This window comes from Colias croceus, chromosome 16 (assembly GCF_905220415.1).
Source record: "Colias croceus chromosome 16, ilColCroc2.1".
Taxonomy (NCBI): domain Eukaryota; kingdom Metazoa; phylum Arthropoda; class Insecta; order Lepidoptera; family Pieridae; genus Colias; species Colias croceus.
The window spans coordinates 2,169,561-2,226,179 of NC_059552.1; the positions used below are offsets into that span (position 1 = coordinate 2,169,561).

General features: G+C 35.0%; 2 protein-coding genes across 2 annotated transcripts; one reads left to right on the plus strand and one right to left on the minus strand.

Moving 5' to 3' along the window:
- Nucleotides 1–4,885: 4,885 nt before the first annotated feature.
- Nucleotides 4,886–7,232, plus strand: LOC123698717. Its single transcript, XM_045645469.1, has 3 exons — nucleotides 4,886–5,021; nucleotides 5,491–5,696; nucleotides 6,435–7,232. The coding sequence occupies exons 2-3, from the start codon at nucleotides 5,491–5,493 to the stop codon at nucleotides 6,910–6,912; spliced, it is 684 nt and encodes a 227-aa protein (XP_045501425.1). The 5' UTR covers nucleotides 4,886–5,021; the 3' UTR covers nucleotides 6,913–7,232.
- On the minus strand, nucleotides 7,223–28,878 carry LOC123698692 (protein fem-1 homolog CG6966). The gene is made up of 11 exons (XM_045645440.1): nucleotides 28,867–28,878; nucleotides 28,339–28,476; nucleotides 21,144–21,303; nucleotides 19,157–19,357; nucleotides 18,585–18,803; nucleotides 18,302–18,494; nucleotides 12,728–12,894; nucleotides 12,238–12,456; nucleotides 11,560–11,825; nucleotides 10,379–10,588; nucleotides 7,223–9,297 (listed from the first exon to the last, which is right to left on the minus strand). Exons 1-11 carry the CDS (start codon nucleotides 28,876–28,878, stop codon nucleotides 9,049–9,051), a joined length of 2,034 nt encoding a protein of 677 aa, XP_045501396.1. The 3' UTR covers nucleotides 7,223–9,048.
- Nucleotides 28,879–56,619: the final 27,741 nt, after the last annotated feature.

Sequence of the window (56,619 nt, forward strand, 5' to 3'; positions counted from 1 at the left end):
TAGAAAAATTTAAATAAATAAGTGAGTGTATATTGACTTACTTGACTTAAGGTCCTATGGCCCCTATGTGGGGCAGAGGGCGTCCACAGTGTATATTATATATTATAAAATATTAACATTTACAAATAATTGAAATACACATCAATACCTATGTAACATAAATAAATAATGATAAATTATATTACATACATATTGAATGCAATATAGTTTACAATACGCTACAGAGTACCAAGTCAAACAAGAAATAACCACCTAAATCAGCTAAATAATACAAATATCGCCCGTAAAGGTGGCGTGGGGTAAATCCAATGATACAATAATAAAATAAAGAGTCATCAAAAAGAAAATTCGATTTCATTACCGAACCAGCTGACAATGCGTTTAGAACGGTTTAACATCGATTGTTGGATTTGCGAATTTCATGTCTGCTTTTAATATAATTGTGTTCAGTTTATCTATAGAGGATTACGTCCTGGGATTACGGACGCCCGCCGGTCCGTTCAAATTGAATTGTAATATGCTGCCGTTATTAATAACGCGGCTACAGGCTTGTTTCTGATATATATATACTTGTGTTATTGTGCAATCTACAATTTGAAATGTGGAGCGTGGAGAGTAGCGGGCACGATTATGTTCTAAGGGTAAGGGTTAACTTTGTTATGTGAACCATCTTATTATACTTACCTATTAAGTAGTGGTTGTTATAAAAAAATACTTATTGGTTGTCATGTAAGTTTTTATAGAAGTTTTCTTTTTAAAATGTAGAAGCCTACATCCGTCTTCGACTGCCGGTAACAGCCTCACAAAGGTAACTTTGTCAGTGCTCATGGGCGGTGGTGTCACTTCATTAGGTGATCCACCTGCTCAGTTACCTGCTCTTACATAAAAAAAGGCTACTCTAGCGCAGACTCTAGTCCATAACTAATTGATAAATCAAGATTAAGTCGCGCGCCGTGAATCAATGTGGAGTTTTGATAGTACCTAGGTACCTACTTAACCCAAAAAAAACAGGCTTATGTTGAATAAGAAAAGAAATTCACAGTTGAATGTCATATAAATAATACTAGTCTATATGTATTTGTACCTAGCATGTATAGGTATTTTTACCCGACTGCCAAAGAAGGAGGGTAATGTTTTTCGAGTGTATGTAAGTATGTATGTATGTCTTTTCCTTTGTGACCACCTGTAGCCTAAACGGCTTGATGGATTTTGATGTATGAGGTATCGTTAGATTTGTCTTGATTACGGGAGTGTCATAGGATACATTTTATCCTAAAAGTCCCACGGGATAAAGACATAATAATATTTTTTCTAAATTTCCCTTTAAAAAAATATGTATGCGGTATCATTAGATTCATTTCAATCACTCTTTTTTTAGTGTGCAGTCGGGTATTTTGTTTTTTTAATAATAATTTTTACTTGTTTATATATTAAAATGCATGCAGTACATAGGTAGGTACTCTTTAACGTACCATCGAGCAGTACTACTACATCAATAATATTTTTTTACTTTAACTAGTAAACAGATAAATAGCCTTTGATATAATCAAAACAAATATAAACAATTATTTATGAATCGAACAAATTAAAACGTATTGTTCCAAACAATCGTTGCAAATTATTAATCCCTTAACCCTATAATGACAACCCTACCACGACAATCATAATTATCTACTGAAGCGTGTATTTTTTTCCGCAAATTTTAAGCGTTCCCCAGAATTTCGCGGATCAGACATATTTGTACAATAACTGCCCGCCCGGGAGCGGTACCCTACAATAGTCTTTTTGTTTAACGACGTCTTTCATTGCGACGGGCGCGTGCCGAGTTTTTTCAATGGGGTATGTTTGGCCCACGGTCGGGTATTTGTACTTGTAACAACGTATGTCGATTTAGGGTTAACGTGCCTTATTCATGGTAGATTAATCACGTTAAAAGAAGATATCCGATTGCCGGTAGGGTGACATGGTTTGTTTAAGATGTGTGCATAGTATATCGTCATGTATATCTTCAAATAAATAGGATAATATTTTAAGGTGTAGAATTAATCATGTTAAATGTTTAGTTTAGTTAAGTGTAATTGGAAATAGGTACCTAGTGACTTTAAATAAGATATAATAATAAGTATACTCGCATAATAAATCAACATTTTATGAAAAACGGATGTAGAGCCCTAGGCCTACTCTTCCTAATTGTATAACGAATAATAGCTGTTTATGATAGTACGTTCAGACGCGTGGCAAGCAGCCCGGCAAGCAACCCGTGCGCTTACGGTACAAACAAACAAACACGGGTGCAAGCACAAACAACATGTTTACCCGTGCTTGTGCCCGTGCTTGTGCTCGTTGAATGTCACTTTGAACGCAAGCGTCTGAACCCACCATCATGAGTTAGGATGTATTCAGATGTATTACTGATTTTAATCTATGCTTATATGGAAGAATTAATATTTTCCATTTCTGTAAGTTCCAAAACTACTGAACTGATCCTGAAAAACGAATTCTTTTAACTGTAGAAACATCCAGTGCATCGGTACCTAAGTCTTTATATACAAAATAAAGGCAGTTCGATCAAGAAGTAATAAAACAAAGTCTAAATTATATAAAGATGTTGCCAGTAAAGCGCAATTCCGCACGACATGGGTGGATAAAAAATAAAGTCATAAAAATGTATGAGGTGCTGGCGTTGGGGGGGGGGGGGGGGGGGGACGTCTCACGGCTCACCACTAACAAGATGTTTCACGTTGTTTCACACACCGCTTGTTATTCCGCGCCATCGCTAATTTTGACAAATCACCTCGTCCTTTCTTGTGTTTGATTTTACGAGAGATAATTTAGAAATTAAAGATTTTAACGGATTTATCTTCGGTCTTGACGTAACATTCCTCTTGACGGTCCTACAAAAATGTCTATTTGTACTTCTAACTAGTTAGTTCACAAATAATTTTTGTATGACCGTCAAGACGTATCTTAGTCTCCCCGTTACCAATATCGCGTTTAAAATTCGTTAAAATTTTTAATTTCTAAATCACCTCGTCTTAAACTTATTGGAGTAAATGAGATAAGGGAATGTTATCTATGGAGGAACGATATTGATTTTTTTGTGGGGATTCCCCTTTTGTTTGACATTCAATAACACGTTAGACTAAAGGGAAATCCCCGTACTGTCTCTTTAGGCACGCGGCGCGTTCCGTTTTTTAATTAGGATTTTTTCAATAAATCGTGCTTTATACGATTTTTTCACAAAATCATGATTTTTTCCAACCCTGCTTGAAAATAAAAAGGGGCCAAGTGCGAGCCGGACTCACACCGTGGGTTCCGAAAAAACCTATGATTATGTTGTAACTTGAAACTTATGCTTTCATCAATATTTCCTTTATAATATGTGTTTTAAAACAAAAATTATATGCAAAATAATCTATATAGCTCTTGAATCAATCTCTCTATCAAAAAAACCGCATCGAAATCCGTTGCGTAGGTTTAAAGATTCAAGCATACATAGCTATATAGCATATATAGACATTGGATCAGCAATAAGGACAGAGAAAGCGACACTGTTTTATATTATGTAAGTAGTGATAAGACGTTAATTCGTACCAAATTTGATGACTCTCTATTCAATATAAGTAGGTTTTGAATGCATGTTATGCCTTTGTAGCGAAACCTCGCTCTGAATCGCGCAAGCGAAATTTTTTCGTTACAGAGCTATATAAGTATACAACTTTCCGACATCATCCATTGGGGCCTTAACGGCCGGCCAGTCGAGTAGACTAGTCGTGAATTCTCTCTTTTTCGATGGAGGAATTCCACCTTCCTTCCTCCACACCTTCAAGCCACACCTCCGCCCGTCGGAGTGGGGGAGCGTGAGGTTTTTCGTTCGAGGGCGCGGGCATCCGCGCGACTCGTTCGAGTTTCTCATGCGATAATACCTAAGTATTATAGTAATGAAAATAAAGTTAAAATTCATATGGCACTGAAACTGCGCTCCGCTTCGCTGCGCTTCGCCGCTCTTTTGGTGTGAGTTGACCCTTAGCTTCCTCTAATGACTGTATGTAATGGTAAAAAAACAAATTTAACTGATAACAAATGCAGTTAATTACTTTTTAAACATTACTTAATTTGATTTTAAAACTCAAACAATTAATTATCGTGAAATGACACATTTAATATTAAAATAGGTAGTTACATAGGTCGTATATCATCTTCAAAAATAAAATTTTATATTCTTGTGGATATTCCACAAGTAAAAGTATTGTATGTTTCATAAACTAATATTATAAATAAAAGTTTGTGAGGTTGGATGGATGTTTGTTATTCTTTCACGTAAAAACTACTGAACCGATTACGATGAAATTTGATGTGTAGATGCAAAAAAATTGTAAATAGTAAAATGAATATTATATATATATAGTATAAGTAACACCGTGATTACTTATCCTTTACGGGGACTCATGTTGATGGAATTTCACTTATTTCAAAATTGCGCCTGGCACCTATTTAACAACGAAAAAAACGTCTTGCAATAAAAAATGTATGTCTGATGGATCTATCTAAAGCCAAAAGATTAAAAATTACGCGTTAAAAAATGTCTTTAAATTAAGGATATTTTCCCGTGCAGATAAGATGCGCACTAATAAACGCAACCACTGCGGCCAGCCAGACAGCCCGGACTATAACGGATAACCGAAATAGCAAGAGGAACAGCATATCAAAGAACCAACTAGGTAGGTATACTTAAATTCTCTCTTTTCAACGTTGGTACCTCCTATACCATAAGTACCTAATTAAGGCGAAACTTCAAAAAGTGGCAACACCATCACGTAATTCCTTGAAGTGATTGTTTACATTAGTTAATCTGTTGTTGTATTAAGTTTAGTAAGTATGTTGATTGGCGATCGCCTTCACTCTTGTTACACATTTGTCGACATTAGACGATCACGGACGATTTCGTTAAATAATTTAATTTTACAGTCCTACCTATACTAGGTGAATAAAAAAAAAGTGTTTGTGAAACCTAAGCGAAGGTGAGCGAGTTGATTATTTTATTGGATAACTAATAATAATACTCTCGCACATAGCTTTAACTTTTAAGGGATATCCCCATACAAAATGATCGCAAAATTTTTCTCTTTCTTTTTTTTACAAAAAAAAATAGGTAACTAACTACCTAGATACAATTAGCAATTTTTAAAACCACATTAATACCTACTGTCTTCATTTATACTAGCTTCAGGACTTACGTGTACATAATATGTATATTATTATAAAAAAGAACAATAATAATTATATTCTTGTCCTTACAAACATTGTAGGTAGGTAGGTATCGTTAATATCCTTAATATCTTTCTTGTTAAATTAAATTGGGTCTGCACTCTGCATAGATGGTCTCAACTTTCGATTCAGATTTCAGAGAAGAAATAAAAATTTATATCTCATAAAAAACACTTAGGTAACTACTTCATCTAGCTAGTTTTGAACTTATTGTATTTACAGATGAAAAAATTCGAATTCGTATCAAAAAGTGATGTTTCATCGTTCAATGGAAAAGTATTCTACGAAATTTATAAACATGCGCAATTCTTGAAAGAAAACGATAATGTAAAAACTATATTGAACAAGAGCTACCAGCTGCGCCAAATGCTAAAGGACGTAGCTCCAGGCGAAAAAGTAATGGTCAAAAATATGTGGCTCACCAAAGAGTAAGTTATAGCGTTTAAATTACTTTTCAATGATTTCTTTTGCCATATAGATAATTAGATATTATAATTATTATGTACCTAGTAAGTGTTTTTGTCTTTCTTTGCCTTCGCAACGGACAGAGCGATTTTGTTATGATTTTATTTTGTGTCGAGATCGGAAGCTAGAGCCGACTGATCTAAAACAAATGGTATTGTATGCGTAGTTAAAATGTGTTATACAATGATATTATTTACAAGAGTGTTACTTCTGTGATAAAACTAATAATGCTAGTGTCTAGTCATTATAAAAATAGCATACATTCGCCCCCGAATATAATTATGTAGGTATAGTTAATACCTACATAATTATATAAATATAAACTAGCGAGTTATCAAGCATTGTGATTGTGTTAAAGACGCTGACTTGAGACGTCACTCGTCAGCGCTTTTATTTCGTAAACATTGTTTGAGACAATGTATAATTATTTTGTTTGTACCAGTTCGTAAAAGCATTTATGCGGTTCTATTAACTCCTAGAATCTGCGCGCGGCTTCACCCGCGTTTTCAAAGAAAAATCCTCATAGTTCCCGTTCCTGTGATATTTCCGGGATAAAAAGTACCTGGCTTATTTCTTCTGGGTCTTCAACTACCTGCATACAAATTTCATTGTAATCGGCTCAGTTGTATTTGCGTGAAAGAGTAACGAACATCCATCATCAAATTTTCGCATTTATAATCTAAGTAGGATTTTTTTTTCAGATTACCATTATTAGTGAAAAAGAGTGGCCCCAACATTTGTATAGGATGCCAAGATTTCACCACGAATCGCGTGACCGGGCTGGCCGCAGCCTACGCGTTCGACCAGCGCCATCGGTTCCCGGAGTTGCTGGTCAGCGAAGCGCTCATGCTGGGCCTACAGTGGAACAGTAAATGTGTGAAAACCGCCAGGCTGTATCTCTCGGCCGTCAGCGGCACCGAGCATTTCTACGATCAATTTTATTTTTGGCCTTTTCTGTGCGCTTTAAAGAAACTCGAAATTAAAAAAATTACGCTACAGATCGTGGTAAAAATTGCCAAAGTGAAAAATAACAGCGGCGTGCCGATGGGCCGCGATATGATGGAACATCTGCAGACTGCCAAATGCTTATGGACGCAGTTCAAAGTTAACGAAACGAATTTTACGACTATGCTCCGTTTTCTACCAACGGAATTGAAGCTTACACTAAAATTAAAATAAGTTTAACTGTAAACGTTAACTGAGTATTCATTTGTTACTTATATTGTAAAAGATCTTTACAATCTTGTGGCCTACGTATTCGTGAATGAAACAGTATTCAAATGTATGGCATTAGCCTATTGTAACATTTAATATTTTTGTTTTTATTGATCTGTACTGCGACAGAAATTATATTATTGTTTATTAATCTATATATCTACCTTATAATTGCAAGGTTTTTTTTCCGTGTTTAATCTTTTATGTGTTTCTTACTTGTATGTAAAGATAATATTGAAAATGTATTTGAGAATGAAAATAAAAATAACAATACTATTTTTAAAGCATTTTATTAATTTCAAAATAATCTAGTACACATAATCACGCAGATACTATGCAATATGCTACGAGAAAATACACACATTTACTATCAAACAGCTGCCAAAATAAATCTAGTTCCATTTATATCAATTCAGTTCAAGTAGATTCACTTTTATCATATAACATACCATTTAATTTTATCGATAAATTTCTAATAAACTACCTACTTACATCACTATTTTTACATAATGTTTCAACTATTACACCGTTCAATTCTTAATGTGTCCAAATTTTATCTATTATTTGAATGTACAATTTGTTACAATAGAAATGCTAATAAAATGTATTTATACAAGTGCTTTCGAACGCATAAATATGAACTTTCCACTATCTGTACACTTGCATCGGTGTAATTGTTGAAGCTCACACAAATCTAAACTAAACAATTGTAATCAACTTGATGCGAAAATGTCTAATAATAAAAATATACTACAATATAAAAAGACTAGTATGCCATAATAACGAATCACGCTTTTAAATTATGAGTCGATTGCGTCAGTATTGTAATTATTTTTTGAATGAAGTTATCATCATTGCTCTTTATATTTATCCACAATTGAATTTATGATGAGAAAGCTTAGAAATTTTTAACAACAAAAATTTCTAAAAACAATACAATGACAACCTGCTTAATTATAAAAATAATAAGTCTAAAACACTCGTCTAAATAAGAATCGATAAATGTATACAAAGTAGAGAAACATTATTCATTTCAAATAATATCATTTCCTTGATTCATTTAGATTTTTATTTTGTTACAGTAATCACAGACAATTTTATATATAGAATAAAAAATCATAGATAAGATAAAAATTCACAGACTTATACAAAAACACGTATCCTAAAAACGTGGCGTTGGCAAAGCTGGCACATGTTAAAATGCGAAAAATTAAAAAACAAAAATGTTACAAAAGATTATCTAGGCTATATTATACAAATAGTTCAGGAGCCGGCCGTCAAACTTACTCGTATATCATGCAACTATCAAATAACAATAATATAATGAGCTTCATAAATGATTAGGTAACATATGTACAGACGGACTCCTTATACGTTTATATTTATCGGAATAAAATAAGCGTGTAGCTTTATATATCCCAGTCATTTTTGTAGTCGAGTTTGTGTGTTTGTCAGTATATTCCTAAATTATGAACATTTAATGTCAAAAAAATATATTTTGATCGGAACAATCGTCAGGTCACGGAGTTCAATAATGTTAAGCTATATTAGTTAAAATAATTGAAGAAATAAAAATAATAAAGAAAGACTTATTGTCACATATTTCGAATGGGATACAAAACTCAGATAATCTAGCTAAATTTTGAGTAACTATTGCGTCATTTTTGAGAATGAGGATACCTAATCAGATTGGTCTATTACGTAATATTCTCATCAAAATGGAAATAATGATGAAGTTATCTAGGTAAATCGTTTAATCAGAAATATAGGGAAATAGATGGAATGAGATATTTTTAACGTCAAATCTTGTACGGTAACACAGACTTTAAAAGTGGGGATACCAAGGCAAATTGATTTATCTGTGAGTCAAAGCAAATTTATTGACATCCGTGACATTGATTTATTATTTCTGTTATATAGCTGAGTACGCCATGACACGGGTTACAATAGTCGTAGTAATTCAAAACACAGGTTTTTCTAGTAGTAAATGACGTAGGTTTAAATAATTGAAGGTAGTCCACGACATAGTCCTGAGGGTAGTCGACGACAAACTTCGTACACGTATCTTCCATAGCGGGTAGTCGGATATTTCCTCTATAGCTAATGCGATATGACAGTCGCGTGCAAGCACTGCGGCACCACGTGTCTGTAGGGCAGCTTGTAGTTCTTCACGGTCCTCGCGGCGAGGCACTTGAGGGTCGTGTACTTGAGCGGGTTGACTATCGCGGCGAGGCTCTGGCCGCTCGCCTTGAGGATCTCTTCGGGGGTTTCGCCCTCGTAGTTCACCGTGTCTATGTGCGCGCCGTGCGCTAGCAACTGTCGTACCACTTCTGAGGGGCACGGGTTCAGCTGGAATTGGAAAAATTAATTTATGAGACAAACAAAGTAATGTTAGGGAATAGTGATGATTTTAAACTTCAGAGTCCATTTTAACAATATATAAACAAATATTTTTTTTGTGTTTGTGTGGAAGCCGCATCGTATAACGGAATGGCGTGTGAAATGTATCGGAGAAAGTGCAGTAATATATTGCAGTTGGCACTGCAAGCACGTTTTAAATGAATGTATGTAGTACGAAGGAACTGTACTAAACATGAAGTGCAGCGGCTCATGCGTTTGTGTTAGTGTTAGTTCGATGTGTTTGTCGCGACACTGACATAATACTTGTATGTGTGTGTGTTGTGCAATGTATCGTGTCATTGTGTCTGTGTTGTGCAATGTATCGCGCCACTGTGTGTGTGTTGTGCACCGTGTCGCACCACTGTGTGCGTGTGTTGTGCAACGTATCGCGCCACTGTGTGCGTGTGTTGTGCAACGTATCGCGCCACTGTGTGTGTGTGTGTGTGTTGTGCAATGTGTCGCACCATTGTGTCTGTGTTGTGCAACGTGTCGCGCCACTGTGTGCGTGTGTTGTGTAATGTGTCGCGCCACTGTGTGTGTTTGTGTTGTGCAATGTATCGCGCCACTGTGTGCGTGTGTTGTGCAACGTATCGCGCCACTGTGTGTGTGTGTGTGTGTGTTGTGCAATGTGTCGCGCTATTGTGTCTGTGTTATGCAACGTGTCACGCCACTGTGTGTGTGTGTGTTGTGCACCGTGTCGCGCGGGCTGGGCTGTGTGTGTGTTGTGCAATGTGTCGCGCTATTGTGTCTGTGTTGTGCAACGTGTCACGCCACTGTGTGTGTGTGTGTGTGTTGTGCACCGTGTCGCGCGGGCTGAGCTGTGTGTGTGTGTGTGTGTTATGCAATGTGTCGCGCTATGGTGTCTGTGTTGTGCAACGTGTCACGCCACTGTGTGCGTGTGTGTTGTGCACCGTGTCGCGCGGGCTGGGCTGTGTGTGTGTATGTGTGTGTGTTGTGCAATGTGTCGCGCTATTGTGTCTGTGTTGTGTGCAACGTGTCGCGCGGGCTGTGTGCGTGTGTGCGGGCGCACCTTGCACACGAGGTGCAGCGGCGTGTTGCCGTCCGCGTCGCGCGCGTCGGGCGGCGCGCCGAGGCGCAGCATGAGCGCGACGAGCGCGGGCGAGCAGGCGCCGGCCGCAGCCCCGCCCACAGCCCCGCCCTCCGCCCACGGCCCGGCGCCCGCGCGCCGCGACGCCTCCGCCGAGCACACCACGTGCAGCGCCGACCGCCCCTGCCGCACCTAACAGACAACAAATACAATGAGCATTGTATGTGTACACATGTAACACATTAATCTAGCAACAAGTGATAACTGCGTTAAAAACAACCGACTTCAAACTTGCACTTGCAAAATTTACAAATACCTACAGACAAAAATGCTCATAAAATAAAAACTACTGGGCCTATCCGAATAAAATTTTTATGGGACCAATTCGACACCATCCCGCATCGAACAAACAAAGAATCACGTAAATCGGTTCAGAAACCTCGGAGTAATCGGTGTACATACATAAAAAAAAAAAAAAATATACCGGCCGAATTGATAACCTCCTCCTTTTTTTTGAAGTCGGTTAAAAACGACGTGTGGCACTCGGGGACTGCCGCGGTAAAGCTATTGCATAGTATAAATATTAATAAATAAATAAATATTTCGGGACAATTTTCACACACGGCACGATCTGATCCCATACTAAGCTTTTCGCTTGTGTTATGGAAACCAAATGGCTGATAAGCATACATATATAAATTTAAATAAATACTTATATAGATAATTAACACCCAGACACGAAGCAAACATCTATGTTCATCACACAAATATTTGCCCCCGGTGGGAATCGAACCCACGACCTCTGGCTTGAAAGGCAGCACCACTACCAACCAAGCCAACCGGTCAGTCAAGTATACCTGCAAGCCACTCCTCCGAGCCCGTCGGAGTGGGGAGCGTGAGGTTTTTTCGTTACAGAATTTCTCGAAACGGTCCCCGCGCTCAAGGCCCGCGATAAAAGCTATGCAATAGCTTAAAAATACAAAAATAATAGATTTTTTTTGTAAACTTGAACATTTTAGTACAAAGATAGTTTTATACACATTTATCTGGAAAAATATGATATCCATTTTACTTATTAATGTTAATTTTATATGTCAAACAAACCCCATGTATTACCACAAAATAAATAAATTTCCATAACAAAAAAATAAACAATTACGTACCTTAATATCGAGCTTGACCAGCGAATACACCGCCCTGTGCACATCGCGCACAACCTGCGGCTCGCACTCCGGCTCGTCCAACAGACGCGCTAACAACGCCGCCAAGTGCAGTGCTATAACTACAACACGCTGTAACGTGTTGAGCGTTGTATCTCTATCTGTTCCTGTGCCAGTATTCACTGCGGTCACCCCGCGTTCCACTTCTGATAGCGCCTTCCGGAATACCGGCTCGATATCTTCGAACGTTACTGGGGGCACGATGCGACCTGAAATATGTAATGTTTGTAATTTTGGTCATGGCCAGTTATTACGCTCATGGAATAGGAGGAATAGAGGTAAATAATGTATTTTTGTGTAGGACATAAAGACAGGCACAAAATCTGGCTCGTAGAGATTCGTTTTGTATGTAAATGGGAGACGTATAGACAGGCACATAATCGATTTTTTTTCTTCTTTTAAGCAATTGCATAGCTTCTATCGCGGACCTTGAGCGCGGGGACCGAATCGAGAAATTCCGTAACGAAAAAACCTCACGCTCCTTACTCCGACGGGCGGAGGTGTGGCTTGAAGGCATAGCATTATTTTACCGCGGCAGTCCCCGAGTGCCACACGTCGTTTTTTTTTGTACAAGACTTGTAGTACAGCATGTCGGCGCGGGCGGTGCATCACGCCGCATACCTCTGAGCGGCGGGCGCGCGCGCTCCGCCAGCATGTAGGAGAACAGCTCGGCGAAGCTGTAGAGGCTGGACTGCGTGAGCGGCGACAGCGCGGGCAGCACGGCGCGCTGCATGTCGAGCGCGTGGTGCCACAGCTGCCGGCAGCGCGCGAACCGCCCCGCGTCCGCGTACACGGCGCCGCGGTAGCGCACGTAGTACGACGTGTCCGGGTGCGCTTGACCTGCAACGCACACAGATATTACGTAAACGTTAAATAAATAGAATAAAATCGATCGCTTGCGTTTCGAACCCGTGTGGGTGTTTTTTTAAAACTAATTCCATTTTTATAGATAACGGAATAATTAATAATTAGCTAATATAAAAGCACGACTCACTCTGCCAAAATTACAATCTATCCAACTTCGCACGCTCAATTATACTGAAATTAAACCAAAATCAATTCCTTACAATACAAAAACGTAATAGCCCCTTCTATTGCCTCGATTACTCACCTAAAATCCTCTCCCTAATAACGAGCGCCTGCATCCTCATAGCATCCGGGTCGGCCAGTAATTCCTCCAACTGCTGTGCGTTGCTGGGCTCCACCGCGTAGTCGTACGCCTCTATGCGCGGGATGTCCTTCGGTTTGGGGATCGGGTCGCTACCGTCCGTTGGAAATCTGGAATGTGCGGATTGTTTGGTGAGATTGACGTTTGAGAAATGTTTAATACATAAAAAAGTGCGTGTGTGCCGAGCACACGTGTCAGAAGTGAAACTCCTTTGACAAGATTTAAAGATACCAAAATCGTCGCCTTACTCCATATACCGCCACGGCATGATGAACTTGAAATTTTCAACACTCAATGCGCCCAAAGAAGTTACAATTCAATAATTTTGTAACTATTTAACCCATTGAGCCCCGAGCGGCCCGATCGGGCCACGACACAATAGATTTTAATCTATTGTGTCTGTGTATCCGGGGCCTGAGTTATTAATAACTTATGGTCTTGAGTGTAATTGATAAATGGGTATTATTATTTTTTTTTAAGCTATTGCATAGTTTCTATCGCGGGCCTTGAGCGCGGGGACTGAATCGAGAAATTCCGTAACGAAAAAACCTTACGCTCCCCACTCCGACGGGCGGAGGTGTGGATTGAAGGTATAGTATGCAATAGCTTTACCGCGGCAGTCCCCGAGTGCCACACGTCTTTTTTTTTTTTTTTGTTATCCCCGCCAGCAATAATCTATAGACAATAATCTATAGACAGCAATAATCTATATATCAATAGACAATCTGTCACTGTCATAACCACGGAAACATACTCTCGTGAAGAAAAAATCGTTACTACGGAAAATATTCTAGTTCATGTCGATAAAAAGTGTAAAAAGTGGAAAATATACCCTGAAGTTCACGTGTGATCGTTATCCAGTGAAAGTGTTGTGTTTTTCGCAAAAAGAACTAGTGCTGAATCCTTATAGTGACACTTGAAACTTTTTGCAAACTACAGACTACCCTCATCATTACTCATTACACCTTACTTTCTACTGTCAAGTGTCAAGTGAAGATGACATGACATGACATTGACATGACCATAGACTATATTATCTGAGTTGCCACTAACTAAATAAATAATAATAGAATATAAATATTATTACATTCTAACTCTAAATTAATAATAAAAAAAAAAAAAAAAAAAAAAAAAAATAAATAAATAAAAAAAAAAATATATATATATACACCGTTGCATACGCCTACTTGTGGGAATGGGCGTCACACTACAAGTGACCTTAATGTTTCGACCCGACCCGTGGGAACAAAAATGAGCGAAACCGTAAAACCAACTGACAATAGCTTACCCGATAGGTCAGATAAAAATAACCCTAAAATATTAACACAGCAACTTTTCCACAAGGGAATATTCATAAATAGGCCAAGATCCAACTCCTTTAGCGGAACATCTAACCCGGAAGTGAATCGAACAAACCTAATAAGCACTGCTAGAGAAACAAGTAACAACAACAATGCACATCACACTACACAAGACCAAGAATGGACACAAACCAATAGTTCTAAAAGGCAAAGATCTAGCCCAGAGCCAACTCAGCGCAGTCACAAACAATGTAAACTAAACTACTGGCTGGCAGCGCCAGGAATACCAGTGTCTAACAGTTTTAATGAACTAGACACTGAGGAACCTACACTGACGACTGAAATATCGCCTACGCTCAAACCATCAAGACCTCCTCCGATGTTCATTGACAAAGTTAGTAACATCCAACCCTTACTTCAACTGCTTGAAGAAGTCGCGCAAGGAGACTATGAAGTCAAAGTCCTACGTAACGAAAGAGTAAAGATACAACCTAAATCAGCCGAGTCATACTCTACCATCTACAAAGAGCTTCGGAAGAAAAATACAGAATTCTATACTCACCAACCAAAAGTAGAAAGAAGTTTTAGAGTTATTCTTAAACACCTCCACCCATCTACTGACAAAGAAAGCATCAAAACAGCCCTTGAAGAATTGAATCATAAAGTTCGAAATATCTGGAATATCAAAAACAGAATATCAAAGCAAGCTCTTCCAATGTGGAGCATCGATCTGGAGCCTAATGTAAACAATAAGGACGTATATAAAATTAGATCCTTACTCCATTGCCGCATAGTCATCGAAGCACCAAGACCAAAAAGAGAAATTCCACAATGTTCTAACTGCCAGGAATATGGCCACACTCAAAAATTCTGTCACAGGCAACCTAGATGCGTAAAATGCGCTGAACCACATCATACCTCTCAGTGTCCTCGAAAAGAAAGATCAATCGATGTTAAATGTATACTGTGTAGTGGGAACCACCCCGCCAATTATAAAGGCTGCATAGTGTATCAAGAATTGCAAAAAATTAAATTTCCTGTACCACACCCTATAAGGAAACGAATGATGGACATAAGAACGAGTCAACCCGATGTAAAATTACATAGTTCTAACAGCAAAAGAACTTACGCTTCTGTCACAAAAGGTGCGCAACAACCTAACATTGAAAATAATAATGAATCAACCATAAACAACAAAGTTGGAACTAACGGCGATCCAAACGGTATTCGGGATCTATTAACAACTCTTATGAACCAAATGCTCATTATGACAAAAACGTTAACCGAAGTCATTGCCAATATCCAAACACATTCACTGCACTAATTATAGGCGTATGGAACGCGAACGGCTTGTCACACCACTCAGAAGAGTTGAAAATATTTCTCAAAATGAACCACATAGATATAATGCTTATCTCCGAAACTCACTTCACATCAAAGAGCTACCTAACAATAACAGGTTATACGATATATCGCACAGACCACCCAGACAACAAGGCCCATGGTGGTTCAGCTGTTCTTATCAAATCGAAGTTAAAACACTACTTTCTGGGCTCTTACTCAAAGAATTATATTCAAGCAACAAGTGTAGTAATAAGTGACTGGGTCAGCGATATTACGGTTTCAGCACTATATTTACCACCAAGATACACTGTAAAAGAAGCAGAATTTAACGACTACTTTCAAACGCTTGGTCACCGTTTCATTGCGGGCGGTGATTATAATGCAAAGCACACTTTTTGGGGCTCCCGGTTGATATTACCTAGAGGGCGAGAGCTTCTCAGATGCATTCAAGCCAAGAATCTCGAAGTTGTGTCTACTGGACAACCCACCTATTGGCCATCTGACAAAAATAAAATTCCGGATCTTATAGACTTCTGCATCACCAAAGGAATCCCCAAGAACAACATCACCTGTCAAGGTTCCCTAGATCTGTCCTCCGATCATTCCCCAATTCTAGTAAACGTTCAAACTGTCGCAGAAGCACAAATAGAAAAATGTACACTACACAATAAAAACACCAACTGGCCACTTTTTAGGGAACTTGTTGATAAAGCATTCACTAATCAAATCTGTTTAAAATCAGCGGATGACATAACAAAAGCAGTGGAGTTTTTCAATAGTAGTGTACAAGATGCAGCTTGGTCGTCGACCCCGCCATCGAAACCTCCAAGGACAGATAACCTTGTCCCCAGACACGTACTTCATAAGGTCGCCTTAAAAAGAAAGCTACGTAAACAGTGGCAAGAAACCAGAAATCCCAATACTAAAAAGCAGCTTAATCATATCATCAGAGACTTGAAGCATACACTAGATCTAGATCGTAATGTAAAATTCAGCAATTACCTATCGGGACTGGATTCCACCGCTTCCTCAGACTACTCCTTGTGGAAGGCCACCAGAAAACTAAAACGACCCGTCAGAATATCACCCCCCATTAGAAAAACAGATGGAACTTGGGCCCGAACAGACCAAGAGAAGGCTAAGTGCTTCTCGAATCATCTTACGAACGTTTTCTCTCCTCACCCATATGAAGGCCCATTAGATCACCTGGAAGTTGTCAACAACCTTCTGGGCACAGATATGGATACGGAAAACCCCCCGCCCAAATTCTCAAAAAAGGAGATAAGCAATACTATAAAGTGCTCTAACCCAAAAAAATCACCTGGTTACGATCTTATCACCAATCGTTTATTAAAAGAGCTGCCTGAATCGGGAATGATCTACCTAACGTCTCTTTTCAATGCCATAACGAGGCTACGATTCTTCCCTGATCAATGGAAGGTTGGGATGATTATTATGTTGCTTAAGCCAAACAAAAAACCTGAAGAGGCGAAGTCATATAGGCCCATAAGCCTACTACCGATCGTTTCTAAAATATATGAGTCACTTCTACTGACACGCCTGCTACCGATACTCGCGGAAAATAAATTAATACCAGATCACCAGTTCGGGTTCCGCAGCAAACATGCCACTGTTGATCAGGTACATAGGCTCACGAAAAAAATTATGGAGTCCTTGGAAACAAAAACATACTGCTCTGGTGCTTTCTTGGACATATCCCAGGCATTTGACCGTGTATGGCACGATGGCCTACTCTATAAAGCTAAATACTCACTACCAAGTTACCTGTATGAACTTATAAAATCATTCCTGGAAAGAAGACACTTCATTGTCCGGGAAGGAGAAGCGTTGTCCGAGCTGTGTCCTATAAAGGCGGGAGTCCCTCAGGGCAGCGTGTTGGGACCTGTACTATACCTGCTCTTTACTGCCGATATACCGACACCCACAACAGTCATCACAGGTACATTTGCCGACGATACCGCTATCTTAGCAACGCATAGTGACCCAGTAATAGCCTCAGAGATACTTCAAAAGGCACTTAATGAAATCTCCCAATGGCTCAAGAAATGGCGTATGAAGGCAAATGAAACAAAATCTGTAAACGTCACGTTCACTTTGAGAAGAGGCTTATGTCCCGCAGTAAAATTAAATGGCATTGAAATTCCTCAAGCTGACCATGTGAAATACCTCGGAATTCACCTTGACAAGAGATTAACCTGGCAAAAACACATCTTCACTAAAAGAAAACAACTTGGGCTACAGGCTAGAAAACTGCACTGGCTCATCGGTGAAAAGTCCCAACTGTCCCTTGAGAACAAAATATTAGTATATAAGGCTATCCTAAAACCCATATGGACATACGGGATCCAACTTTGGGGAACCGCGGCCAATTCCAATATTGAGATATTACAAAGATTTCAAAACAAGATGCTAAGAATAATGACAAACTCTCCGTGGTACATACCCAACGAGCTCCTCCACCATGACCTAAAAATCCCTACTGTGAAACAAGAGATCCAACGATACGCAAAGTCATATAAAGACCGCTTAGCGCACCACCCTAATATTCTCGCCCAGACCCTTATGGGCGAAGATCATCAAGCACGACGACTGAAACGAAAAATACCTCAAGATTTAGTCCGCACACAGTGACCACACTGTTATAATGAGGATGTGACAAAGGTCACATACCGTGCATGCCAATAATGATATGTCCAACATGCCGCTTATTGTCCCAAGCATGATGGAGACAGATCGCAGCAAAAAAAGATTTAAAAAAAAAAAAAAAAAAATCCCCGCCAGCAGCTCGGCGTGCGGCAGTCCGTCTGCACGTGCAGTGCTGCGAGCTTCCCAACAAGGTGCCCCAACGTACCTGTCGTCCATAGCGCGCTTCCACAGCGCCAGCGCGCCCACCATGTCGCGCCGCTTGTCCACGTACGTGGCGCCCAGCAGCTCGAGCGCGTCGATGCGCTGCTGCCGCGTCACCAGACCCGTCTCGCCGTTGATCAGGTGCTCTACGATGTGCGTGTGTCCGGTTACTGATGCGGCTAAGAGGGGAGTCATGCCTGAAACAGATTGTTGTAATATCACAATGAGAAAAGATAATGAAATTAGAGTACAAATTAGTTGGATCGAGGAAGGAGATAAACTCTTACCATACGAATCCACGTCCATAGTGGCCCCGTGTCCCAACAGCATTTTGAGTATGTGTAGCGAGCCGCTCTCCGCGCAATCGTGCAATGCCGTATTTCCCTTTACACTCTTTCTGTTAACATCTGCGTTTAGTGACAGCAGGTATTTTGCGATCCTAATGTGGCCCTTGTAGCATGCGATCATGAGGCACGTGTGCCCGTGCCGATTCGCTATTTCTATGTCTGGAAATTGATACGGGAAACTTTGAATTATTAATTTTTTTATGAAATTTTTTGGAAGCATGAATTACGAGAACTTTTTTTTAATGATAGGTACTGGAATATTTACGTGGGTTATTGATTATTTCGTTGCTTGTTTCAAGCAATTAATAATATATACATAAAAGAAAATGAGGAAAAGATAATGGCTGGAATATGATAATTAATAGTCGAAAAAGATTTAATAATTGTCAATAAAATTGAATTATGTATCTTGTTCATTCAATATAAATTGTAACGAATGTTTAAATTTTAAAGTGTAGGTATTCATCAGATCTAATACACCAGCCCACAAAGCAATCATCCATTCCACTCACCGGCCCCATTCTCGACTAGGAACTTGACAATATCGTAATGCCCGTCAAAGCAGGCGGCCCGCAGCGGCGTGCTGTGCGTGCGCGTCGTCGAGTTGACGTTCGCGCCCGCGCGGACTAGCAACCGCACGAGGGGTAAGTGGCCCGCCGCCGCCGCGCACCACAGCGGCGGCGCACCTTCGATCGTTTCTCCGTCGAATGTTACTGGAATTATGAGGGATACATAATATGATTGATACAAGGCAAAATAAATTAGGAAGAATACGATAGAGGCAAAATATAGAAAATAATATGTGGGCATTATCGGCTATGTATAATCTATAAAATAGTAAAAACATAAATATGATATTATTAAATTAATTATCAATTATGATCAAGCTAATTTTGATTGAATAAATAATTGTTGATACTTGATACCAAGTACCAACAAGATTTTATAAAAAAAATTATCCATAAAATTCGATCAATTAAATTATCCAGGTTTCTACATTCTTAACTATTTCTTGATGTTCTTATAACACAATGCATAAACCACGCGGCTGTGATTCTAGGGACCTTATTACTAATATCGACTGGATATATCTAGAGCTTACGAAAATCTTTATTTTCTCGTGAGAATATGTAACTTTACCAGTGCAGATTTCTAAAATAAGTTCAACAGATTGATATTATAAACCAGTTCATTATGCAACCAGTTAATAAGGAAAAGATACAAACCGTTCGATGCAAATGTCACATAATATTTTGCAAGTGTAAAAATATTGTTTGTTTTTTTTCTCTTTAGGTATGTAAAACGTTAAAGATATGTTGAAATATTTTAAGAACTATTTGTTGAGCTTAGTTGTCTTAGATGCAAATTTTGTTATCCAACCTGATAAAGCTAAAATCTCAAATTTTTCGCTATGTTTTCTTTCAAAGTCATGTACAAGTAAAGTCATGTTTAAATTCATAGTAAAGATAATTTACTATGAATTTAAACATGACTTTATTCGAGTACACTAAACACTTCATAGTAAAATCCTTTCCATGATAAGATACTTCAACAGATTGTTTTATCTCACGCAAATATTACCTACGTGTTGTTGTTGTTTTATTTGTTTATGAATAGTCAACTACCGGTTCAGAAAGTTGTAACGAGAACTGACAATGAACATCAACACCTTCACATAAAATATCCGCCTATTTACAATGAGTTATGAGTTAAATAAGTAATTATTGTGTTACTTATCATATATCAAAATTATAAATTTTAAGTCTGAATTGTATTCTTAATTGTTCTGGAATACTGTACATAAGAATAATACAGTTCAACATTTGGCGGATCAACTAGACCAACATTATTATCAGCTACATATATGAAAATATTACTTAAAATTATCACACGTAACCAATATCAATTTTATAACAGAATGCAGTAATACGTGTATTAAAACCGCAAGTTTTGCAAGTATGTAATTTTCTCTAAGGTGCTATGGAACCCGGCCAAACTCTCGACGGAATAAGAAAGCCAGTACGGTTATACGGACACAATGAAGTGACCTTACCGCTATATTGTTCTATTGCCAACATAAACTACAATCAGTATTGTTATCTGTTTGAGCTTATCTGTTTATCACCTTCATATATCTCGCCCATGTTTATTGTTCTGTCGATACGAATAACGGTTATATTTAACTCAGCTAGTCTATAGCATGAAAGCAAGATTAATAACATTATAATCCTATTATTTTACTTATGAAAGTTGGTACAGATATAGGTAGTCTGGATTAGCACACAGGCTACGACATTTTTACCCCGGGTACGAGACAGTAGCGACTAAAATTTATAAATCTAGAATGAATACTCTGCGCTGATCTAGCCTTTGGGTTTGACATTTTAAATTGAAGACTAAAGTTATCTACTTTTGCTCTGCTAACCATTTTTATTTAAATTTATAACTACCATATTAACTACTAGGTAGTAGGTACTAGAGGTATAGTTGCTTTCTCACCTGAACCGGGCTGTTCAATATCTGCCTTGCACCTCTCGATGAGGTACTCCGCGACGTCATAGTGGCCATTGCGACACGCTATTACGAGGGGCGTGGCGCCCCCCACTTTGGCACCCACCAACATGTTCAGCTCCTCTGAGCGCCAACTGTGTAGGTACACCTGGAAGAAGAATTGTTTGTGTTAAAACTCAACTCAACTCAAACATTTATTTATTCAATTTGACTTCTTCTAGAAGCACTTTTGAAACATGGAGTTTTACCAATTTAAAAATTATGTAGGTATATAAAGATCGATATTTTATATGAACCAATTGAAAGAAAGGAAGAAAAAATTAATAACTGTTCGTTTGTCTCGCTAAAACTAGAGAATGGCTGGACCGTCTTGGTTCATATTGAATTCAGAAACATTCGTGTAAATTTTAAATATATCTAAACAATTTAAAATAACTTTTGAGAAACAAGGCTACGCGCAGACAGAGAGCGTTCTGCGTTCCGCGTTCTGCGTTCGTCAGTTCTGCGTTCTGCGTTCTAGCGCACACAGGAGCACGTTCAAGACATTTGCGTTCTATTTCGCGACTCTCCGCACGTGAAACATGTCTCTAGAAAGCAGAGGCGGCTCGTGACAAAATTTTATGGGTGTTCACTGAAAATACCTACATGGTTTAATTAAAAAATTACTTATAAAGGAAATGCATAGGTACGTCTTTCTTTTTGGTGTGCAATAATATCTATAACTTGACACAATCTATTAACCTTCGTAAAATATGTCTGTTTTTATCGACACGGTCATTGAACTCGCGTATTGACTTTCGGTACGCGGAATCTAATGCTTTACGAATGTCTTGTCGTTCGATAGACGCCAATTGCAGTTCATTTAACAAATGGTACCTACCGAGATTGTGAATGTTTTTTCATCTTGATTGAAAGATGAGCTAAGTCGTCAACGCCCGTTTCAGTCCAAGCACTCTCACCTCCGCCGGCCGCGCCCGCTTCAAATAAAAGACACGGAAAACAAAATATTTTGTTGCTTTCATGTTCATCACAACCACACAACCACGGTGTTTTCACATATTATTCGGATTTAAACACACGCGTATATGTTTTCGTTTTTGTCGTACATTTTTGCGTAACGTCAAGTCCAGGCCGTGGCGGTCCCTTAGCTTTCAATTCAAGCCGAATTTGTAACGTTTTAACACACTTTTTAATGAACGCCACATTATAATTGTCATACTGATAACTACAGGCTATTTCAACAGTCAACACGTATCTTATGATTTTAATAAGTAAATTCCCGAATATACATTCGCGCGCGTGCAAGTTGACTAGAGTGTTTGTTTATATAGTTTGAGTGGCAACCTCGCGCGCAATCGCTGTCTTGTGGCGCGCGGTAAAAACGAACCGGCAACGTTTGCGGGAGCGGCGCTCCGAATTTTGCTATTTTTTCATAGAAAATCTTCTGTTTCACGCGCAGGACTCTGACAAAACTATCTCTTTCACTCCTATTGGATTTCGTATTAGAAAATGTACTAAATATTTTTTAATTGGAGCGCAATCGTCAGCGCTCCGCTACGCGCGTTATATTATAGTATTATAACTACAGGTGTATGGAATGATGGAATGATGGATATATTCATTGGTATTGCCAGTAGTTTTTTACGATTACGATTGATTTTAAATAGTAATAATTAATATTAATAATGAAATTAAGGAGTATGATTTTATTATAATTATTTATGGGAGTTCACTGCACCAGCGCTCCTTAGGGCGAGCCGCCTCTGCTAGAAAGTTCATCTTCCGAAGATGAAGCCTTGCTTTTGTGGAGTCTAGAGGAGTCAAAAAAAGTAGAAAATGTTGGGTACACCCTATCAACACGACACGAGATGATATGGGAGAATTTAGTATTCTTATCCCTGAGCTGCTTCAAGATAAAGAGAGATTTTATATTTATTTTCGAATGTCAATAAATAGCTTCAATGAGTTACATGACTATGTAAAATCTGAAATAGAAAAACAAGATACCAGTTGGAGAAGACGGACCAGCCATAGCGAGAACGCGAGTTCTTTGTAATTCTGTACAGAGAACGCGAGAACGCAAGCGTTCCGAATGACCGCCGCGGTCTAACTGCGTTCTGTGTGCGCCGGCGCTATAGATCCTTCACATTACAGAGAACGCGGAACGCAGAACGCAGAACGCGGAACGCAGAACGCTCTCTGTCTGCGCGTACCCTAAATAGATGTAACGAAGTTCAACACGTCATCTGGTTTTGTAAAAAATTAAAGATAAGTTTCTCCATGAAGAAGTGTAGTCATGTATTGACTCATGTTTAGGTTTTTACCAAATGATTGACTTCTGACAACAGAAAGTTATAACCTTCTGAATTTAGACTTAATGTCTAGTTCCAAATGATAACTTCTGAGTATTGATTTGAAATCTTATTTCGTAGTAGCACTTAGTCAAAAGTTTTCGGTAAAGACGATTTTAAAGGAGATATCCAAAACAACATAACAGATAAATATAGAGATCGTAAATCCTATATGGTATTTTTATTTCATAAGCTTTATAAATGTAAAGATAAAATCAATTTATTAAAAGAAAATGTGTATTGGACACACACAATCGTAAATCTCGGCTTGACCTAAAAAATCAGGACAATCAAAATCAACGTGGGAAGCAATTCATTTCAATTTCAGTTAATGAAAAAATGGTCTGATTTCGCCTGTTTCAATTCGATTTCCCATTGAAATTAATATCAAGATTTTTATTAATAGAATCCAAGAACTAATTAGTTACAACTCAATTATGTATTAATTCATTCCTATTTAAATACGATTCCAAAGCCATAAAATACATTTATTCATTGTACGAATATACAATATACCTAATAATATAATTGTAACAGTACAATTGACATTGACTTAATTATAAAGTTAAATATAATTTGACATCGTAATTTTAACTATTAGAAAATCTCAATGAAATCAAAAACAACCTAACCTTAATAAATAACATCTAACCAAAACCAAATAAAAAAGAAAACAAAAGATCACAAAACAGCCATATTAAGTACACATAAAGGTTACTAGTCCAATACGTACATAATCAAATATTAGCATTGACACACTTTAACCTGACTCGGCAGAATGGATACCAAAACAAGTCAAATCATTATCTAATAGTAAACAAAATCATCAAAAGAGAAATCGGTGACCGGCCGAGCGCCCGCGCGGGTTTCTCGGCGATCGATGGCGCAACGCCTTGCAACATGCACTAGCTATCAGTTGGACGTGGACGGACCTTCTAACAAAATTCACTTTATCCTAATACTATTATAAACGACAAAGTTTGCAAGAATGTTTGTTAGTTTTTCATTTAAATTTCTTACTGAGATTAGATGGATAGATAGTAGATTCAGCTCAGTCATAAGCTTTTATGAAGAATAGGGAGGCGCTTGACCCTTGAAATGGAGCGTGCTTCCCTAAAAGGTACCTGTTCACTCTCGATATCCCCCATATATTGTAAATCTACATTTTACCTAGTTACCTTGCGATGATTCATATTAATGAATCAGACGTGCTTATGTCGTTAAACACTGCAATCTGTAAGCTTCGCTTTTAAAGTATTCATTGTTTAAATTTATAACACGTCATCTTGAATCTAAAAATAGCTCTTTAATTTATTGTCTTTTTATGCACTAAATTCTTATTACCAACCATAATAATAACACCAACAGAAGTTAAAATATAAAAAAAAAACAAACTCTATATTGGAGTTAAAATTGTATTCTAATTATTTATGCATTAAAATTTAGTTAAAAATGAAACTGCAGCTTACCAAATACGACGGTGAACAACCTGACAGACGATAAAAAATTGAATGCAAATATTATTTCACAAGAACCGCTTCCTATGCGTAAAAATACCGTACTTCTTGATGAAGCCTTGATTATGATTAATAGAAATTATATAGTTGAATAAAATACATAATAGAATAATATACTGAGGTAGCGTATGTAAAAGGGAACAACTGCAATGATATATTACTGAACTAGCTTTCCGTCCACAGCTTTGCCTAAAAGTTAATAAATTAAATACTAAAACCTTCCTCTTGTCATCCTAGATCTATAAAAAAAAACGCATCAAAATCCCTTGTGTAGTTTTAAATCGCATACATAGGGACAGAGAAAGCAACTTTGTTTAATAACACACTGATTAACACTAATTAGAATATAGTAACTAAACACCACACATACTTCTGAACAAAATAAAACGTCAATACACACCAGAATAACACCCGATGTCTCAAATAATGTTAAATTCCTCCAAATTCACAGATAGGACTGAACAATGTCGCGGGAACATTGAAATAAATAAACTCAGGAGCGTGCTATTTCAAAACACTTATTGTCTTTCATTAGATTATTGGATTCATTGTCTGCAATCGTGTCTCGGGTTCAAAATCACGAATTTACATCACTGAGTAGTGAGTACATGCGTTAGTCACAATATATTATTTTAGCTAATTTACCTTAGAATAGCCTTACCTAGCATAGTACAGTTTTATATTATCTGTGGCCTTACTGAAAGCTGCATTGCTCAATATAATTTATTTATTAACATAAAATAAATAAATATAGGCCGCCATATAACTTTTAATTGATCTCTATCAGGCAACACCTTACGCCAAATAGTAAAAGTTGCTTAACTTATTTGTATTATATATTATTTTTTTATTTAACTATGATAAAAGCATCGACCGTGGCCTTCGTAAAGTGCGTAATTTTTGCATAATAAACGCAAAAATTATCATAAATTCAATGTTAGTATCACATTTTTTTATGCAAATAAACAGAAACGCTACAACAGCAAAGGAACTTTTTACCCGTTTGATAAACTAAAAATGGTGTCAATGTTGAGTACATTAATATAATTACCGTGAGAATGTAAAGCATATAATATGTAAATTAATTCAAGATATTAAAAGGGAATCGTGGATTAAGAATAGAATTATAATATGTAACGCACAAAATTTTTAAATTCGGTGTTTACAGTTAGGTTAGTATGCCTATAACGAAAATTGTAATAAGAAATGCATTTTATTTTAGTATGCAAAGTTGAATGCCCGATATTTATGAATGAAAAGTGATAATAATATGTACAGACTGTACTACTTATATATGTATTAGAAACTAAGTCATTTAGTACTATGTAAGTCCTAATACATAAATTGAAAATGTTTCTCATCAGAATTTACCAATTAAAACCATTAATTTACAAAATATTGCAATGCAAAAACATCTTAGATAGTAATAATACGTAACAGTTATTGCGGAAAGTATTTCATTGACCTCAGCTTGTGACGTAATTGTAATGTACCCACTGTGCGCTGCTGTATACCTTCAATTCATCAACATTAATCTGTGTATTTGCGATTATTTTAACAGTAATTAACTAATTAGTATTGTAATTTTATAGCGTATTATACCTAATATAGATTGTACTGTTGTAGTGTTTATATGGCTATCATCTTAGTATAAAAACAATAAAAAAATTTGGTACTGAAATAACAAAAAATCTGATCATTCAATTTTTTTTGTATCGCCATCTTTTACTACACTTTACACATAAGTCAATCTATCAACAATTTACAAAGTAAAATCCTTAAAGTAGCAAGATCTTGTAGACGAACCTACGAAAGTACATACTTATCGAATAGGTATCTACTGCATAAACACGATAAACATAACCCTGCCTTGAACCTAATAGAATAACAATCCAAAAAATAAGCGTAGATCGATAAAATATTGCATATTTTAGAAAAAAAATGTTAATATTAACAGATAAACATCAAATCAAATAAATTTACACAGATTGTGTAAAATAAACAAACACAGATTGTGTAAAATAAACAAAACTACACAGTACACGCACCTTTATTGAAAATGTCTTCAATTTTATTGTTTTATTTATAAACACACGGAAGACATTATTTTATTGCCATTGACAACCACGTAAATATCTGTTAACTTATATGGTGGCGCAAATAATCGTAACTCAAATATCAATAGTATAATATTTCATAGGAAACCATTTTGTTCATTTTATTCTATGAAATATAAGGTATATTATATGCGTGTCATAACGATAGATGTGACTGATTTTTTATGGTTTTAAAATTAATCTATACCTACCGACATATTTTTCAAATAGGTAGGTCAAATAGGTTCAAGTGAATACGACTAATTTTGTAAAATACATATATATTTCGGGGCAGTTCGCTAAAGTGTGACAAAAAGAAAGTTGCAAATATTGCGATTACGATATGGACTCGTTTTTCAGTGGTCAGGTCACAAATTGCTATTTAAGATTAAAATATATTTAACACTAGGTTTCCGCCCGCGGCTTCGCCCGCGCAGTCAAAGAAAAACCCGCATAGTTCCCATTCGCGTGGGATTTCCGGGATTGCGTCATTTTCCTGGGATAAAAAGTAGCCTATGTCCTTTCTCGGGTATCAAAATATTTCCATACCAAATTTCATGAAAATTAGTTCAGTAGTTTAGGCGTGATTGAGTAACAGACATACAGACAGAGTTACTTTCGCATTTATAATATTAGTATGGATAGTATGGATTGATTTACTTATATAACATTTGATTTAAATCTGTAACCTACAGATGTTTTCTGAATTTATTTATATCAGTTACGTCTTGAAATGGGTACATGAAGCTTGATGAGTGAATGTTAGGTACGATTTTACTATTCCATAATATCTAGCTTATGTTTTATAAATGATATTAATATTCGGTTTAGTTTATTACTAAACGCTTTGATCTTTTAATGAAAGACATCTGATAGACATATTTAAATATTTTGCAAACTGATATCATAAACACCTATCACCTACAAACATTTGCGCTACATATACAAAACAATTTACCACACACACAATTTTCAATTTTTTAAAAATATGTATTAAAAAAATAACGAAATAACATTTCAAAAGTCAATGCCAATCTATAACTGTATTTATATAGTAAAGTTTGTGAGTCTGTGACGTTGAAGAGCAATCCCTGCATCTACTTAACTTGGATCTACTGATCAATAGAAAGCCACGTTATCTGTGAAAGTCATAGGCTATTTACTTAGGTTTTATATTTATTACGCTTGTTTTATTACGAGTGGTTATAATAATATATACCCGTTTAATCCTCTTGAGAAGTCGTCTCTGCCGTCGCAAGAGCGTCTTCCCGCAGCGTCGCAGTCTGTCGAACCACTTGCAGCTCAACGGAGCTAGATCTATCATGTTCCAATTATTCGCCATGTTCAACACACTGTCCTATGTCACATAATAATTCAACACTGTTTTAGTATGCACTTTTTACTTTTAAAAGTCCTTTTTAGTAACTGTTTATATTCACTGATCTTTGAGAGTTGGTTTGTAGTTTAGAAAATCACGAATCTTTAAAAGAATACATTGATTAAGTAATTAAATAATTACCTATCAATTGTAACACGTTTGTAATCCCATATACACGGTTAAAGCGAAACGGCCCAGTTCGTAACTTCGTAAGCCCTTCGAAACAATCGTCTGCAAGTACGTCTGTATGAATCACGCCTCAACGATCACATAGGTAATGCCACTGGCTATCACATGACATTCGAACTTCGGTACTAATTATCGTCTATTCATAATCCGTCAACAAGGTATTTATTTGCATAAAATTACACACGTTAACATGTTTCACGCGAGCGCTCACGAAACCATGAACATTTTTTGTCCGACATAGGCAAAGATCGTTTCACAAGATATTGAAAACACTTGTCTCATTTACATAATATTCAATCGGGATACAAAATGACATGTCTTGAATATAAAAGGTTGTAGATAATTATAATTGTTAAAGAGATTTCTAAATAAAAGCCTCATATATTTGTAGATACATTATTTCTTAAAGTATGAAGCAATTCATAAGGTTACGCCTGGGCATTGTTTTTTGAGTGTGGGTTCAGGGTTTTATTGCGCACAAATGAACCGTGTTTAGGTATATAAATAAAAGGATTTATTGCCGAGCTAAGAATAATATTACTGCAAATCTTTTGTAAGTTGGTGACACATAAATTAGTATATATTCTCGTAACAAATAAATTAGGAATACAGAGACCTTGGCATATTTCCTGCAAGCACAATACTTAATGATAAGTAACTACTAATAACAAACGCTTGAAGTAAGAAATAATATAGAGTTATTTATTTTAAACATGGCTGGTATTTAATTTTGATTGCTATACATTTTCCGCGGACTCGCAACTTTACTAGGTACTCGTAACTTCGCAACACAACCTGTCTACAACTAAATCAACTAAAACTATAACCGACACACCAAGATCCTAACAAGACGCAAACTAACATCACACTAATATTGAACAAAGAAATGAACTTTATTATTACTTTACATACAACAGAAGCCGTGTAGCATGGCTCCTCAAGTTTCAGCTAACTAAAACGTGAGTATTCTTCGGCGCAGTCACGTTCCTATTTATAAGATAATCTGTTTTGGTGCATTCACACATTCGTGTTCGAATACGAGAGTCGACGAGAACCACTGTTCGCACATTCGTCATCCTTTTGATTAAGTCTGAAAAACCGCTCTATGATACTTGAAATGCTAGTTTGTCTCGTTAATCGCCTCGCTAATCGCACGAGTGTGTAAATGCACCCTCAGGCTTCTTATTCCCGTCAATTTTACTGAGTTTCAACGACATTCTCGAAGGAGCTTTGGAAAAACCACTGCAACTAGCGACTGCATCCAAATATTGAAGGAAACGTCGTAAGCTATAATTTTTCCCTTGAATTGTTATGAATCTTAATTTGGGATAAACCAACAACCACAGATATACTACGACAAGAACAAGACAAAAGAAGATCCCAGAATATTTTTGAAAAAAAAAATTGCACCGAAATGTCCTACCTACCATTTAATAAAACGAATTATTTAAACGTCTCTCTACCCTAGGTAAGGAACATTTGGACATAACCACCTGCCGCCAGCCCCGTGGGCTGTGATGTGTGTAAAGGCAATAAAATCAGAAATCATTGGGTGAACACAACATGGCTGGGAAGAGGGTTGTATTGCCCGCATGTGCAGGTAATATTTTTTGCTTCATTCAACAGCTGTTTACTTTTTGTCAGCTAACAAAGGATCGCTCTAGCGGCTAGCCCATTTCGTTTATATTATGTATTTATTTATTTTACCAAAACATGAGGACCTTATAAAACCTTTTATACCCTATAAACCTGTATATTTGTATTATGTAACTAGTTGATAAACCTTCTTTAAATAAATAAATATGTAACATTTGTTAATTCCGATTAATTAGAATAAGATCCAGTCTACTTCCGACTCTATCTGTTGTTGATATCGCGGATTTCACATGAAAACATCCAAAACATGTGTATACAATGTACATGCAACAATACTGCGTTATAGGTTTATTTTATAGTCGCAACAATGTCATAAGTTTCAAGGTTTTAAGAGTTTAATAATCTCTACAACCCGGAACGTGTGTTTGAATATCCAATAATCCAAAACAATTCACAAGTAAGTACCTATTATAGCACCGAATCCGAAATGACGTGATCACGAGCCAAATATTAGCAAGAAGTTGGTTGAATTACGTACAATTCTCTGTAAATATTCCTTATTTGTTTGCATTGATATTATGGCAGAAATTAAAGGTCAATTTGAATAGCAATTGCTTACATGTAAACGTGTTAGCGTGTTGGTAAATAGACTTAGCAAATTTTGATGTTTAACGCGATGGAGACGTGTATAATTTTCAACATTTTTAATCGAATATAGTGATTAATGAAAACATCTTTAATCTATTTTAATTACGTTGTTTAGTATCAGTGTTGTAAGAAGATTGTTTTAATTATTTACTGTTTTAATAACTATACCTGTAAGTACTGATTACGAGTTTATCTTATGAGTTAGAGATGAGTTTCAGACGAGGAAAACTGAAAGAATCAAGGCCTGAAGGTTTACAGAGGATTAACTCCCTATAAAAAGGAAGGTTACATCTAAATTTATATAACAGTGAACTTGAAAGAATACCTAGGTCATATTATATTCATGACAATGATAAACTTGTGTTTACATACATCTAGAGATGAAATCCGTTTACTACTACAAGCACTTAAACAAATAAGATAAATATTAGAAGTGAGGCCATAACAGAATTACATATTAAGTTAGTGTAAGTAAAATAATCTCATTCTTTATCTATAAATATTTTAAAGCAAATAAAGTCAAGAGCAAAATTAATTTCTTTGTACATATTGATTTTGTTTTTCTTAAAACTTCCTCATTACGTAAATGCGATAATTATTTTTAAGTTTTATATCAAAATGACTTGAAAGTATTTTGAAGCTGTTTTGTCAAGAGTTGTTTTGTTATAATTTACATATTATACTACTGGAATGTGATATGGTTTAATTTAGGTACTATGCATAAACTCATAATTTATTTCAATTTCAAGATTGATCTTGATTGTTTCAGGAAATCATTCAGATTTATTGGGAAATAGATCATTTATATGAGACATAACGTATCAGAGTTATCAATATCATACGTACATCAGAAATAGAACTCGCGTATTAATCAAGACCATAATATCTAAGTAGTTACAATATTTATGGCATTTTATCCATGCTGGGACAAAATTTAGCCTTTATATTGTCTTTTTTTATCTCCATTTTAAAAGTTTACATTTTAATAGGATTGCAAAGGAAAATTTCAATATAATAAACGCATATTACTAGTACAGTATTTTAGCTATCATTATAAAAAGTTGTTTACGTAGTTTGAAGTGTTATTTAATAGCAATTTAATTATCAAGTTCATTAAAGCCTATTTGTAAACATCAAACATTATAACAGAAATTGCATTTACTAGAACAGTACCGGCTGGAAAATTTTCACATCAACAAATAAATATATACAAACGACAACATTCACTGAACTGAATTGAACTGAAAACTGCATTGTTTACGGTTGAGTAAGTAGCCGTTTGCACTTTCTAGCCTACCAATTGCGATCGGAGTGACGACACATTTCTACGTATTAACAAGAAGTAGACATGATATGAAAAATCCACTATGGAATCATGTTACGAGTAAGCTTGTTAAGAGACCGTTAAGTGTATATGGGATCACAAATGATACGATTTTTACCGGCGTGTAGTCGGTCCGCACGCAACCGAGCGCGTCGACGTCGAATGCAACACTGCAAGATCGGTGCCTCTTTCACCGGCGATTACACAAGCCAATTACGTAAAGCTCTTGCCTTTCCAACCAACGCGCCAGCTGTGCACTGTGTGGAGCAACTGCCGCTGATGCGAACTACCGCGTAAAAACCTACGGCCACAGCAAATGGGGATGACCGTTAATCATTGTACATCGCCCTGTACCTTGTCGGTCACTCATGGCTTCAGTTTTTTGTAGATACGTAGGTACACGATGTAGAGATCGTCGCATAAAGATCAGTTTTTGTGGAGATAGCATATCACATTCATTTTAAATAGAGACTCTTTTATTTTTTAAAAGAATCTATAAATGTTAAGAATAAAAATTTGCAATTAGTGGAAGTTTCAAAGTTCAAACATATCTACTATTTCTTATTAAAAATAAATACTTATTACCTATATTGAAAATTAAATTATGTTCACCAGTGTTAAGACAGCTCGTAACTCTTTCTTTACTTTTTATAAGAAAGTATGATACTCGCATTAAAATACCTACAAACCATTTATCCTTAATTGTTTTGTTTATCGATGTATGAGCTTAATTGCGCATAGTTCCTTTAAAACACGACATCCGAGATGACACTGAACAAAAAAGTATTACATTTAAGGGTCACATAAAGCATAATTGCACTAACAACATATATTTGATTAATTTTCGTGTTTTTGAAATGTCAAAACTTTCCTTCTTTTGTCAAAATAGCCGCAAATAATAAGGAAATTGTCTTATAATTCGAATGCATTCGCGTAAAGCATTTCTCTCGATGCGCCTTTTGTGTTAATTTAATTAATGAGATTCTTCACTCCATTCCATTTGCATTGCGAAATAAATAACCGTAAAAAGTGTTAAAGCTCTCAAAGTGTAGGTAAGTACACGTATAAACAACGCTTTCTTTGTAAAGAATACATGAGTTCTCGTAATGAAATATTCATGGCCCACTGTCTACTAATACAAACGTTTTAGATTGTAAGGTAACATGATAAATGAAATTTTGTATTATATTATAATCTACTAGCTATCCGCCCGCGGCTTCGCCCGCGTTTTCAAAGAAAAACCCGCATAGTTCCCGTTCCCGTGGGATTTCAGGGATAAAACCTAGCCTATGTTACTCGTGGATAATGTAGCTTTCGAATGGTGAAAGAATTTTTCAAATCTGCCAAGTAGTTTCGGAGCCTATTCAATTCATACAAACAAACAAACAAAAAATCAAACCTTTCCTCTTTATAATATTTGTATAGATAATATCATACATAATTTTGCTAAATTTGTTGCCAATCCCACTCGAGAACGGCTAAACCGATTTCGTAAATTCTTTTTTCATAATATATCTTGAAGGACGAGGATGGTTATTTTGGACAGAAAACGTAAAGATATACCAAGGGCAAAGCCAGGGCGAAACATTAGTTTTCAATAAAAAAATATTCAATGGATATAACAGATTGCTATCCTAGTAATCGCGTTGCGTCGGTCGCGACCCTAATAATACAATAATCCCTATTTTCTAGTATCCTTTCATGTACGAGGTATATTCTTCCCGGCTTATTTGCCTATCACAAAATCGTACAAAATAAATAATCACTGAAACCTTACGAAAATCCTGTTGTAATTCGACACCGACATTTTGTTGGAGGCATTTTAATGGCTGCGTATAAAAAGAATCCCAAATCCCGATGTAACTCTATAGTATTGAAAATGCTTAAGAGCTTCCCTCGAGTATGCGACAAACAATATGGTGCCTAAATTAGAATGGATAATTTAGGAATACTTACAAAGATAATAAAATAATTTCAATATTTAAAGCTCTACATTTCTCACAAAACTCTACATTATAAGTTATAACATTTGATGAATTGAGAGTCACAATTTAAAATACATATTAACATGCTATAAACAAACGAAATTACACCAATTAATTTTCCTATCAAAATCCTTTAAAAACAAAAGCCACGTCCCAGTTAAAGTTCCAAATAGACGAGCTTAGGATTTATAGCGAAATTGTCTTTTGATGTGTATTATTAGACCATTTAAATCATTCTTCACATCAGAGGATTTCATAAAGCGAACAATTAACCTATTTACATAGAGCTTCCTCTTCCTATTCCCTTATGTAACAAAACCATAGTTCTAAATAGAAAGTACGCTTCTAGCTTCCTCGGTGCTAAGTCAATTTCTTAACGTATATTTAAATACAAGATAACTGTTGCAGAGGAAATCTCAATTTAAATCTATACTAATATTATAAAGCTGAAGAGTTTGTTTGTTTGTTTGAACGCGCTAATCTCGGGAACTACTGGTCCGATTTGAAAAATTATTTCGGTTTTAGATAGCCCATTTATCGAGGAAGGTATATAGGCTATATATCATCACGCTACCACCAACAGTGGTGGAGCCACGGGGGTGAAACCGCGCGGAGCAGCTAGTGTTTAATATTTTGAACTAATCAATCACCCCGGGTTTGCAAGGATAACCCCGGTATTAAAAACAAATATGTAGGTATATAAAGAAATAATATACAATGCAGGATAATTCGAGCTTTCTTCTTAAATGGAATTAAAATTAAATTAGGACACGTCTATTTTAAAATTGTCTCTATTTTAAAATTGAATATCTTTATAAAATTTTGTACACAATATCTTCACTTCAAGCTGCAGGTTGGTATGTACTAGGTAGGTATCTAAAATTGTTATGATACTACAGGTCATCTTTGTTCACACCAACTTCTGACATATCTAATAGATAATTTTTGAGTGAAAGAATAACAAACAAACATATTTTCACATGGTACGAAACTGATCTTATCACTATAAATATAAAATATTGTTTTTGTTTTCACATTTATCTTAATAAATACTTTGATTTCGTGATTTTAATCTCATACGTTATTTTGCGTAGGTATCTTGAACATAAACAAGTTGTTTTGATGAGATAAAATAATATTAGGGGGATTAAACTTCAATGTTCAGTGACTAGATAGGTCGTTCACGAAATTTATAGGTACGGTCTACAATATGTAAGCAATAAGTTTTACCTAAAATATTACGATTCATTTACTATATTCATTGCAATATGGTTTTAAAAGATTTATAGTGAATAAGATGTCTTTGGTTATAGTATAGTAAAGTCCCCTAGTGGTAAGAGGCAGACGTATTATGCATACATCTGTTTCATTGGTCGATTTTCTTTAATCACAAGTAGGTGATCAGCCTTCTGTGTCCTGCCCGACCTAGAAATTTTTCTTTTCTTCGTCTCCACCGGGAATCGAACCCAGGACCTCTCGGTTCTATGCTCACGCGGTAACTACTGTACCAAGGAGGCGGTCAATCATCCATATAACTATAAAATTGTCTAAAAAAAAATTGTGAAATCTATAAATAAATGTAGTATAAATTACAAGCAAACCTCTGAAACATGCTGTGTATAGCGTAATTGAGTCGATACATATCAAACTCCGGTAAGTCCACTCCCCGCCAAAATTGAGATAACAATGGCGCCAATTTTGAATTGTAAAACTAAACCAGTCTGTACTTTTCAAAGTTAGGTAAGTCAATCGTATCTATATTAAAATAAGGTTTAAAGTAAATGTTTTTTTTCAAACTCCGGTATGTCCGTCGACAGTGGTTTATCAAACTCAGGTAAGTCCATTTCGACCAATCTCAGCGCAGTATGGCACTAAAATGGCTGCCATTTCTCTCAATTTTGTTGAAGCTAACACGTGTGACCAATGCTTATAAATCGTTTTAATTGATAAATGATGGAATATGACAGTTTTACTATAGAGGTGGTGGTTCTAGACAAAGCAAGGAAAAAAACAATACCAAAAGCTAAAACAGACAAGGCTCAGAAAACAGCTCAAGGATAAATGAAACTAGACGCACAGCACACGCACAGTAGTTATTCCCAGCCATGAAGCCCAGGGCCAAACTGAGATTTTTTCAACCGTTTTGATTTATTGACCCCTCTCTTTGCCCAGCAGTGGGATGATAAAGGTTAATAATAATAATAATTTGTATCTTTTAATTTACATATTTTATTTTAATGTCCAATACTTACAACGCGACAAACTATCTACCCATTTCCACCACCTCAGTACGTCCCAAAACTGAGTTCTATCAAATCCCAGTAAGTCCATTAGAGATTTTTCAAATTCCTGTAAGTCCAAGACAATGTTTTTCAAAACCCGGTAAGTTTTGCTGGTACATATCAAACGCCTGTATGTCCAGATTTAAATCTAATTTTGTGGTATAATCATCAAGTAATACATTTATTTTTCTTCGTAAAAATAATTCTAATGTATTATATTATATCCGTCATAAATTATAAAGGTCCAAACATATTGTTTTTTTAAGTTATTAAAAATACCTCGATTCCCACATTTCTGTTAGAATGGACTTACCGGAGTTTGATATGTATCGACTCAATTATTCTATCCACGTATCAACAAGTGAATTTCACAAATGCAGTTGATGGACATACAATTGTTCTTACGCTATTATCTTTTGTGTTAAAATTAATAACATTTTACGATCGCCGCCAACGACTTAATTGCTACTTCGATAAATGAAGAAGCATTCTTGCTGTAAAATATTTATTTTATTGCCATAGAAGATTTAACATAATGGAGGCCTCAAGTGTCGTAATATATTATATAGGTAAATAGTTATTGAAATTTAATACTCGGAAGCTTTTATACGCAATATATTAATTTTACCATTATTCAACTCGACAACTCTGTTTCGACATTCCAACTTTCAATACTAGGTAATTTTTCAAAATTTAACTATTATGCTTACGTAATATCTTATCTTATTAAAAATTTCATAACAACCAAAATAATTATGATGACGTGGTGATTTTTCTTTACCTGTATAAAATTCTTATAATATTTGTAGGTACCTATTTGCGGAGATGCATTTCACATTTGATTCAATGATTAATTTGATAATTTCCTTGTGATAAGTGCATTCACTTATGCCTTTGTTTGATGATTTACAAGTTCATAAAGTGGAAGAAAAGTAGAAAACATACGTAGGCATATTTATAGAAAGAGAAAATTACGATACACCCGTGCTTCGTCTGGATTTAAGGGTCTCTTCGTAGCCATTCGGAATTTGTTGTGTTATTTAATTCTAAGCATACAGTTACATTAAGTTTCTCGTCAATAATATCAGTATAATTTAATACATATAAATTATCGTATGGGAGATTGACTTTCCCATAATAACTTTGAAAGCACTCCAAGATCTAAAGCCTTATTATTTTAATTTCGTTGTAGAAATGTTGACCTCGATATAATCCAGTATAATTAACATTTCTCATTAAAACATTCTATATTTTGGATAAAACGTTTAATTATTTTAAATGTACGTGATTACAATTTTCAATTTAAAGTTTGATTCTGTGAAATTACGTGACTTTCTTAAAACGTGTTATGGAGCAATAACAATTAAGGGTCAGTGCAATATTATTGCAAAAAAGAAAACGAAAGATTACCTATAGCAAAAACCAAATATAATTAACATATAAAATTAAATTGGCAAATGTCGATCCATTTCAGACCATCTAATTTTATCAGTCATGATAATAAACTAGCAGACTCTAGTGTTATAAAATATTCTAGAAATCGAGTCTAGAAACCTGCCCTAAGGAAGTGAACAACGTAACAAATTACATAAATCTAATATTATAAACGTATTTTCTATGGTATATTGCAACATTACGATCTAACGAAATGAAAGCTATACAACAGCTTTCGCAAGACCTAAACAAGCTCTATAATAGGTTTCTACTTGCATAGTAACAAATCTTAGTTTCATGTTACCATTTTCTTAACCTGAAATGTTGTCTACTTTGAAATAAAATTAACGAAATTTTAATTCGCGCCATTCTTTCACGCACATAAAAAGTACCGCCTTCCACTTAACTTGGCAAAAGTTTTACGCTGTGTATTAGCTGTAAATAAAATGTCAGGCGCTCAAAAATTCAAACACCCATAAGTGGTATGAAATATAGATTCTATAGCCTTACATATAAGGTTTAATGAAATTTAACACATAATTCTAGTATCAAGTGAAATCCAATACACTAAATAATAAATATATAGAGAGCGTATCCAAGTAGTTTTGAGGAAAATCGAGACTATGTTTTATCACCGCTATTTTCAATAGAATCTTATAACCTCAATAATGGTTTCTATTACGGTCGCCGCTAATGGCACATAAACAAAATAACGAAAGCGACTTTCTATACGAGATCATACGATACCGATCTACTGAATATCATGGTCTTGATCATGCTAGTTGAATCTTATAGACAGCTCACGACTATTCGACAAGATTGTTCTAGAAATGATGGCAACACATTTGAATTTTGTAGGCGTTCAGAAAGATCGATAATGTTTAGTTTGAATTAGAACAGCATCCGAAGTTAAGTCCTGTAACTGAATTTTAAAATCACACGAGTGATTGGATTCATTTGTTATTTTTATACTGAATGTAACATTGCTCATACTATTATAAATAAAAAAAATTCGAGATGATCAAAGTTTCAAAACAGTTTCATACCCGGATATTTAGTTAAAAAATTAAGGAAAACTCAAATGTACATTTGTTTACATTTATTTATTTACTGACGTGTTTTTACTTTGATAAACACTTAAAAACTTTTTATTTGTATGACTTTCAGCGCTCATCTTACTAAATCTACAGATTCGTGAGTTGTTATGAATACTAAACTTCACATGACATATACATAACACATAAATAACAACAACAACATTGTGGTAGGGCGAGCCACAAATGAGATTTGTGCCTATGTCTGTAAAGACGGTAATAAAATATTATCCACGGACGTTATAATAAACGATAATACAAAAAATAAATACGTATGAAACAAATAGGCACCTAAGAAATATTGTAACGTGGGTGTTTTCTTAATATAGATATCCTATTCCAATTCAATTTGACGATAATATATTTCTGAGCCTATATAGCTGATACCTCAAAACTCAAACATTTATTTATCCAATTAGACTTCTTCCAGAAGCAATTTTGAATCGTCATTACATTTTTTTTAATTTACCACCGATCCGGAAAGCAGTATCTATGGAGAAGAATCGGCAAGAAACTCCATAGTTAGTTGCGCTTTTTTCTCCTATAGTTAGTGAATACGAGGACTAGGTACCTAATTTATAAGAAAATAAGGAGAAATTTGTATTTATAGAAAGTGTGTTTGTACATCTCATCTACGCAGATCAAAAGTATTGATTTATTAACAACTCGAGTACATTGTAAAACGCGTCTCTACGCAGTGTTTTCGCAGCGTCTAGTCTAGATACCCTTGTTATAACCTTTAAACTTGAATTTGTTTACAATTTTGCATCGTAATACTGAACAATCGATAAGTATTTTTTTAACATTGTTACCATAAATACAAAGTAAATTATCATACGACATTTAAGTATGTCTGTTTTGTATAATATTGAATAACATTTAAGTACGACATTACATAAGGCTAAAGAGCTCATTCTAAAAGCGGTAAAGGCTTTTCTATTACGGCGTTTGTATACTAATAAGGTTTCATAATCTCACTGCCAATTATTATTTAAGTTGCATTGCCCTCAAAACACTATTTTTGTACTTACTTAACTATAAGTACTTACCGACCTACATCACAAAGACGATACGAAACTAGTCAGTCAGGATAAAATACTGTAGGTAACGTAAATGTATAATATAAATTGTTAGCAGAGAAACATTATTAAATACTATAGAGCTGGTTAACATTTTTTTAAATTAAGCTGAGAAACAATTGCAATAGTTAAACACCTAATTAGTTATAGAGACCATACAGAGTCTTTCGCTTTACCATAGTTATCTATAAATCTAATACCGACGCGACGGTTACCTAGGTGGTTCTTCTACTTGAGTCCTATACCTATGAAAAAATATGCTCCAAGCTCTCTGACAAGAAGTAGGTTAATAATTTACTTTAAAAACAAAATTTTAAAGACATTAAAACAGTGTAACTGCGTACTTCTTAATGTTAATTTGGATCACAAAGAACATACGTTAAAACAATACGCGGAAATGAAATTTAAACAGATATTCAAATGTTGATATCAAAGAAGTAACGAAATCATCACAAACTTCATTAACCACCAAATCGGAGACACAAGAAAACTATAATATGAAATAAATGTTTTTTCTTCTTCATTGATAACAATCATACTAACATAGGTTTATAAATACCACAAAGCCGTGTACGGTGTATCTTACATAAATAGTTCACAAAGAACTGGTCACATTTTACTAAACGTTGTTCGTAATCTGCAATTAGCAATACCCACATTACTCATCGCAAGTAATCCGTCAACATAACAATCGATATGACGACTGCGTCATAAGTCTTCATGTACGATTTACCAACACTTAAGGTGCGACCACACTAGGTGTTACTGCGCGGCAGCGACGCGTCACGCGACATAGCCTTATATTCTTTCTAAATCGTATGAACTATGAAGTATAATGCACGCGACACCGAAACACGCTCCAATTTGACCAATCGGCAAATGTGTCGCGCCGTATCGCGTCGCATTGTTACATCTAGTGTGGTCGGACCTTTATTTACACCCACTGTACCTTTGAAACGTTTCACTGTAAATGACTCACCGGTGAAAGCACTAATTGTATTAACAATGATTTAGAAACCGCTAATGGCACCAAATAAACCGCAAACTATCGATGCTGGTGTAGAAAATGCAGTGTTTTCACCGAGCTATAAAATTAAAGTGGTTGTGATCAAATTAACCCGACGCGCGTTTCGAACACCTTACAGCGAGCTCGAACGTAATCATATTGTGTCGACTCAATCGATAATTTTCAAGGAGATATAAAAAAAATTGCCAGAATCGTTAAAAGAATGATAGGACTAGACTCTAGAAGTCTAGAGGATGAACATTCTAGAAAAATTCTTTTAGATTTGAAGAATTCATTAAATCTCATAAATTTGAATTTGAATTTAATTTATTATATGATTATAAAGCATGACTGACTAAACTCACTGAAGTTTTGAAAAAATACAACATCGATTGCAATAATATAATGATATAATTATTCTTGATCTTGCAATAACTTGCAACTTAGGCTTTTTTTACACGAACGTCGACGACAACGTTGCCGTTATTTTTAATAGGAAAATCTGTATTAAAAAAGTATTAAAATGAAAATGACTTCACTGTAAATATAAATTAACACGAATGTTTTACTAAAAATTAGATATTCTGATATACAATTAGAATCAACCTACATAAATAGTATAAATTGTACAATATTATAAATCTCGGAGTGAAGCAATAAAGAGGCAGTAATTTTAAAGTTCTATACGAATTAGTTTACAACTATATCGAATGACATTATTTATTCCAAGACATGTTTATCAAACTTGTACCTATTAGACAAGTTTAAACATTCAAACAATTTGTTACCGTTACTTATGAAATTGTATATAGATTTAGGTTATGATAATATTATTTAATTGATAAAGAGCACATTAAAAGTAGATAGTTGTAGAGGTCTCTTTCATAATTATTTTCATAACATATATCCAAAATTCCAAAGTCTTATTCAGACACGACAGCAGAGGATACAAATAAACTGTATTACCTACCCAAATGATTAAACGTTTCACAAAACCCTAGAATTTTCTATTTATTTCATGTAAATTGTGCCTTAGTTACAGTAAAATAAAGTAGCATGTAACTGTAACGTAACCAGTACGGATGCGACGTGTCTGTCATTGATTTCATATTGACCTACCTTATTACTTTACATTGTTGCAGGGCAGTGGAGAAATAAATAATTTTAACAAATTATTGCACCTAATGTTCTGTTACAAAGTGCATGAATGAAAAACCTATTTATGTAAGTACTGATAGTTAGCAATTCAGATTGAAGAAAATCGTGTAAAAAAATAACAGAGATCATTCCAGACAATCAACCAATCTAAATGTCGCAAATTTATTATTACACGTGTTTACAATAATGTGCAATCCCTGTGTCCCTATAGAAATGGTACTTTTGCACAATCTCACTTTTGAAACAAATAAAAACACACAAAATCACACAACTAAAATTAAATTCATTAACTGCATAGAAAAATTCAAGGTTAGTGCACACTACACAACAATACATCTGCATACAACCCATTGTTTCACATAATCTCAATGAAATCGCAACAAAATCGCGCGTGTGAACCGCGCCTTATACATGAACCAATGAACCATTTGCCCATTACGTGAGAAACGACTTTGACCGTTTCGTTATCTCTGTACCGATAGTCGTTCTTAATAGCTATTGCCAAATGAATTGTAATAAATCCTTTTCTTTTCAAAGTTGCAAGTTACAGCAGGAAACGGCGGTTTTGTAATTTTAGCGTTTATTACAAATATTTTAAACGCGGTTATAAATTAAATACTATATCTGAGTATGTCATAAATCAACAAAACTTTTTCGAGACAGAGCTGTTGTTGTTAAATCTACGAAATCAAAGAATTAAGAATTTTCTAAACAATTAATTCATCAGTAGCTTAGTTGGTCAATTTGTGAAATATTCATGTATTGTACACGCATCACGTTTTGTTTACACGTGAAATTTTACGCCTCCTTGATTTTTGTTTTATCGTGAATAACCAGTTTTAGAAACACTTCAAATATTCTAAAAACATTAAACAACATAATTAAAATGTAAACGTCATCGTTACAAAAACGCAGTAGGCACTCTTAAATCACGAATGATGACGTCAAAGTTTTTATTATAAACTTACTAACCCAGTAAAGGAATAATAAGAATAACTATTCATTATTAATTGAATGAAGATAAAAGTACAACTTCAATCAATGGTCGTAAATTTCGAGTTTGCCTATCCTATCGTTTAAATTATACAGATGACTAGGTTTCCGCCCGCGGCTTCGCCCTCTTTGTCTAAACCTAATAAATTATATACTAAAACCTTCCTCTTGAATCACTCTATCTATTAAAAAATCCGTAGTTTTAAAGATTTAAGCATACCAAAGGACATAGGTCAGTGAAAGCGACTTTGTTTTATACTATGTAGCGATAATGAAGATGCTCCTGTATGTATACTATTATGTCATACGATTTCAGAAAAAAAACAGAACCATTATAAATCTTCTATATCTGAAATATTAATAACAAACTGTCTCCCTTTGTGTATTGTAAAGGAATAATTAACCCAGAACGGGCTTTATACGCAAATCCTTAAAGTGTGTCGTTATTTTCGTCACAAAGCCCGAGCGAATCATCTTTAGCCTTGAAGTGAAATACCTTTCACTGTATCTAGGGTTACCGGTTATCCAGAGAATAATAATATGAAGATAAAAAATAATAATAAAATAATATCCAATACCTGCTTTTCCGTATTAAAACTGAACATACATAATTTCTATCTTACTAGTTATATATATTTCTTCTTTAAACACAATTATTATTTAGTATACCGGCTGTTATTAATATCTAAGATATTTAATCAGACAAATATTAATTATTAAATCAGAACGAATAATATATTTTATCTACTATATAAAAATAAATCGGGTTTTCCTTCCTGACGCTATAACTCCAGAACACACGAACCGATTTCCACGGATTTGCATTCGTTGGAAAGGTCTCTGGCTCCGTGAGGTTTTTAGCAAAGAAAATTCAGGAAACATTTCAAAAGAAAAGCGTGAAAACCGGGAAAATCATTTTTCACATACAGCGTCTTATGTAATAACTATTTCGTTTGGTATTTAAACATATGGTGGCGAAACGGAGTTCGCCGGGTTCGCTAGTACGTATTTACTAAATATTAACTAAAGTAACAACCCTTCAGTAATCTTCAGAACAAAAGCTGAATTTCAAAACGGAAATCGCAAACACACAACCCAGATTTTAATATGTAGGTACTTGAACTTTAGGAGGAAATGCCTTTATATGTAAAATTTCATTGTTCTTTATCTTCCTGTCGTGAAAGCAGTTCCTATATAACTTATAAGTACTTTAACATACGTATCCATACTAATATTATAAATGCGAAAGTAACTCTGTCTGTCTGTTACTCAATCATGCCTTAACCACTGAACCAATTTGCATGAAATTTTGTATAGAGATATTTTGATACCCGACATAGGCTACTTTTTACCCCAGGACATAGGATAGGTTTTATCCAGGAAATCTCACGGGAACGGGGACTATGCGGGTTTTTCTTTGACTGCGCGGGCGAAACTGCGGGTGGAAAGCTAGTAATCTATATGTATTCAGTACTAACTTAAAAGTTATCTATGGTACGACAAAGCCATTTTAATAAAATATTATTAAATTATTAAATATTATTATCCCTAGTTACTAGGGATATGATTTTATTAAAATGGCCAGGGCCTAGAACATACCTTTACTACTCTTAAATAGCATTCATGTTTCCACTTAATAAAATAAAGCAAAGCGTCCAGAAATTTAGTCAGCTATCATAAAAATTATAATTCTCTAAAAAAACTACTAATTTACATCTAGAAATCTTCCCTTGATGCCTATTTTCGGTAGTCACAATAAACATTGTCTTTCAAACTATATTTACCACGTTTCTTACCAATTCGTCACAACTCACAAGAAACGCAATACAAACTAACGGTAGATTTCTTTAGGACTAAGTAAACTCACGAATATAATAATTTTTATTTTTATTTTTTCTACATTTAGCTCTGACCACTTTTCCTCTAAGACGCTCTTATCACTGAAGAGTAAGAGAAAATAGTTTACGGCCTAAATTTAATAAATATGGGTCAAGATTCCGTTTCGTAGTTACGTTACAAAAACTGTGACAAGAGATTTTATATACATATAACTAGCTGCGTTTTTCTGCCTGACTCTATCACTAAGGGGTAAGAAAAAGTGATGTTCGACGATTCGATCTACCCAATAGGCACACAAAATTACATGCCAAACGGTCCAGCCATTTCGGAGCGAGTATGGGTAACTAGCATTGTGACACGAGAATTGTATAAATAGAGAGAAAATAGATATAGGACACTGTCCACTAAGAAATGTACCCATTTACTATTAACATAATATTCGAATAAAATATTAACTGTATTCAGAAACCATTGAACTAATTACCACACAATAGCATCTCGGACTAAATAAGTATTAATAGTCAAGGACGCGTTAATTCAATGAATAATTACTGTTACTATTCAACATACAAACGGATATACTAATCGATCAATTACTTATAGTAGTATTGGTAATCGATTCTATTGTAATACAAATCGATTTGTTCATTTATTTTAGTTTTACACTCGCGTCTTGGTCTAAAAAATGTGCACGAAAGAATCTTAAATTGTTAATTGTTTAGCGTGCAAACAGTTCATTGATACCGATTGAGACACAAATTTTACAAAGTAATTAGCAATGTTTACAGTTCTTCTTAGTTACTTCGTCATTAAAGTTTTATCAACTGTTACAAATTACATCTGAATTTTGAATACAAGCCAAACACATTTAAAAAAATTAGAAAATATTCAAAACTATACCAGTATAAACTCATTAATTGTAGTTTCAACAACGGTGGTCCGGTTATTAATACAATTTAAGATTGTTAATCTCCGCACTAAACAGAACTTGACACTAACAACTTAAAAAAATACGGCAGTACTCAGTTCCCAGCACATATTATCAGATACAATCTACGCTAATCCTAATAGATAGGGAGGCGAAGAGGGGAATTTTCTGTAATACTCGAGCGTGGCAGTTTAAGATATGAGAGATACCTTAGACCTAATAGAACAACCTTGTTAACTATTTAGCTCTATATGTAGTGACGCGCGTCTAGGATAGACGATCAGATTAGTAAAAAAAAATCGATAGTCTGAAATACTCGAGCGCGTCAGATTAAGATATTGGGGGTTGATTTTAGTGTTTTAAGACTAAATTTAACTAATCTGACCATAAGTCCTTGACGCCGCCGAGTTATAGGGTCGCAAACTTGTAAAAAAAAAACGTTAATCCGGCATTCTCGAGCGCGATTGTTTTTATTTTTATTTTGAAGAATATAATCTAAAACTTACTAAAAATACAAAATCTGCCGGTTTCCGCATGACCGGAAGTCTGGAGGAGCCATTTCATCTTCCGAAAAACGCGTTGCAGCATATAAGTCGCGAACTTTACTTTTTCCAAAAAAAAAAGTTTAAATAAACAAAAAAGGTAATTTTATTTTACAAAAAAAGGTCTCTTTTCATTTTTGTCCAAAGTTAAAACTTTTTTTACTTGAAGCATCGTAAAAAGTCAAACTCCCGGTTTTTTGTGTATATCTCGAAAACTGAGGGAGTTAAGAAAAATTGATATGAAATAACGATGATTAAAAAAAAGAAACCCACAAACCTTTTTCGGTCAGATTAAGAGAACCCACCAACATTTTTGTCAGATTAAGAAAATATGCTTTCAGGATACCGAGATAAACCTCCCCTATGAAAATCTGACGCGCTCGAGTATTTCAAAAGGACTCTTTTTTTCTGCATTTTCAAAAATTCATCATAACTTATCGTCATGTCGTAATCGTCAGTTTTTTTAAGGGGAGCTTCCTTGGGGCCTACTTAACACCCCTTCCGAAAATCTGACGCGCTCGAGTAAATTTTTTTTTTGTGCATTTTTGACGAATTTATATGCCTAGCCCCACCACGCAAACCGGCAGATTAGTATACCGTTGTTATCAGAGGGACTTGGGGCATACGTAGTATGAATATCTGACGCGCTCGAGAATGCCCAAGTAACTGTTTTTTTTTACATTTTTGAAAATCCGTACACGCCAAACCCACCGCTAAAATGGTTTTTACCATAGAAGCTTTTCTTTTCGAAATTATTTTCTCTTTCGATTTTGATAAGTCTCGACGACGCCGTTGAATTACGTCATTTAGCTACCTCGCCTCCCTATCTATAAACAAAAAATACCAAATCGAGCATACTACACACCATTGTTTGGGTAACTGATATTCGCACGTCACCAATCACTAGACGACCTTGCCTAAATACTATTATCATACTAGCTGCGCTCCGCGATTTCACCCGTGTGGCACCGCTGTTGGTCTTAACGTGATGATATGATATCGACGAATGGGCTATCTAACACAGAAAGAATTTCTTAAATCGGACCAGTAGGTAGTTATTGAGATTAGCGCGTTCAAACAAACAAACTCTTCAGCTTTATAAGATTACTATAGATTTTATACATTAAAATACATCCTCGTAGTTACGACCACCACGTGTTTAGTGTGAACGTAATTTTAACAATAGCGTATAAAATATCTGTTATTAGCATAGCATTATTTAGCTTCGTATTAATCAAATTTTTTATAGAGGAAATTGTATGATTTATCGGACAAGACAAACTTAACATGACAAGTTGTAATCATTTTTTAATTTAACATTTTTATATTTATAGCTTCGTAAGTTTCCGCCTCCAACTTCAACATATTATAAATACATTTATAAGAACAATAGTTGGACATAAAATGTTATCCGGGCCAATCCTTAGAAAATTAGAAATAGACAATCTTAATAGTGGCCTCGATTTAAATGTCGCTTTTGCAGGTAACTCTAATTTTGCCCAATTACCTAGATATAGAGCCTTTTATTACCAATCATTATTATTATAATATTAGTGACGATATCAGGAACGTAAATATAACCACATTTTACTCATATCATATACGCAAAACAAAACAAATACAACCACTTTAATCATATCTAATCGGCTCTGCTTATTATCTTTCTATATTCTATTTAATTGTTTACCCAATGACTCATATATGATTTGATATTGCTACATCGTACCAACTTACGAAATACTATACTATAGGTAATAGGTGGCCGGTGGGCAGTATATGTAGTATCACAGAATTGAGAATACTTAATAGTGTACGTGAACACTCTCATATACATGTCATTTGCTCAATTGGCTGATAAAGAGTTGAATAAAACCAAACATACATACACAAGCAACGCTTATTTGTAACTAAATCATCCATCCATTCAGCTCAATTAAGTCTTCTGTATGCCAAATGATGGCAAATATCTTCATGAATTATTTCAGTACATACTTGAATAGAACAGACTGGTTCTAGAAGCACCATACAAGCTATTCACCTGATATCACTATCTATGCTATGCTATATGCCATCTATATGCACATATACATATCATATAGCTAGAACGGAGCATGTCAAGTATGCACTCGACACACTGCGAAAGCTGTACTTCAATCATAAACAAATTGAAATCTGCAGCCGCCACTCGGAATGTGCTTTCGTGAACACTGACCGCTAATTCATGGTAATACGTGATTGCTTGGTACAATTCGATTGCACATCAGTAAATTAAATACATTATTTTTATTACCGTCTCAAGAAATCATTTCTAAAAGTTTTCTAACAGATAATTATAATAGGTAGGTAATAGTACCCAAGGCTCCTTCCCCGGGGGCCGTGGGTATCTTTGGAAGATTTCCCCACTATAAAAAAGGTAGGTAATAGTAGTTCCAGATTATCTCTTACCATATTAACATATGAAAATTCTTATTACTTTCTTATCATTAAGGAAAGGATCTTAGCGCCCAACCTTTCCAACACACTAACCTACTTACATCCACATGAATCACAACAACCGTTAATTTTCCCCCAACACACCTAGACCTAGAAACTCACAAACATTCCCTAAAGTACTAAACAATCGACGCAATACGATCACGTGTATCGCATTCTGCAACTAGTACCTCATTGTTATTTGCTTGTCATGCCGCCGCACGTGCGTCCAGGGGCGAAAACTAGCTAGCCATTACATAATGGACAATGATATGTGTTTGTTTGTTTTCAGCATTTATTAATGTGTTACGACAATTGCCTTATTTTTGCTCATCCACCAGATTATTTTATCTTCTTTTAAAGTTAGGGTTTCCAGAGAATTCGCTACCTAGTAATAAGATCGCCTTTTGTTATGTTAGTCTTTTGTTTATCTTCTGTTTTCATTTGTAACGCAATAAAGAATTTTTATTCATTAAATTGCAATGAAAGATGCACCTGTACAGGGGCCGTAGTATGTCCTCTTATTCCCAGACAGTTTACGCCGTGAATTGAACTTACTGGCATATTCGTATAGTAATAGATATAATTAACCATGGCTGGTTATTGCGATCATAATATGAATTTGCCAGTCAGTTCAATTCACGGCCTATTCTGTCTGGAAATAACAGGCCATAATATGCACTTTCTGGAGCCTACCTATGTTCGGTTGACCTGAACAGTGTACAGGTACACGTACGGTAAGCCTCTCTGGTAGACCGTAGCGTGTATGGGTGTATCGCTTACATAACACGCCTCTCGTCCGTGATATACATGTCAAACTAATTGCCTGATGTAACACATTGGTAGCCTTCGCGGTTTTGCGGCTTGATCGCGGACAAAGTAATTATTGTGTAATTTATATGTGCTTTATGAGCGCAATGCCACTGACCGTTGCGTTGTGAATAAGGAAAACTTTTTATTTACAATACGGCACAACCTTTACGACAATACATATTATATATATCTACCTATACCTATACGATTACATAATATTACGTATAATTTTATATACATGAATAAAATAATATTCGACTACCTAACATAAAAATTAAAAATAGCATATTAAAATGTAAATTACTTTTTTGTTACAAAATACGTAAGTATTTAAAATACTTTATAATATACTACATACTATAATTATCATTCAATAATTTAAATTTCCTTTCCATTCCGACATTAAAAAAACTGAAATTTTTTGTGTACCTACCTGTATGATTTATTTTAAAAATAAAACGTATAGGAAGGTATATTTAAATTAAATGCTCTATATTTAAAATGTCTAATAGGTACACTAAATAACGTGTTTCTAAAGTTTGGTCGTACGATAAATTGTTCCCTAAGGCAACCCCTTTGGGACAAGAGAACGTTTAGCCACACGCAATGTCCTTTATAATCAAGATAGCACAAACGATTCCTATGTAACGTTTAGCAAAACGATAATTATTGCAAATCACCGATGAAATTTATTCAAAATCGTGATACGATTTCTATATCGTTACGACAAAGCGTCATAGAGTTTATTGCGTGCGTCATAGACCACTCAACACTTCTGGTTTTCAAGATAAGTTATGCGGCGTCTAGAATAAAATAAATAGACCTACATACAGTGCCTTTTATTCCGCTTGTCAGCTATTTGTACGATGCGCGTTAGCATGCGGTATTAATAGGTCTAGCAATCCAAGGCTGATTAATTACCAGAAAGCATCTGTGTTTTTTAGATAGACACACATTTTTTAGATTACTGTGAACGAAGGCATTTCATACACTATAAACCACGTCATATAATAGACGGTAAACGGATAGTAATATCTGTAATTGTTGTAAACCAAAATAGTACGTCGAGCGGTAATTTTTTAAAAAAGTAGCAATTTAATAAGTCGTTGCAACAAAAGTTACATAAGTAGAAACCGACTGGACACTTAACATATCGCACCTTCGGTAGAACAAGGGCACAATTACAGTTTTTGCAATTTTACAGGAGAGCCATTTTAAGATATTTGTAGTACTTAATGTGGTCTAGCTATGATAATAATTTTTTTATGGTTGTTCTGCTTTGTGTGACATAAACTATATACTATATTCTTTTAGGTGTATCGTTTACAAATATTAAAAACTGCTAGTTTTTTTTTAATAATATTTTTTTCTTAAGTAGGTGTACATTTGTGCCCTTGTTCCACCAACAAGAAAATTAATTTGTAAATATGGCCATATCTAAAGCTTTAAGTTAATAATTTTGGAATGATAATAACGTGTTTTTTTGTATAAATGTTTTATTTTCTTAAACACTTTAGAAAGCCGCAGTACTTTATCACAAAAATAGAGATCAAAACTTACTAATCAGCCATTACACATCTTCAACAATCTGAAACTATTATGTTTCCTAGCAAAATTCTTTGGAATCGCTTTAAAAATTGGAATAATATTATATTAAGATAACAGAACAAGAAAGAATCATAATTCAATTCCTTGACATTAAATAATTCCTCCTTTTTCGTGGCATTTTTTATAAGGCTTATGTATTCTGCCGGAGTGCATATTGATATTGGGCCAGCTTTTTTTGCACGTTTTACATTCCAGAATGGACGGCATCGGCTGTTAGCTGGGTCCCCTAATTTATGTATGATCGATTTTATAGGCAATGTGTTCACAGCAAAATAATACATTCCAAAAACAAATTTGAAAAAGAAAAATAACGAATAAATATCTTACTAATATTATTATTTATTATGTAAACTCGAAAGTTTTTGAGGATAGATTTGTGGGTGTGAGGGTATGTTTGTTGTATTTTGATTGGCAGTCCTATCGTTTAAATTTCTAAAAAACTAACTTGTTTTTTTGCTCTTTACAGCAATTATCGGAATAAAATGTTACTTTTAAGACCATGGAGTATAACAAATCTTGGACAGACAAGGGCACAATTGTCTGAACGACTTTGTCCTCCCAATTTTTAAATCGTAAACTAGGCATAAGTGTGACAGATATGGCCTTGTCGTTCCAGAAATCAAAAACATTATAGGGCATATTTACATAAACGACGTTAGCGCTCCAAGTGACAGCTAGATCAGTCCCCGCCGATGGCACAACTAACCAATGAGACTTTGTCTCGCCAAGAGAGAAACAAAATAGCGCCAAAATGACAACGCCACTATTTCAATCTGGCTGTTTTTTGTAGGAATTAAACGAATGTCTTTGTCCCTCCAGTTGAAAGGGCCTTTTTAAAGCATTTCTGCATATTTAAGTCATTTTGGCAATTTATGACAATTATGCCCTTGTTCTACCGAAGGTGCGATATTATTTAGGTATTCTTTATTTGAACAACTGAACCAATCTTGCACTGTTCACCCTGTTAAACCCACATAAATAAAAAAGAAGAATACAAAAATACAATTTGAATTAAATCGAGCGCCATCTTTTTATAACCACCTACCTATTTGATAACTATTTTTACTACAAAGCTTCAACTAACGCGTACACTTCTTTACTAAACATAGATGGAAAAAGCAACTCCCAGGAAATGAGAAACGAGTACACACTATACCTACATACATTCCATCCATAAATGCAGCCTGTTGCAAATCCTTGACTTTGTCTCAGCAATTACGCTCATTTCACGTGCTCTCCTTATGAGAACTAGTCAATCTACTTCATTCCAACTTTATACTGCATAAAACAAATAAACGTGACTATGCTGTGTATCGTATAAACGCTTTTTTTCATTTGTGCACTAAACAAAACTTCCTTGTATCAATTAAATGAATAATAAAACAATATTTTTTTTAAAACAATGACAAGGCAGTTTGCGATTATGTTATAATATTTATTTATTTTAAATCACAAACAACATGACTAAGCACAATTTACATTAAGAGATATTATCTGTATTTGTTCTAGTTCCACACGATCGATATTTTTACTTCGTGTTCAGGGACAGTAGAAAAGACAACTACCTATGCTATATACTTATACTTAATATTTTCTCTAGAATTCAACAAAAACAAAGTTTATTTTTATATTTGACTGGCTGGTTGATGACTAATGCAAGCAGAGGAAACATTCCATTCATACTTACTTATACAAATGTACCTTAAAAGCTCTGTCGTGAATTTTAATTTCATAGTTGAAAGCTTGGAAAAATATAAAGGAGTGAATGTTTCGCAGAAGCAATATGTAGCGTATAAGTGCATGTTTGACTCATTTAAATTTAACAGCTCCTTCACAAACACGACGAACCATTTATAAAGACATACCTACTAAGTTAAGTACCGACATTGTACAGTTTAAAGAACTTGTGCATAACATGGCTACATTTCTAAACAAATAAAATAACAATAAATGTTTATTTATCTTTAATTTATGCAATTAACAGGGAGGAAATCATAGAGCATTATTCACGCGTTTAAACACAAAGCAAGTTGCCAATAAATCATAAATATTTCAAAATAACTTATCATTACTGGGAGGTGTGAACAAACCCATTCTACAACATTATATGCATGTCAATAAATACCTTTTGTTAATTATTCTTTATTTTACATTGAAAATGCTTTAGTTGCTTATTGTAATAATGCATTTGTTATACATTTTTGCTTTATTAGAGCCAGCGCGCAAGAGCAACTTTTGTCTCCGCATCTATTTTGTCTCTCCCATCAACTCTATGAGGAGTTGCGTCGCTACGTGCGCGCACTTTCATACTAGCCCATAGGTGGGAGAGACAAAATAGTTGCGGAGACAAAAGTTGCTCTTGCGCGCTAGCTCTTAGAGCTATTTTGTCTCGCTCGCTAGCTTTCTTTATACATCGTTTTTTGATGTAAATTTAAATTTGCAAGGACGGACGAATGACGATAATATGCCTTATTGTATTATTTGCTTTAAAAGAACCAGTTTGGTGTTATTTTTTTAACTTTACCTTATCACGTCCACTGGTCCACATACCAGCTACATATATTTAATCGTACATATAAATAACTATAAATAAATGACGGTTTATTCCCTAGCAATTGCATCATACATCTCAAGTAAGGAAACTTCTCGCAAATAAGGGTAACTAATCATAACAAGAAACGTCATTAATGTTTAATTAATGTCTTTGCAGCGTTTGTATGCGAATTTATCACCTTGTAAATCATTTCTGCAATTCAAATAAAAGGTAATATTTGTTATTCTATGATATATCAGAAACTAGTGACTTGTATTGAAGAACTTTTCCTATAGGTACACACAAATGACAAAAGAACGGCAACACAGTAATCGCTTTCATAACTGGTTATCTCGTAATTTTGCAATAACTAACTAATTAGGCCACTGACCCAAATCATCTAACATTCTAGATCTCAATTGATATTAACTCCGATTATGCAGCAAATACAATACACAATTTGCTGCTTTACAGTTCATAACATCAATCGCTTTTTATCCGAAATATTGCATCGAAATACGACATACATGCGCGGTGCGCCTGTCCATACTTTATTGTATAATCCCACGAAATGCAGTGTAAAACCGAAAGTGGGCACATAAGTAACGTTTAAATATCTTTATAATTTGACACACTTCGTTCTCGTTCGACTTAAACGTTCTTGACCTTACGATAGCTGCGAGCTCTTATCGAGTTCACTGTGCCAATTTTAATCATTTACTTGCCCGAGTTTTGCGTGTACGTATGTTTGCCTATTGTTTCTGCCAAATGAAAAATAAAAGATTCTTGAGTTAACCAAAAATGTAGTTTCTAATAGATCATATGAAAGTTACGTTAATATCTACTTATTACATATCATAGAAATTACCATGTTCCTTATAGACTAGATGAAAAATATTAACCCAACAAAGCCGAATAGGTAAGAATAATTTAAACATAGCAAAGTATGCCGGTACTATTGAATTCATCATACAATAAAAAACCTATCATTTAGCTTGTGGCTCGGATTTGAGAACCTAAATCATCTGGGACAATCGGAGAAAGCAGTTTCTCTATGCCTACGCCTACACTGCGACATAGTGAAAGGCATAACGCCTACGATGTTAATACAATCTTGCTAATTGCTGAATTAGCGCTTATTATTCAAACAATAGAGCTGAATCAGAGGAAAAGTTAGGTCGGAATGTTATGGTCATAGCAGAAACGTATACCCACTAAAATAAAATTTAAATACACATAACTAAACGACGTATACAATTTTAACAATTGATATTAGGTATACAGATAACAACAATTAAGTAATAACGTATTACTTTCTCACAAACTCAAACTAAAATAAAACATCATACATTAAACAAACAGCTTGATGTGATAAATTTAGAAATAGTTACATCATGTCCATCTTGACAGCAAGAATCTCGAAGCATGATGCTCTCGTCTCTACGCATTAACTAATTACAACATGACTTTATACACTATACCTACTATGTATCTCTATGTCTAACTATAGTAGCCGGGCGCAGGCGATTAGAATAGAATGGAATAGAAAACACTTTATTGTACAATGCGCACAAAAACAAAATTTACAGAAACAATATGTAACTTAAAATAAATGTACAATTTGGCGGCCTTATCGCTTAAAAGCGATTTCTTCCTTGGGAAAAAAAAAATAATCAGTAAAAAGGTTGAAAGGATTAGGATTAGGGTGAAATTTAGTGCTATTTTTATGAAAATGAAGAAAAGAAAAGATTTGAATAGAATAGAATTGTCATATTTGGTGCAGTTGTTCTGTGTTTATGCGGCACGTTACATTTCGGCGATTCATTTTTAACCGTCTTCAAAAAAAAGAGGAGGTTATCAATTCGGCCGGTATGTTTTTTTTTTATGTAGGTATGTACACCGATTACTCCGAGGTTTCTGAACCGATTGTGGTCCCACATTTCTAAGATGCTTAAAAATATTCAAAAGTAGATATCCATTCCAAATTTAAAGTTTTAGCTTCACCATTTTAAACAATATTATGCTTAAAAACATTGCATATCGGGTCAGAAAATGGGAAAATTGAAGACGCAGATAGACCTTGAGCTATAAATATATCGAATGCACTTTTTGCTCGCACGAGAGCGAGTATGAATTTCCATTTTTGTATACGTGCAACTGCGTCTTCACATCTCAAAAACTATTAACCGTAACCGCTTCACTTATCCATTTAATTAGTGAATGCATATACATATTTCTACCAGACAGCATATAATTACGGTAATTGTTAACTGTCAACAAAACTGCAGTTACCGAACTTGTATAAGAATGTTCGATTGTTTCAACAAATTTTGTTAGTTTCACAAGACCATCTTTTTTTCGTCTTAGATTCCAATGAAAATTGTCTGTTCTTAAATCACATTATCAGTGTGTTTAGAGTCACATTATCAGTATGTTCTATTATCATGGTAATACATAGCTTTATATCAGTATTAGCATGTTCTATTATTTTTTACCATCCTACCAATCTTTATATTACAAAAACTCACCTTAGCTCCATCACTCACAAAACGACACTGAAATATCTTCAATATCGAGTGTAATATCGTCAAATGTGAAT

Excerpts from the sequence above, each read along its gene's own strand:
- LOC123698717 (XM_045645469.1), top strand. The coding sequence starts at position 5,491 with ATGAAAAAATTCGAATTCGTATCAAAAAGTGATGTTTCATCGTTCAAT. Across the intron at positions 5,697-6,434 it reads AATATGTGGCTCACCAAAGA|ATTACCATTATTAGTGAAAA; the intron begins GTAAGTTATAGC and ends TTTTTTTTTCAG.
- LOC123698692 (XM_045645440.1), bottom strand. Across the intron at positions 18,495-18,584 it reads TATGGACGTGGATTCGTATG|GCATGACTCCCCTCTTAGCC; the intron begins GTAAGAGTTTAT and ends AATCTGTTTCAG. Across the intron at positions 12,457-12,727 it reads TATTAGGGAGAGGATTTTAG|GTCAAGCGCACCCGGACACG; the intron begins GTGAGTAATCGA and ends TGTGCGTTGCAG.